Source organism: Budorcas taxicolor, chromosome 11, assembly GCF_023091745.1.
Source record: "Budorcas taxicolor isolate Tak-1 chromosome 11, Takin1.1, whole genome shotgun sequence".
Taxonomy (NCBI): domain Eukaryota; kingdom Metazoa; phylum Chordata; class Mammalia; order Artiodactyla; family Bovidae; genus Budorcas; species Budorcas taxicolor.
The window spans coordinates 32745399-32811367 of record NC_068920.1 but is presented as its reverse complement, the minus strand read 5'-3'; the positions used below and the strand labels follow the sequence as shown (position 1 = coordinate 32811367).

At 49.4% G+C, this 65969-nt stretch overlaps 9 protein-coding genes and 3 non-coding genes across 13 annotated transcripts; 7 read left to right on the top strand and 5 right to left on the bottom strand.

The window, feature by feature from the left end:
- The first annotated feature begins 1683 nt into the window (after positions 1 to 1683).
- Positions 1684 to 3904, top strand: NCR3 (natural cytotoxicity triggering receptor 3). The gene is made up of 4 exons (XM_052649680.1): positions 1684 to 1726; positions 3106 to 3450; positions 3617 to 3724; positions 3858 to 3904. The coding sequence occupies exons 1-4, from the start codon at positions 1684 to 1686 to the stop codon at positions 3902 to 3904; spliced, it is 543 nt and encodes a 180-aa protein (XP_052505640.1).
- A 671-nt stretch (positions 3905 to 4575) lies between these two features.
- On the bottom strand, positions 4576 to 7185 carry LST1 (leukocyte specific transcript 1). Its single transcript, XM_052648195.1, has 4 exons — positions 7089 to 7185; positions 5577 to 5690; positions 5318 to 5340; positions 4576 to 4791 (listed from the first exon to the last, which is right to left on the bottom strand). Exons 1-4 carry the CDS (start codon positions 7183 to 7185, stop codon positions 4648 to 4650), a joined length of 378 nt encoding a protein of 125 aa, XP_052504155.1. The 3' UTR covers positions 4576 to 4647.
- A 2810-nt stretch (positions 7186 to 9995) lies between these two features.
- Positions 9996 to 11825, top strand: LTB (lymphotoxin beta). The gene is made up of 4 exons (XM_052649736.1): positions 9996 to 10157; positions 10580 to 10631; positions 10835 to 10906; positions 11371 to 11825. Exons 1-4 carry the CDS (start codon positions 9996 to 9998, stop codon positions 11823 to 11825), a joined length of 741 nt encoding a protein of 246 aa, XP_052505696.1.
- A 3010-nt stretch (positions 11826 to 14835) lies between these two features.
- Positions 14836 to 16620, bottom strand: TNF (tumor necrosis factor). The gene is made up of 4 exons (XM_052649579.1): positions 16435 to 16620; positions 15808 to 15856; positions 15567 to 15614; positions 14836 to 15257 (listed from the first exon to the last, which is right to left on the bottom strand). Exons 1-4 carry the CDS (start codon positions 16618 to 16620, stop codon positions 14836 to 14838), a joined length of 705 nt encoding a protein of 234 aa, XP_052505539.1.
- Positions 16621 to 18677: 2057 nt separating this feature from the next.
- LTA (lymphotoxin alpha) lies at positions 18678 to 19593 on the bottom strand. Its single transcript, XM_052649748.1, has 3 exons — positions 19495 to 19593; positions 19302 to 19407; positions 18678 to 19090 (listed from the first exon to the last, which is right to left on the bottom strand). The coding sequence occupies exons 1-3, from the start codon at positions 19591 to 19593 to the stop codon at positions 18678 to 18680; spliced, it is 618 nt and encodes a 205-aa protein (XP_052505708.1).
- An 11469-nt stretch (positions 19594 to 31062) lies between these two features.
- On the bottom strand, positions 31063 to 41473 carry NFKBIL1 (NFKB inhibitor like 1). 2 transcript variants are annotated; one of them, XM_052648595.1, is made up of 4 exons: positions 41365 to 41473; positions 39948 to 40224; positions 31926 to 32147; positions 31063 to 31798 (listed from the first exon to the last, which is right to left on the bottom strand). In XM_052648595.1, the coding sequence occupies exons 2-4, from the start codon at positions 40210 to 40212 to the stop codon at positions 31209 to 31211; spliced, it is 1077 nt and encodes a 358-aa protein (XP_052504555.1). In that variant the 5' UTR covers positions 40213 to 40224; positions 41365 to 41473; the 3' UTR covers positions 31063 to 31208. The 2 variants fall into 2 exon arrangements, with proteins under 2 accessions (XP_052504555.1, XP_052504554.1); XM_052648594.1 differs by lacking the exon at positions 41365 to 41473 and adding an exon at positions 40623 to 40811 and having other exon boundaries at positions 31064 to 31798.
- Positions 41028 to 42920, top strand: ATP6V1G2 (ATPase H+ transporting V1 subunit G2). Its single transcript, XM_052648597.1, has 4 exons — positions 41028 to 41141; positions 41760 to 41843; positions 42122 to 42222; positions 42747 to 42920. Exons 2-4 carry the CDS (start codon positions 41762 to 41764, stop codon positions 42918 to 42920), a joined length of 357 nt encoding a protein of 118 aa, XP_052504557.1. The 5' UTR covers positions 41028 to 41141; positions 41760 to 41761.
- Positions 42921 to 45800: 2880 nt separating this feature from the next.
- DDX39B (DExD-box helicase 39B) lies at positions 45801 to 56790 on the top strand. Its single transcript, XM_052647934.1, has 11 exons — positions 45801 to 45878; positions 47089 to 47429; positions 48591 to 48718; positions 49001 to 49093; positions 51134 to 51317; positions 52417 to 52535; positions 54763 to 54894; positions 55593 to 55702; positions 55802 to 55946; positions 56090 to 56237; positions 56582 to 56790. Exons 2-11 carry the CDS (start codon positions 47219 to 47221, stop codon positions 56596 to 56598), a joined length of 1287 nt encoding a protein of 428 aa, XP_052503894.1. The 5' UTR covers positions 45801 to 45878; positions 47089 to 47218; the 3' UTR covers positions 56599 to 56790.
- Positions 46554 to 46632, top strand: LOC128057073 (small nucleolar RNA SNORD83). Its single transcript, XR_008200258.1, has one exon. It is a non-coding gene; the product is annotated as a small nucleolar RNA SNORD83 (small nucleolar RNA).
- LOC128057075 (small nucleolar RNA SNORD83) lies at positions 48785 to 48854 on the top strand. Its single transcript, XR_008200260.1, has one exon. It is a non-coding gene; the product is annotated as a small nucleolar RNA SNORD83 (small nucleolar RNA).
- On the top strand, positions 51375 to 51451 carry LOC128057074 (small nucleolar RNA SNORD83). The gene has a single exon (XR_008200259.1). It is a non-coding gene; the product is annotated as a small nucleolar RNA SNORD83 (small nucleolar RNA).
- Positions 56791 to 57070: 280 nt separating the features above from the next.
- On the bottom strand, positions 57071 to 58195 carry MCCD1 (mitochondrial coiled-coil domain 1). Its single transcript, XM_052649795.1, is given in 2 exon segments — positions 57071 to 57292; positions 58034 to 58195. Coding segments are annotated over 2 exon segments (384 nt in total).
- Positions 58196 to 65969: the final 7774 nt, after the last annotated feature.

The following is a 65969-nucleotide window of genomic DNA, read 5'->3' as shown; positions in this document are numbered from 1 at the left end:
AGCTCCAGATCACTGCTGTGGAAGATGGAGAACGGCATGATCCGTGAGTGTGCTGCGAAACAGCAAGAAACTTGGTCAGAAAGAAAGGATATGGACTGCTATAAAAGGAGTCACAGAGAAAATGTGCGGTGAGGGCTGGGCAGATTTCACCCCGCATTCGTATATGTCATCTTTCTTTTCTGTGTGTTGTGTTATCTCATGTAGGTGGCTTATACATGTACAAAAGTGTGTGGCACACTTGTACTAATCCCTGTGTAACTTTGGACCTATGTGTAACACAAACTGTCTTTTTTAAAAATAAGTAATCTTGGCTGTGTGGGTCTTTGTTGCTGTGCGAGGGTTCTCTCTATTTGTGGAGAGCAAAGGCTACTCTGGTTGCGGTGTGCAGACTTCTCATTGAAGTGGCTTCTCTCATTGTAAAGCACAGGGTCCAGGCGTGTGGCCTTCAGTTGCTGCAGCACCTGGGTTCAGTAGTTGCAGTGAGGAGGCTCTAGAGTAGTTGCTCTGCAGCAGGTGGGACCTTCCCGGACCAGGGATTGAACCCTTGTCCTCTGCATCGACAGGCAGATTCCTACCCACTGTACCACCAGGGAAGTCCCACAGTGTGTCTCCTTTCCTTTGTGTCTGTAAAAACTGCATTTCCCATAGTGGGGGCACCTTGTAATTTCTCAAGAAATGTTAGCTAACGAATCAATAAAATAATAAAGATGAGTGACTTTACCTAAATCTGTGTAGAACACACTTGGTCAGATGGACCTCTTTGAGAAGTATATTCCTTTAATGGAGATTTGAATCTGAATGAATCCAAACTTCTCCATCAGCTCTACCCAAGTCAACACAGCCTAAGTGAAACAGTGCGTGTGTTAGTCGCTCAGTTGTGTCCGACTCTCTGTGACCCCATGGAGTGTTGCCCACCAGGCTCCTCCATCCATGTCATTTTCCCGGCAAGAATACTGGAATGGGTTGCCATTTCCTTCTCCAGGGGATCTTCCTGACCCAGAGATCAAACCCAGGTCTCCTGCATTGCAGGCAGACTCTTTACCATCTGAGCTACCAGCAAAACAGGGTGATTGCTGTGCAAATACAGCTTCTAGACAAAGCCCCTGGCAACTCACTGCCGCCACCAGTCAGCTGACTTCTGCTAATCCTCTCATTTACAGAATTTCTTGAGCAGCCCTGGCAGAGGGCCCTAACTTGAGGGGAGGGAATGAATGGGGGTGGACCTGGGTGCTGTTGAGCCAAGGGGAGGGGAAGTGGGTTAGCTCTGGGCTCAGAAAAGCTCTTGAAGGCTTATTCTTGGTAAAGGGTTAGTCTTCTTGAACCTTAGAAGATGGGGGAACCACATCCTGATCTCACCCGTCCACCCACCTACCTAAGCATTACCAGCCTTCTAAGCCACACCCTTCCCCTCAAACACTTATGCAACCGCCCCCATTCTGCCCCCCCCTCCTAGCAATGCAGATATCACCGTCAGCAGCATCCTCTTTCCTCAGGGAGGGATGCGTTCGATGCCTGAGGTCCCCGGGAGTTAAGGTCCTTGGTAAGTGATGTGTGAGTCCTGTGTGTCATAGGAAGCTCCCCACCCCCCTCCAGTGACCAAAGGCCTGGTCACAAGTAGTGGGTCATTTTCCTTCACCCAGACCTCACTGCTCGTGTCCCTCATCAACAGGAACACCCTCCGACATGGCCCGGATGCTGTTGCTCATCTTTATCACCATTCATCCAGGTGACAGGGCTTTCTCCCAGGAACCTGAGGGGTGTGGGGCTGGGAGGAGGAATGATGGGGGAGGTTGGACATAGGGGAAGCAGACTGGGTGGGGGCTGAAAGCAGGGGGTCCCTGTGTAAAGCTGAAACCCAGTATACTCCTCCAGTTTGCAGTTCCCTCCATATCACCCGCTGGGAGGGTCATTCCCCAGCTTCCACACCAGAACTCTTTTCTTCCCAGTGAAAGTTAGTTGCTCAGTTGTGTTCTGCTCTTTGCGCGACTCCATGGACTGTAGCCCGCCAGGCTCGTCTGTCCATGGGATTCTCCAGGCAAGAATACTGGAGAGGGTTGCCATTCCCTTCTTCAGGGGGTCTTCCCGACCTGAGGATTGAACATTAGTCTCCCACATTGCAGGCAGATTTTTAACCATCTGAGCCACCAGGGAAGCCTTTTTCTTCCCAGCCACCTTCCTAACAAGATAAAGTCTAAAGAACCAGTAAAAAGGGCTTGAAGGAAGGGGTCAGATTTTTTTAAGGGGTCAGTTTTAATTCGATGAGTTTAATAAGCTTATTAAACTAGGCTTATTATCTAGGGTTTAGATATAATTAGGAGTTTAGGAATTTAATTAACGCTGTTAAGTTTCTTAATGAAACTGATTTTAATTATCTGATCTACTCATGAACTAAATGCAGTGTGGACTCCAGACCTACAGCTTCAGCATCAGCAGGGACCTAGGGCAAATTCAAATATTTTATTCAAAACCACGGAATAAAATATTCCAGGAGTGGGGCCTGGGAACCTGGTTTAACAAACACTCCAGATGTTTCCAATGAGCTCTCAAGCTTGAGAATCACTGAAACAAAAGAATGAGTGGTAAATTTCATTAACTAGAGAATTTAATCAAGAATTTTAATAGTTGATATAATTCATCAATTTAGATGAATTCAATAGGGATCCCTGTCAATTATAGCCACAGCTTCACCTGGAGATTTGCTTAATGATCTTTAACAAAAAAAAAAACAGTAGTAATGGTGCAGAATGCTATTAGTACTAAAATAATACCTGGCATAATATAATTAATGATATTAGTTAACTAGGCAGCCACATTCATTAATGAGCTTCACTTTAACTGTGACAAGTTAAATTTCAGCAAAATGTTACTAGTGGACGGAGCTAGAGAATGATGGGAGAGGGTGAGAGTTGGTATGAGAAAGAATTTGAAAAACTATTTAATAAGCAATTAGATTGGTAAAAAGGGTTTAATGGGACATCTAAAGTGCTTGTCCCTGGGAACCCTCTGGGGGTGGGGTACAGCGGGGACATTCTACCACAAGCTGTCAGGTCTTTCTCTCTGGAGTAACTGGGAAGGCACTCCTCTGGGTCTTCTCTCTGCCCCCAGGATCTTGTGTTCTCTGGGTGTCCCAGCTCCCTGAAATCCGTACCCAGGAGGGGTCCCCTGCCTTCCTGCCCTGTTCCTTCAATGCCAGCCAAGGGAGTTTGGCCATTGGTTCTGTCACATGGTACCGGGACAAAGTGGCCCCAGGGATGGAGGTGAGGAATGAGACCGCTGAGTTCCAGGGCCGCCTGGCCCCTCTCCCCTCTTCCCGCTTCCTCTGTGACCACCAGGCTGAGCTGCACATCTGGGACACCCGAGGCCGTGACACGGGAGTCTACGTGTGCAGGGTGGAGGTGCTGGGCCTGGGTGTCGGAACAGGGAATGGGACCCTGCTGGTGGTGGAGGAAGGTGAGGTGCCAGAAAGCCATGTTCCCTTGACTGGAGGCCCCACCCTCCCTGATACTGGAGAGTCCCTCCCCGAGGCCTGCTGCCCTCCCCAAGCCACTGCACACTTCTACCCAGGGCCTCCTCTCCTGAGCCCTTCTCCCCCTTTTCCCCCCACCGCAACATGCAGGATCTGCTCAGCTAGCGGCTGGCACAGTGCTCCTCCTTCGGGCTGGATTGTATGCCTTCGGCTTTCTTTCAGTGTTTATGGGCAGCAGCATGTATTACCAGGGCAAATGTGAGTGTTGGAGCCGGGACACATGGGTGTGGAGATGGGAGGGCAAGTGAAAAGCCTGGAGCCGGCTGACATAGAGACCAAGAAAGAGGAGGAGGGCTGCAGCACTGAGCAATTCCTGTGGCCTCTCCTCCAGGCCACTGTCACAAGGGAACACCCTGTCACTCCTTGGATGGCCTCTGATGAGTGATTCCAGACACCAGTGATCCCAAGTTCTTCAAGAGACCCTAATAAATTCCTCTCTACCCCACCATCATCCTTCTTATGAGTCTTGTGTATTTCCTGCTCTATCTCCAGATGCTCCAATGTGTCTCATTCTGGATTCTCCCAACTCTTACCTCCTGCTACTAAATCTGGCCTGGAAGGGCCCAAGGAGGGAGCATTCTAGTAATCCTGCCCCCTCCCACCACCATCCTGGGACTCAGCACACCTCTCCTTCCTGCCCAGGAGGCTAAGGCCTTTTGTCCTGAGAAGAGCAGAGTCTCTGACATGACTGGTCCCACTTGTCAATGGCCCACAGGCAAATACTCTTCTCTGAGCTTCAGGGGAGCTTGGGTCCCCAAACACCCTTCCTCACCCAGTGAATTCCCCTACCTGATCCCAGAATGAGTGGGAGGGTAAATCACTTAGGATTCTGTTTTGTTTTTAAGAAAGGCCACTTTATTATTATTTTTGGCCACTCGGCAGGTGGGATCTTAGTTCCCTGACCAGGGATCGAACCTGCGCTCCCTGCAGTGGAAGTGTCCAGAGCCTTAAGCACTGGACAGCCAGGGAAGTCCCACTAATTTCGGTTTTGACCTTGGCCCTGTGGAGCTGGGGCTTGAAATAGATGAAGAAGCCTGAGACACAGAGGGTGGCAAGACCATGGTCTTTACTGGATGAACCACAGGATGGCTGTGGGTTGGGGGAGGGGCATCTGCAGGTATTCAGGTGGGTTTGTTCTTGGCAATGCAGGCATAGTCCCCGCTGGGGTCCTCCTTGTTGCCTTCCCTTTCTCGGACGTCAGGTCCCTCCCGTTCAGGCAGCCTCAGCAAGGACGCGTAGTGGAGCTCCTGTTTTGAGGCCTGGACCTGGGGCAGAGGGCACTGACAGGGTCCCCAGGAGCCTCCCTGCCCTGTCCACCCCCTCCCTAAGTTCTGCCACTCCCTGCCCCCACTGCCACTTCTTTTTTTTTTTTTACCTCATTGCCTCTCTTTGTGCTCATCCATAGCTCTCTCTTCATCTCTCTTTTAGTCTGTCTTGTCCTTTCCTCTTCGCGTCTCTCTCACTCTCATTTTCTCCCACTTCATCCCGCTTAATCTCCTTCTCTTCCTTTTTCTCTTGGTTTCTCTCATTTTCCCTGTGTCTCTCATTCTCCCTCTGACTTCTCTGCCTCACTCATCTCCAATCTCCCTCATTTCTTCCCCGCTCTCTCCTTTGTCTTATTCCCTCTTTCCATCTCCACACCTTTCTTTCCTCTCTTTTTCTCATCCCTTACTTCCCTCTTTCTGTTTCTCTTGTTTCCTGTCTCCCTCATTCTGCTGTTTCTGCCTTTTGCTCCCCCAACTCGACCCCGTCTTGTTGCCCCATCACCCTCTCCCCTGCCCCCAGACTCACCCAGCTTCTCTCCAGCCTCCTCACTGGAAGGAAAGAAGAAGCTCAGCTTGGTCGCGCCCCCGCCCCCCTGGTGCCACCTCCCAGCCCTGCTCACTCACTCTCCCCACCCCCACCAGGTGTTTCCTCACTTGCCAACCTCCCTGGGGTTCCCACGGCCAAAGCCACGGCCTCTCTCTCTGGACTCTCTCCGCCCTGCTCCATCTGACTTCTGCCTCCTTCCTCACAGAGGGGGCATAAGGGAGGTGCGGGTGGGGCTCACCTCTCCTGTGGAGCCGACACAGGCAGATGGACAGAACGACCACAAGCAGAAGGAGCACCCCCAGCCCTAAGCCCCCAGATAGGTAATAATAATCCATTTTTCCCCACGACGTTCCTGCAGGGAAAAGGGGTAAATATTAGAGGGACCTTTTTTCGCTTCACTTCACTCCATCCCCCTCGTCTGTTGTGAATCTCAGCTTCTCCCTCTAATAGCTTTAGAGACAAAAAAAATTCTCCCAGAGATTTTTCACCCCAGACTGTGTTGACTCACTTCTTACCATAGGTGGCCATCCCTCACCAGTTACCTCACTCGCTCCCAAGACCATTCATCCTCCAGAAGCTTACCACTGCCACCCCTGCCATCTCTGGGCCTCCCCATGAGGTCTGTTGCCCCCCAGCACTGGTTGGTCCCAAGAGGCCCTGGCCACCTACCCACGAACCGCACACGCCACTTTTTACCCACTGCTCCTTGTGCACCCCACCCCCACCCCGCCCCTTGCAGAGGGTTACCTTGCCATTTCCCCCATGCTTTCAGGACTGAAGACTAGCCTGTAGGTTGGGAAACCTCACACAGCTCTTCCAGGCTAAATGGCCTGGGGTGAATCACGTGCCCCAAGTTCCTCATCCGTAAACTCGGGTGTCTCTGTTACAATAGTTTCCCAAGCCGAGGAGCCTTAGCTCTGTATTAACCCTGAACGGGGCACTTTCTGTTTGTCACTGCTAATCCGCATAACAATATAGGGTACTATGGTGCCCATTCCCGGGTGAAGGACCTGAGACTCGAGGCTGGATCTTGACAAGGACATCCAGCCCAGAAGAGGCAGAGCTGGGGTTCAAGGCCAGCTCTGTCCAGCTCCAGAGCCTACCACCTTTCCCCTACCCTAAGCTGACAAGCTGGCTCATAGAAGACTTTCCAGCATCAGGTAGCTCTAGGTTCTGATGAGGGGGCTGAGGGAGGAGCTGAGGCCTGGCAGAAAAATAGGGAGGGCGGTGTCCAGCACCACCTGGCAGAGCAACTCAGGCAAAGGGGGGCCCCAGCTTGGCTGGTGTGGAGAGCTGCTCCCCTTGAGCAGATATTGCTGGGGCTAAAGTGGGGCATGGAGAAGTGTCTGGGGCCCATAACTTCCCCTAAGGCACTTCCTGTCTTACAACCACTGGTTCCTGTTTGAGGGCAAAGAGGGGGCTGCTGACTTCACCCAGAGCCAGATGCACTGACCAGTGTGTGGAAACTGAGACCGACCTGGTTTCAAGAGGATTCCTGGGATGTGTAGGGGTGGCGGGTGCGGAGCAGAAACACAGGTGGAGAGGAGGGCCTGAGGAGGCCATGCTGGGAAGCGGGGGCAGAAGAGGATGGTTTACACTTCGAGGAGCAAAGACAGAGGCTGGACAGAGAAGTCCTCCAGGGCCCAGGGAACCTCAAAACTGTATTTTCCCTTCCCTTATCTTAGACTCACCTCACTCTGGGGTATGACTGTCCTCTCCTTGAGTTTCCACCCGGAGGGTCCCAGCTTACCCAGAGCCTGTGGCCTGCGGATGAACGGATTGCAGACTGGCCGGAGCTGCCCTGGAGTGGTGTTGCCGCCCTGGAGTGGTGTTGCCGCCTCAGACATTCCTGCCCCTCCCCTGGTTTAACTTCTCCCCCAGCCTGGGTTCCTCCCCAGCATGATTGGGAGAGGAAGTTAGGCTCTGAGGGTTGGGGTTACAACGTCTTTTCCTTTCAGACTCCCAGGACTGTAACTCAGCCTGTCATCCCCTTCCTATTGATCCTGCAAGTCGTCAGTGATCATGTACTTTCTAGATGCCTGCCCTGATTCACTTTCCCCAGTTATACTGGGTCCCTGAGAGCCATGATCCTGGTATGTGTGGACATACACCCCCAGCTCCCAAGACAAACTGGGAGTGCTGGTGGATTTGGGTAACTCTCCTGGTATTCTGGAGCTGAATCTAACAGGGCACTTGACTGACGGATGAACAACAGGAGAGTCAGAGACAGCCAGACTAGATCCACATGAGCACTGCTGGTAGACCTAAGACAGAAAGTTGACGACAAGCTGGTGCTGGGAAAGCAGGTGTAGGCAACCCAGGTGGATTTCCTGCAGGGAGCAGCGTTCTGATGTTGAGCGCAAAAGTAAGTAAGGAAAGTAGTCGAAGGCCTTCTGGACAGAGACCTGGATGAAGGAGAAGGAGATGGATGCTGGAGGATGGCACACCTCGTCCTTGAGGAAGGTGAAGACGGGGGAGCTCACGTGGTGCCTGGGCCCATAAGCATTTGCATTTCCATCTCCAAATTCAGAAACTTTCTGCTACTTCTTTCCCTCCCCCCATCCACAGTGTTCCCCATGCAGGACAGTAGGCCAATATTTTTTTTTAATGTTTTATTATTAAAATGTTCAAACAGAAAAAATGTGAAGGAACTATGCAATGAACCTGTTTCTACCATCTAGATTCTACAATTAATATTCTTCCATATATTTGCTCTATCACATATCTATCAATCCATCTCATTTTTTGATGTTTTTCAAAGTTTCAGACATCAGTACATTTTACCTCTAAACCCTTTACTATGCTTATCATTGACTCGAGTTCAGTATTTGTTTCCCCATTTCTTTTTTAGGGGGTTGGTGAGGAAGGCAAGATTTACATACCCTGAAATGGACAAATCTGAAGTCAGCACTCAGTTTTTAAACTGTCTTGTGGTTAACGGTATAGAGCCAGACTACCTGGGTTCAAATCCTGACTCTGCCACTCCTGTGTGACCTTATAGAAGTTATTTAACCTCTCTGTGCCTCAGTTTCCTCTTAGAGTGTTTATCAGGATTAAAAGCATTATTATATAGGACTTCCCTAGCAGTCCAGTGGTTAAGAAGTCGTGCTTCCATTGCAGGGTGCACGGGTTCCATCTCTGGTTGGGGAACTAGGATCCTGTATGTTGTGCATCGTGTTTCCCCCCGAAAAAGCATTCTTGTATATAAAGTGTGTAGATCAGTGACAGGCACATACCAAATGATACATATATATATATATATATATATATATAAGCTATGTTATTATTATTATTATCTGAACACACAGAGGACTTTTGCTGACAAAGGTCAGTCTAGTCAAAGCTATGGTTTTTCCAGTAGTCATGTATGGATGTGAGAGTTGGACCATAAAGAAAGCTGAGTGCCAAAGAATTGATGCTTTTGAACTGTGGTGTTGGAGAAGACTCTTGAGAGTCCCTTGGACTGCAAGGAGATCCAACCAGTCCATCCTAAAGGAAATCAGTCCTGAATATTCATTGGAAGGACTGATGCTGAAGCTGATGTGAAGAACTGACTCCTTGGAAAAGATCCTGATGCTGGGAAAGATTGAAGGCAGAAGAAGGAGATGACAGAGAATGAGATGGTTGGATGGCATCACCGACTCATTGGACATGAGTTTGAGCAAGCTCCAGAAGTTGGTGATGGACAGGGAAGCCTGGCATGCTGCAGTCCACAGGGCTGCAAAGAGCTGGACATGACTGAGTGACTGAACTGAACTGAATGGAACCCACAGAGATATCAAGAAAGGGAAATTATCTGGGACCACTTCCAACTCCCTTGACCTGGTCTTTCTTCCCTTCATCTCCTACTGCTCTGTCTCCTACACCATTCATTTTGTCCTTACTGCTTTCTTTTGCTTACTCATTCATTCTTCTGTCCTTTCTTCACTTAACACTTAGTCAGCATGCAGCTCATCCTAGGCTGCAAAGCTCTTTGTGGGTGGGTGCTCATCGCGCTCCTGTCTACACTGCGTAACAAGGAAAGTGATGCTCTATTCCCATCCCTCATCAGTGAGTTAAGAGTCTGTGGTGAGGCTGAGGACCTCTTCAGCTGCCATTACCATGGACTGGCTTAACTCTGTCTTTCTCACCCAGGTCTGGGGGGTTGGAGGGAGCAAGGGAATGGGAAGAGGAGGTCAGTCCAGCATGGGGACAAGTTCTCCTTAGGGACCCAGACACCCATCCCTGAAGACTCCAGTTCTTGCCCTTGGTCTCAGGGGTGTGGATGCACCTTTCCCCTCAGCACCCACCTCTGGGGTACAGAAGATCGCAGACCCCACTGGCAATCTGGAGCAATCTGTGTGTTCTCACTGTAGCTGCCCGACTTACAGCAAGCCAGCTTCCCTCCCAGGGCCTCAGTCAGTTTTCCTTCCCACTGAGTCAGAAGATCTCTCAGTCCCCCTCCAGCTCTACCCTGAAAGCCTGTCTCTTCACCTCCGACTCCTTCCCCAGTTCAGAGAACCCAGGCATCCAGCTGCCTCACCCCAGCTCTGGGTAAACAGGAAGCAGGGTGAGGGGTGTGCGGAAAGTCCCAGCCAGGTGTATGGGTCTTTGGGGAGAGGGTGGCCCCACCCCTGAGGTATGAAAGCCCCCCTGCCCGGGCCCTAGCTCAGTCTCCATGGGGGAACGGGGGCTGGAGGGCCGGGGTAGGAGGCCCCAGAGGAAAGGATGCCTGCTGCTGGCTGTGGCAGGAGTCACTTCCCTGGTGACCCTCCTGCTGGCCGTGCCCATCACTGTTGTGGCTGTGCTGGCCTTGGTGCCCCAGGAGCAGGGAGGATTGGTGAGTGGCTACAATAAACCCTCCACGGGCCGGCTATTGCCAGTGCTCACTCACCTCTGGCTATGCCCTTTGCCTTATCCTGCTCAGCTGGCTTGGCTGTCCCCCGTGTGGGGATGTCTTGTCTGTCTCTTTGCTGGTCCTCTTTTCATGTTCCTGTGATGCTATTGTGTCCCGGTGTCACCAAGCCCCTTCCTGGTCATCTGTATGTCTCTTCTCCTCCTCCCAAGACATACTAGGGCCTCTGTCTCTCTGCTCAAGTACAGCCACCTCGCTTGCTCTCCATTCCAGGGAGGTGTGTGTGGAGGCTGGGGCTGGTGGGAGAAACCCCAAGTCTGGAGCTTGGATCTGTGCTGGGAATGGGAGGGCTGGTGGTTGGCATCAGTTAAGAGGGAAATCTGGGCGCTGTGACCCCACCCTCTCAGGTAACAGGGACGGCTGACCCAGGCGCCCAGGCACCTGCCCATCAGCGATTTGGTAAGAGCCCACCATTTTACCCTCCCTCCCCTGGCTCTGCCCCTCAGGGACTCCCAGCTCCCAACCATCTGCATCCCCAGATACTCTCTTCCTCCAGGAATCCAGATGCCCCATCCCTGGGCCCTGGCACCTTGTCCTCTGGGGGTGACCATGCGTGAGTGGCCGCCCTGCCCCCAACTGTGGACTCTTCCTACCCATTCCAGAGTCCGGGGAGCTGCCCGAGGAGGACTCAGAAACTGATCTCAGCCCTAGGCTCCCAGCTGCCCATCTCATTGGTAAGGATCCCATCTCACTGATAAGGACCCCATCTCATTGGTAAGGACCTCACCGTCCTGAAGGGTCCAGGGGTGCCAGTTCTGCTCACCCACGGTTAGAGTCCCTTTGCTCTGTCATTGCGGTGCTCCGTTGCCCACCCACTTGACTGCAGCTATCTCGCCCACCCTTCCGCTCCACCAGCATCCTAGCCTGTTGCTTCCCCGCCCCACTCCCGGGAGGAGGGAAAACCCGGCCTGGATCGCCCCACCTCAGCATTCGGCACCGCACACCCAGGTGCCCTCAATCCCAACTCGTACTCATTGCAGGAGAGCGCCATCAGCCCGCTCCCCTACCCAGCTGGGCTCCTGCAGCGGGTTAAAAGCCCCCAGTGTCCCCCATACCCACCCTCCCAGAAGCCCCCGGCCTGGATCACTCCTTTCAGGATCTGATTTCCGAGAGAGCCGACGGGCCCGTTTCTCTGCAGGCGCTTGGACCACGGGGCAGGGGCTAGGCTGGGAGGCGAAGAAAGAAGAGGCGTTTCTGAGCAGCGGGACGCTGTTCTCGGGTGCGGAAGGGCTGGCCCTCCCGCAGGACGGCCTCTACTACCTCTACTGTCACGTCGGCTACCGGGGCCGGGCGCCGCCTCCCGCCGTGGAGCCCCTGGACCGCTCGGTCACGCTGCTCAGCCGGCTGTACCGGGCGGGGGGCGCCTATGGATCAGGGACCCCCGAGCTGCTGCTGGAGGGCGCGGAGACCGTGACACCTGTCTCGGACCCCGCCAGGAGGCACGACTATGGGCCCCTCTGGTACACGAGCGTGGGGTTCGGTGGCCTGGTGCAGCTCCGGAGGGGCGAGAGGGTGTACGTCAATATCAGTCACCCCGACATGGTGGACTACAGGAGGGGAAAGACCTTCTTCGGGGCGGTGATGGTGGGGTGAGGGCTAGCTGCATCCCTAAGAACAGCTACTGCCTGATGAGAGTATGTGAATGATGCAGCCCAGTTACTGGGGACCCAGACACCGGGGACCCCATGGCTGTGGGGAAAATGTAGATGACTGTTTGGAAACTGATTTTTGAGCCGGATGAAAATAAAGAATGTAAACTTCAATGTTGCCAATACAAACGCAGAGATGCTAAGGTGTCTTCATTCAGGGTAGGTACACAAGTGTGGGTTAAATATTCTCCTTATTTTTCTGATTGCTTGAAACAATTCATAGTACTTGGCATGGCCTCTGTTCCCTGGGGTGGGGAATCAGTGGGTCCCACCCACCCTGGCCTCTGAATGACTTTTCCCCGACATTAGCCCATTTGGAGGAAAGGGCCCTCCACAAATGCCAAAGCATCTCCCAGCACCCTGATTCTCAAGGCCACATGGTCCCCCCAGACTCAGCACTGCACTCTTTTCTCTTGGGTCCATCCCAGTAGTGGTGGGGTCATTGCAGGGGAAGGCAAGCACCACTCAGAATGGCCCAGTCGGCAGAGTAAACCTGAATAGGGCTGATAGTGAAGCACTGAGGAGATCGGCACTTCTCTGCTAGCGGCCCAGTTAGCCACAGTCAAGAGCCACAGCTGGGGGAGCAGGAGTGGGTGCGTGGGTGGTGGTGAAGGATGAGGTAAAGGGAGGAGGCTGAAGGAGAGAGTTGGGAGGGTGATGGAGAAAGGGAGATGCGGGGCCTGCGGGGGGCAGGGGGTGGGGAGTGGTGCCTGAGGACACCAGGGAGAACCTGGAGAGGAGGGAGAGGAAGAAAAACTGATGCCACCTGGCCCTGTCCAGGGAGAGATGGCACATCCTCACCACTCATTCACACTTCAGGTTCCTTTTCCATGAATGGGCAAGTGTGGGGGCCTCAGGGTGAGCAACACCAGGCCCCTCGCTCCATGACTGACTTTCAGCCTGGGGCTGGAGGAGATGGAGGAGGAGCCAAGGCTCTATCTAGGTTACCCCAGTGGGTCACCCCACCTCTGCGACACACTGCGTGGGTTTTCTCCTTGCCTGGCAACCCTAGCAAGAAGGAAAGCCCAGCAAGGGGTCCCACTCTCTGAGTCTTTATTTCTGACTCCATATTTGTCTTTGACTCTGTGTCCGGAAGAGGCTTCCTGGAGGGGCAGAATGCATTTCTCTTTCCACTTCAGCCATCTCATGTCCTTCTCATCATTCACCAAAAATCAGGGAGACCAAGCTGGCATGGGGGGAGCAGGGTGGTCCTTCACCTACATCTTATTCTTTGTTTTTGTTTCTTTCTTTGTTTTTTAATCTTCTTCCTCCTCTTCACTTCCATCCACTGAGAGATGGAAGCGGGTAGAAGACTGGGGCCTGGACAAAGGGAGAAAGCCAGAATGCACAGAGCCCTCCGTGAGGCGCTCCGGTGTCGTTTAGGTCTTTTGTTCATGTTCCTCGTGTGGCCCCACGTGTGGTGGGGGTCCCTACTTCTCTTTGATAGATGAGGTTCGGTGACTGATACTGAACCTTTGGTAGACCGAGGTCCAGTTCAGTTGCACAGTTAGGACTGGATTGGCAGAGGGAGGGCCGGGAGCAGGAGCTTCAAGAGCCCAGTTGCCCAACTGTCTGAAAGTCCCTTGGCTGTGATTCAGGTACCTGAGAATTTGGCCGCTCCCCGGCTCTTTCTCTCAGGCCACAACAGCCGGAAATCTCACCTGAGCAGGATTTGCCCCGCCTGGATAGGAATTCCCAGAGTTGGAAATTCCCATGTCCTGAGGGAGAGGTAATTAAGTTCAAGTTCCTTTCTTGGGGTAGGGGCATATTCAGCTGGGCTTTGTCTTAGGTAGGGTCTCTTGAGCCCCAGAAGTCCAAGGAGTAAGGTCCAGGGATCTTAAGCCCTGTGGAGAAGAACTTCACTTAGCAGCCTCTCACCCCCAAGAGGACATCCCTGGTGGCTCAGATGGTAAAGCGTCTGTCTACAATGCGGGAGCCCTGGGTTCGATCCCTGGATCAGGAAGATTCCCTGGAGAAGGAAACAGCAAGCCACTCCAGTACTGTTGCCTAGAAAATCCCACGGATGGAGGAGCTTGGTGCAGGCTACTGTCCATGGGGTCGCAAAGAGTCAGGCACGACTGAGCGAATTCACTTCACTTCACTTCACCCCCAAGAAGAAGCCCATGCAGAATTAATTTCCAGATAGAGGCATGTTTCTTTTCTCAGGACACTTTATTTCTCGCCACTGACCAGTAGGGCGGTTACAGGCATGACTCCCCTGGGGAGCGGAGGTTCAGTGATGTAGCGACGAATCAGTCACCAAATCAGCATCATTTAGACAACTTGATCACATAAATATTTTTTAAAAAACATAAGCAAAAGGAGGCACAAAGGCCAGGAGGCATGGTGGGAGCAACCTGCAGTTCAGCTCCGTTTTCACAGAAAACACATCTGAGCCAAGGCAGCCCTTAGTTTGTGTCTCCCAGGACACCTTGACCTCCTGAATAAATACATTCATTAGTAAATAAATAAATAATAAATAAATAATAAATAATCATAAGTGCAAACATAAACAGAGGGAGTTGGCCCAGTGGGGCTGGGGCTGGGCTTCCCACCTCAGGGGAATCTGGAAACATTGGCAGGAAGGGAGAGTTGAAGCCCACCCATGTCAAGTTCTAGGTGAGATCTTCTCAAGGAACGTTGTGAAGTGTTCCGGTAAGAGCCCTGGCCCTCACATTCTGGGTGTCCCAGGTTGCATCCGGGAACCCAAACTTGTGGACCCGAGGGAGTTCTGGAAGCTCCAGTTCCAGTCCTTGATGGTGGTTGGTGGCCCGTTGTCCAGGCCTCACTTCCCTACATCCCTAATTTCTAAGTGCAGCTGTTGTTTAAAGTTGGACGCTTGGAGCCCAGCCCTGAGCCCCTAATTCCCTTTCTAAACCAGAAGGGGATGAGGAGGGTCTGAAGGAGTAAATAATAAGGTAACGGAGGTGGGAGAGGATGCATGTCCTGCGCCCTCACAGGGCGATGATCCCAAAGTAGACCTGCCCAGACTCGGCATAGTCCAGGTATTCCGGCAGGTTGATCTCAGCACTGAGGCGATCTCCCTTCTCCAGCTGGAAGACCCCTCCCTGGTAGATGGGTTCGTACCAGGGCTTGGCCTCAGCCCCCTCTGGGGTCTCCCTGTGGCAAGGGCTCTTGATGGCAGAGAGGATGTTGACCTTGGTCTGGTAGGAGACTGCAATGCGGCTGATGGTGTGGGTGAGGAACAAGGGGGTGGAAGGGCAGCCGTGGCCCCTGAAGAGGACCTGCGAGTAGATGAGGTAAAGCCCGTCAGTGGGCACCACCAGCTGGTTGTCTTTCAGCTCCACGCCGTTGGCCATGAGGGCATTGGCATACGAGTCCCCCCACCGGAGCTGCCCCGGAGCGCTGATGTTGGCTGGAGGGAGGGGGAAGAACAGGGAGGGGTGAGTCAGTGCGACCCTGTCAGTTCTACTCTCCACATCCTGGCCCTCGCTCGAGTTCTGCCCACCCCCCACATCCGGTTCCTGTCCCCTCTGTCTGTGTTCCCACATCCCATCTGGCCATGAGGTTCTGAGTATCCCCCTCAAGTTCTAAGTATCCTCCACCCTCCCCTTGAGCTCGTGAATCCTTCTCACACTGTCTCAGTCTGGATTCAGCCCCCCAATCCTACCCCGCCCTGTCTCTCTGCTTCTTCATGCCCCAGATACATCCTCGGAACTCTTACCTACAACGTGGGCTACCGGCTTGTTACTTGAGGCTTGAGAAGATGACCCTGAGGAGGAAAGAGGAAAGGAAAAGGTAAGCTTCCCAGAAAATATCCCATACTTTAACCTCCATTCCTTCTCCCCCCCGCCCCCCCGATCCCAAACCCTTAATTTCCCCTACTGCTTCCATCCCTGGACTGAACCCCACCCACACCCACCCTCCAAGTCCAGAATTAGAAAAGAGGTTGTGGAGACACTTACTGAGTGTCTGAACCAGAGGCCTGTTGAAGGAGGGGCCAGTTGGGGACTGCTGGGGAGAAAAAGGAGGATGAGTGTTAGAGCAAGTCACCCCGAAGGAGAAACTGCTGGCTGCTTCTCTAGCTTGTACTCTCTGCCCAGATGGGTCTTGTCTTCTCTCTCCATTCATACATTTTTTTCATTCATTCATCCATTTAACAGCTCTTTCACTGAGTTCCTTCCACGTGCCAGACACGCTTAGCTTCATCTTTCCTTATCTCTCTTTCATATTGTCTGTATTTCTTTCTGTCTCGTCATCTTCATCCAGATCACTTGTTTTGAATCTCCATCTTTCCACTCACACCCTTTATCTGTCTACACATCTCTCTTTATGTCTGTATGTCTGCTTACTCATTCGTCCAACAAATATTTAGAGGGCATCCCCCACGTGCCAAGTGTCTTATTTCTCTGTCCTTCTCCCTTTCTCCCTCCACTTTCTCCATGTCTCCTCCTGCCTCCCCATCTTTCTCCACTACTTTCCTCCCCATTCTTCCCCATTAGCACACCACTTTCCCCACCCCATCTCTCACCCTCTTTCTCTCTCATTTCTCTCTGGGTGGGAGAATGAGCCAAGGCTGGCCAGAGACTCACCTCTTCCCTCTGGGGGCCGATTACCCCGAAGTGCAGCAGGCAGAAGAGCGTGGTGGCTCCTGCAACCAGGAGGAAGGAGAAGAGGCTGAGGCACCAGCAACTTCTGGAGCCCTGGGGGCCCCCTGCTTTCTTGGAGAGCACCTCCTCCGCCAGCTCCACATCCCGGATCATGCTTTTGGTGCTCATGGTGTCTTTTTCAGAAGGATCCAAGTCCAGACGGGAGACAGGAGAGCCTTGTGGCAGGGTGTATGAGAGAGCAAGTTGCCTGGCTGTCTCTCGGGGGTGTGTTGTCTGGGAGGTTATCTCCAGGGGGTTCTGCAGCTGCTTGTCTCTCTCTTGGCTGGTCCCCTGGTGTCCCCGCTCTGGGAGCTTCTGTTGGCTGGGTGTGTAAACAGCTGCATTTATACGCTGTCGGGTGAGAAGAGGGCGGGGAAAGGCTCTCATTCAACCAGCGGAAAACTTCCTTGGTGGAGAAACCCATGAGCTCATCTGGAGGAAGCGGTAGCGGGCCCTACACCTTCTGTCTCGGTTTCTTCTCCATAGCGGAGGCGGGGGTTTGGAAAGTTGGGGACACCCAGGCATCAGGGATACTTCCTACACTCCCCACTCGGATTCTGAGTGGGCTTCGCTAGGCCAGTTACTGCTGTAAATATGGGACCCTGAGGGCTGGACCCATTTCCCCTCTGCCCCCCAGCTCCCACTGTTTCCATTTCTTTGGGGGTGGGAGTGAGTTCTGTGGTCTGTTCCTTCTGATTTCCAGACAGGACTCATGTAGGGGCAGAATTAGAAATGGGAGGGGCTTTATAAAGCTGAGTCCTTCATGGAGAGAAAACTCAGAGGAAGCTGTGCTGGGTCCTGAGATGTGTGTTTGGGGCCCTGGGGGGTGAGAGGAGCTGGAGAAAGGGAAGCTTGAGGCTCTGCAAGAACTGGGGGCGGATGGCAGGTCCAAGCCTGGGACAGCCCCAGGGGCTGAAAGTAACGCTGGGAATTCATGAACTCCAGCACGGCTGGGCTTCTCCTTTCACTCTGACCAGGGACTCACTGAACCTCTGAGGCTGGTTTCAGTCTTGGTTTCCAAGGGAATGTGACTCCCCAACTTTTGCACGGAGCCCTCCCCCTTCAGAGTCCTTGTGGGTGGCCATGTATCCCCAAAGAATCCCTGCTCCCTCGTTTCCTGGAGACAGCACTGCCCTTGAGAGCCCCCATGTGTGTGGCCAGGTCTCCTGAAATGCCCCTGGTGTTCTCCAGCCCCCAGCCTTGGAGGTTGTCCCATTTCTCGGGGCCCTGGCATGGCCATGTCTTCCAGGGGGGCCCCATGCTCCCCCCAATCCTCCTGAACTCTCTTTAGTGTTGTCAGTGCTCCTTAGGAGCCTCCTGTAACCCCCATTCCTCAGGGGGACCCTGACCCCCGCTTCTCCAGACCTTGGACCTGCCTCTGTCTTCTCAGCTTATCCTCTGGTTCCCCTGCAGCGAGCTGGCTGCCCCACCCCGCGAGCCCACAGCGTTTCCCCAGAGCCCCTCAGGCCGCTCTGATTCCTGTCCTCCCTCCATTCCTCAGAAACATCTGGGGAATTCTCCCCTCCCCAGTAGACATACAGGCAGACAGCATTTCAGAAAAAAAGTTTATTTGGCTTCATTGAGGGTCAGACATCTCCTTTTGGGGTGTCTAGTAAGCAGCGGCTGGCTCTTAAGAGCTTTTCACTTCCTTCCAGAACCCCTTGGTCCCTCAGAGCCATGCTTTCTCTCTCCCACTGGGTCATCCTTATGCCCACGCCCTCTCACTTGTCATCTCTTGGGTGTATTAGCTCTTTCTTCTGATGTCTCGCTATTATTCCCTTCTCTCCATGCTCCATAAATAAATAATTTAATTGTTTTCCCTTCATAAATAAGCCCCCCCTCCCTGCCTTTAGTCATCCACCCAAGCTCCCTCATGTGTCAGCTCCCCTCTCCATGTCCAGGACGAGGCCCCCTAGATGGGCAGGGCCAAGGAAGGGATCTGGGCGGGCATTTCGAGGCAGGTTTGAAGTCCTCGGCTGAGCATCTGGGGTGGTCCAGGGAGGTCTGGTCCCCTGGTGTGCCTAGAATTCCTTCTTTGGAAGCTCCAGGTGCTGAGATCCGGGCGGGGAGAAGACTCAAGACTGTTGGAATGGTCAAAGGAGAGGTGCGGTGACCCCTGAAGTGGTCAGAATGGAGGCAAAATGGGGAGAAGGCCTTGAAGCCTATTTGTTTCTTTCTGGATGTTTCTACAGAGCGAAGGCTCCAAAGAAGACACTACTGGGGCTGAGGAGCAGGTGGGAGATGCCGTCTGTGTGAGTGGATAGCTGGTCTCCCCGGGTGAGCAGGAATACAGCCCCCTGGTACACCGAGCGCACCCACGGCCCCTGTGGCCCTGGGCACACGGACTTCTGAGCGCTGAGGAGAGGCACATGGAAGGGATACTGGGGGGAGAAGAGCTGGACCTCATGGGCCAGGTAGAGAGGAGTGGGGGTGGCCCTGGGGAAGCAGCCTTTCCCAGAGAAGACCACTTGGGAGTAGACGAAGTACAGGCCACTGGTGGGGACCAGGAGGGAGTTGTTGCTGAGAGAGAAGCCGTGGCGGAGGAAGGCGCGGTCCGTGTTTGCCCTCCAGCGCAGCGAGTCCTGGGTGCTGGGGTCTCCTGGGAAGAGCCAGAGGGGATGATGCTCAAGGACTTGGGGGTCAGTGGTCTCAGTCCCTGAGGCAACAGGTGCTGGACTGAGTTCCCGGGGATGGCTGGGAGGACAGAGGGAGTGGGAGAGGGGTGAGCTGGTGGGGGTGGATATTGGGTCTCTGAAAGGGGCAGGAGGAGGGCTGGGGGCTACTTGTCGGGAGGGCGGGTGGATGTTTACCAACAAGGTGAGCGGCGGGTTTGAGGGTGCCACGGGTGAAGGGCTTCGGGAGTTGCTGATGGGCAGGCTCTGCAGCTGAGGGTGTGAGGCCAACGCCACGGAGCCCCTAGGGGAGGAGAGAGTCAGACAGGCTTTAAGGCCCAGGGTTGGGCTGGGCCGCCCTCAACGGCGCCCCCTGGTCCTGCTGCCTCACCTGGGCCTCCGGCGGCAGGGCCAGCAGCAGCCCCAGGAGGAGGAGGAGGGATGGGGTGCTGCACACCCTCAGGAGGCAGAGACGTCCAGGTGGTGTCATGGGGAGAACCTGCAGGGAGAGAGACAGTGAGCGGGGCGGGGCGCAATGAGGAAGACGGGCCTCCTGCCGGTGGAGACAGCCACCCTGAGAGACCCACGGCGTGACAGACAGAGAAGGGGACGAGATGCAATCAGGGAAACCCCGAGGTGAGCAGGGGGAGACAGAGAGACAGATAGGAGGGGAACAGAAAGAGCTCAGGACCTGAGACACAGACAGAGAGAAAGAGACTGACAGATGGAGTCAGAGAGAGGGGAACCAACCAAAACCAGCCCCACCAAGGCCCTGGCCCTAGCTGCAGGTGCAGGAGGGGCTGGGGTGTGAGAGGAGGGACTGAACACCCCCGGGGAAGGAGTCCACCGCCCCAGCAGCCCGAGGAGATGGGCTGGGAGAGTCTCACCTGCTGTGCGGGGGCCCCTTGGCCCGGACGCCTGGGTCCCTTTATAGAGGAAGCGGCAGTGGCAGCGTGGCAGGCGGCGGGCGGGTTCTAGGCCGGGGCTGGGGCCTGGGGAAGCCCCCAGGGCTTAGAAGATGCTGCTGTTTCAGTCGAAGGCAGGAAAGGCTGAGGCCTAGGACAGAACCGCAGGCTGGGGGCTCAGACGACTGAGTTCTGGGAAAGGGAGTGGGGTCAGGGGAATCGTGGGCTGGGAGGGCCAGGGAGCGGGGTCAGGCTTAGGAGTTCTAGAGAAGGGACAGTAAATTCAGAGGAGAAGGGGAGCTGCCAGGGCGTGGGCTGGAGGCCCGGTTCCCTGAAGAGTGATTTTGTGTAACACCTCTGCACCCTTGACTGATTGCAGCCTTCTCTGTGTGCATGTTTCCTCCTCTCGTACCCCACGTCTTTGTCCCAAAAGACTCAAGTCAACTTGTCCCAGTCTGTGTATTTTCCAGGTCATCTGGCGGGTTTCATATCAAGAAGTTCCAGTATATACCCTCCCACCTGGGACATCCTGATTTATGCCTGTTGTCCTGGTGGAAACATCCGTGGAGCTCCGTTCTGCTCTCAGAAGTGTCTTGGTTTGGAAAATCCCACTCAGGGATGAGGCTATGAACTCACGTATGATGAGGTCTCATCTTACTGCAGGACTCCCTCCACCTCATCCCAACCTTAGGTGGGGTCGGAAGATCAGATTTATATAACCCCAAACAAACACATTCCAGCATCAACTGCTCAAGTGCTCTACGCTGCAGGCTTCAGAATTCCACACAGGTGGAGATCAAGGGTGGTGTTCTAGGATGGGGTGGGGGATAGCAAAATGACCTGTCTTGAAGCTGCATTTGTAAAGCCAATCCATTGTGTTGTTTTCATAGTTTTCTTCCTTCCATTATGGCTGCACTGAGTCTTTGTTGCTCTATGGACTTTTCTCTAGTTGCGGTGAACGGGAGCTATTCTCTAGCTGCAGGGTGCGGGCTTCTCTGTTGCGAAGCACCGGCTATGGGGCGCATGGGCTCCAGCAGTCGTGGCTCCCAGGCTCTAGAGCACGGGCTCAGCAGCTGTAGCGCACGGGCCCAGTTGCTCCATGGCAGCTGGGATTCTCCTGGACCCGGAATCCTGTGTTGGCAAGGTGGATTCTCTGTCACTGAGCCATGAGGGAATCCCCAGTACACCACTGTAAAATCATTAAGGATTTCCCATTTCTGTCGATCTGGAACTCAGGTACAGTGAGGTGCACTTCTCCTAAGTAGACAGCCTGAAGTTTTCCATTTGTTTATAGCCATGCAGCCACCATCCAGTTCAACTTATTTTTAGAACGTTCTCCAGACGGTTCTCTCATGCCCTCTCTCAGTTCAAACCTCCCAAAGATAATCAACCAACTTTTTGACCTCTACAACTACAGATTAGTTCTTCCTATTAAAAAAATTTTTTTTTAATCTATTTATTTAGCTGTGATGGGTCCTAGTTACAGCACATGGAACCTTCAGTTGTGGCATGTGGGATCCAGCTGCCTGACCAGGAATTGAAGTCACTCACCGTGAACTGGGATTTTGGAGTCCCAGCCACTGGACCACCAGGGAAATCCCAGTTCTTCCTACTTCCGGACTTCATATAAATAAACCACACAGGCAACTCACCTGTGTTTGGCTCCTTTCTCTCCTGTTATGTTTGTGAGATTCATCTGCACAGTTGTGTGTCGGCAGCAATTATTTCATTGTGATGTGATGCTGTGTGAATATACTCCATTTATCCATTTTTCTGTTGGTGGGCATTCAGTTTGTTTCTAGCTTGGGGCTAGTATGAAAAATGATGATATGAATATTCTTGAACACGAGTGAGTTTTCGCTTAGCTTGTAGGTTGCAGGTCAAAAAAAAACAGCAACGTTTCTAAAGATGATTTTAATCACATTTCATAAGACTGAGAAAACAATTGGCCCCCTCAAATATTATTATTACTCTTATGACTTGTTATGCTTTCATGTGGAAGGTTTTGGAGGGGCTGGGGCTGAGGACGGTGGTGATGGAAATTCGAGCCCTCCCTCTGTTGCACCGGCAGAAAGTCCCTGAGGGGTCTTGGTGTCGTGGCGGTAAGTCACATTCAGGGTGTGTATTAGCTAGTTCTCCTGGTTTTCTCCCCCTACTTGAGGCCCTGCAACTTTGCCTTTCATGCCTTCCTAGTCTAATTACTTCTTTTCATTCTTTTTTTTGGGAGCATGGGGGCATGCCTCGCGGTTTGCAGGATCTTAATTCCATGCGTGACCAGGGATTTAATCTGGGCCACGGGAGTGGAAGTGCACAGTCCTAACCATTGGACTGCCAGGGAATTCCCTCATTCCACCTCTTCAGCTTTCTCTCTATTCCACAAACATTTATCAAGCGTCTGCACAATGCATTTGAGGAAACACGTGTGGAAGACAGTCTCCTAACCTCTGGGAGCTCAAAGACCAGTGTGGGACACAGGTTAGTTAAAATTACAATAAAGTGTGGTAAGCTTTTCTGACAGTGCGCTTATGGCTGCTGCTGCTGCTGCTGCTAAGTCTCTTCAGTCATATCCGACTCTGCGCAACCCCATAGACAGCAGCCCACCAGGCTCTCCTGTCCCTGGGATTCTCACAGTCCACAGTAAAGCCATCTAACTTGACCTGGGGGAGAGGTGATCCAGGCATCAAGTATCAACGTAAAGAAGATGATGAAGGGCATTCTTGACAGAGGGAACAGAAGGTGCAAAGACTGGAGGTAAAAGAGGGTACGAAGTGTGCTAACATGTGCAAGTGAACACAGATAGAAGGGACAGAGATGAGGCTTGGACAGCAAGCTGAGAACACATTCTGGGGGGTTTAGAGCCAAGAAAAGATTTCATTCTAATTGGTTTGAATTTCATTCTAAGGGGAAGCCACCAAATTTTTTAAGTGAGAGAGGGACCCACCCAGATTGGTATATTTAAAACACGAGTCTGGAAGCTACAGGAAGAATGAATTGAGGTATGGGAGCTGGGGTCTGGAGGGGAAACCGGATGTGAGAAGACCAGTTGGGAAGGTTTTGCAACAACTCAGCAAGGAGGTGGCAAGAGCCTGCAGCATATAAACTGAGGCAGTAGCAGGAGAATGGAAAGGAGAGAGTTTCTAGGCAAAAATCTACAGGTGGTGGCTTACCAGGTGCAATGGTGGAAGAAGGGCAGCCACAGGTGCCTCTTTTTAAGCATCTTGATCTCTACTGGCATCAGCTTCTTTCTTTTCACCTGTGTCCTGTGTCCCTGCTGGCCTCCCTCTTGGTCCCTGTTCCTTCCCTTTGCTCTGGGCCCTTCTTTCTCTGGAGTCCCTTTTCCTTCCTGCTGTCTTTTTCTGCCTCTCCAGTGGTAGGAGCTGATGGACTTGGAGACCTCAGCTATATTATTAATAAAGTGTTAAATGACGTTGCAATTAATGGTGAAAAACAGAAGTGGAGAAGCTTTGGTCAGAGAGGAAAATTGGGACAGGGGAGGGTGAAAGGGTAAGGCAAGGAGGAGAGGGAGACGTGAGAGGGAGGAAGGAAAGGGGAGAGCTGGGTCTGTGTCACAGGCGTTTGCGATGCGCTGAGGGACGCTCCTGGAGATGGACCAATCTTGGTTTCAATCTTAGTTTCGGAGGTTGTGTGAAATTCAGTTTCTTTCTTGAGGAGGCCAGCAGTTGGTTTGGGGCTTTCCCTGAGTGGGAGGGGTGATGACTAGAGTCTTGTGCTCCAAACCCAAGGAAGTACAGTTTCTACAGTGGTCTCTGTGGAGAAAACTAGTGAAATTGCTGAGCCCTCTAAAATGAGGTTGAAATGATACCAGCCTCAAACCTGAACTTAGCCTCAAAACCTAAACTGGGATTTAACGTCAACTTTGATCCTAACCCATGTTTAACCTCAACCCAAATCGCAACTCAAAATCAACCCTAACCTCAAATCTAAACATATCTCAATAATGAACCCTCTAAATAAACTTATAAACTAACCCAGTGCTGTTTCTAGAGCTCATCTTGGAATTAACTCATCTCCATTCCTAACCCTATAGTTAAACCTGACTCGAAATGGAAGTTCAGTCTGAGCTACATACCTGAAGTTGAGCTTTATCCTGCTTTTCCCCATTATTCATTCATGCTTCCATTTAACGAGCCTTTTTTGGGAACTTAAAGCATTGGACTTGACTTTGACCACCAGACAGTGACATTGCTGGTTTAGCCCAATCTCTTCACTCTTTCTGGAGCTGTTTCTCTGCTCTTCCCCAGTAGCATATTGGACACCTACCGATTGGGAGCTTACTGCGTGCTGGGCACTGTTCCAGGCAGTAAGGATACAGCGGTAAACAGGTCAGACAACGCACCTGCCATCGGGGAGCTTTCCTTCCAGTGAGGCAAGGGAGAAAGGAAATACACTGAAGGAGAAAGCAGTAAGTAGTGCTATGAGGAAATAAGACAGGGACATGTGCTAAGAGCGGCAGGGATCTACTTTAGACACCGTGGTCAGAAAAGTCCTTTCCGAGTAAGTGGCATTTTAAGCTGAGACCTAAATGACAGGAGTGGCTGAGTGAAGGTTTGGGGGAGAAACAGTCCAGGCAAAGGGAAGAGCTACTGCAAGGGCCGGAGGATGGAAATGAGCTGGGGGTGCTGAGGAACAGAAAGGAAGCCAGTGAGGCTGGAGCAGAGAGAGTGGGAGGTGGACACGCTCAGAGAACAGGGGCACGGCAGAGACCAGAGCACGCAGGCCCTGCAAGGGCAGGTAAAGCATCTGAATTGTCGTCAACCAGGGGAAGCTCTGGAGGGTGTCAGGGTGTGTCCATGTATGTGGGCGAGTGGGGCGAGGAGAGAAGGTGTGAGATAAACGTGATTGGATTCACGTTTTTAAAACAGCACTGTGGCTCCTGTGTTTAGACTGGACTGTGGGGAGTAAGACTGCAAGCAGGGACACCAGGTAGCAGATAACTGCAGTGACCCTCGGGAGAAGACGGTGGCTGCCATGAAGATGGGACAGAAGGAGACAAATCTGGGGCATACTGAGATACATTTCAGGGGTAGAACTGACAGGCCCAGATGACAGATTGATGATGAGGGAGGTGGAAGATGGGGAGACTGAGAGAGAAGCCGGATTCTGATGGGATGGGAGAACCAGAAGTTCAATTTTGGATTTAAATCTATTGGCCAGATATCGAAGTCTTGGATAAAATTTGAGTTATGTTGCCAAGAAATTGCCAAGAAATGTCACTTGGCAATTCTATCAATATATGTGAGTCTAGATTTCAGAGGCAATGTCAGAACTAGGTTGTCAATGGTGGGAACTGTCAGCACAAAGCAAGCCATGGAGATGGAAGAAATACCTTACACACACTCCTAAGATCCCTTCGAGGTATTTGTTTTCCTTCATGATAAATGCAATGTATCTCCTATTCTAAATGTCAGAAGCCACCAACCTCTTTCTTCTAGAAGCAAAACCCTCCAGACTTAGTTTTCTCTAGAACTCTCACTGGGATTTAACCTCCCTGGATTCGATCCCCTATCCAACACAGGATGCTTGTAACAACCCATTCCACAATATTTTATGGAACTCCTCATATCTTTAAATCCTCTATTTCACTTTTGAAAGCATATTCCTCTGGAACATTGAAACCTGGCTTTTCCCTAAGAACGTTCATTCTGTCTATGGTGAAGGCTGCCCTTTCTTCCACACCCATCACTAGGAGCAAGGGGCAGGAGAGGGCACTGTTATCCTCTCCCCTTGGCACCACTGATAATCTCCTCCTCTCCTGAAATCCATGCCTTTGAATCTTCCATGTCCTTCTGGTCTCCATAACACAACCTCCTCCACCACCATCTCTACCATGCATCCAACAATTTGTGTATCCAGATCAGTCTTTCTTCACCTCTCCTTCCCTACCTGATATTCTACCAGTAAGATCTTGAAAAAGTTATCTGGGGAAACTCAGTGGTCTCATTCTTAGGTCCTTCTCCTGGACTGCCAAGCGAGTCATATCCTCAGAAGTGAAGTGAAGTGAAGTGAAGTCGCTCAGTCATGTCCGACTCTTTGCGACCCGTGGACTGCAGCCCACCAAGCTCCTCCCTCCATGGGATTCTCCAGGCAAGAACACTGGAGTGGGTTGCCATTTCCTTCTCCAGGGGATCTTCCTGACCCAGGGATCGAACCCAGTTCTCTCATATTGCAGGCAGACGCTTTAACCTCTGCACCACCAGGGAAGCCCTATCCTACCCACAACTGTTGCAACCTGAGAGCCAGGCGTCCCCGGGTCAGGGTGCAGATCTCCAGGCAGGCTGAGGCGTGACAGCCTCCTAGAGATCGAATCCCCGGGCAGGCTGAGGCATGACAGCCTTCCGAGAATTGGGTCCCTGGGCAGGTCGAGGTGTGACGACCTCCTGGGACCCCCGGACTGGAGTTGGGCGTCCCCAAGATTTCCAGTGTGACCAGTAGTGGGTAGGATTAGGGGGCTGGATATTATAGAGTATTTCTCTCCCAAGGCCATTTACTTTCTGGTTGTCTCTCCAGAAGATTGTAGAGGCAACCTTGTGGGTCTAGACGGGGCTCAGGAAAAGATCATGAAGCAGTAAGAGGCCTATTATTAATCCTGGTCATCTAACCTCAGGAAGCCCTTAAGGTCCCCTATCTTTGTTGACTTCCGAGTTCTACTCCTGCAGGAGTACTATACTCCTCCATGTTCTAAACCTACATCCCTCCCTAGCTCTTTACTCTCAGTGATGCTATTAGGTTTTTATTGAACTTAGGGTCACCTAAGGAGTACCCTTTATTGCCTTATTTTCCCTTCGTGTTTCCTTTTTCTTCTCGAGTCAGAGGACTCTTTCTCCGAAGGCAGCCTCTTTGTACTCCGTATTTCACTTCCCCATGTTTATCATTCCCTTTCCCTTCTTGTTTTCAGTATCTCTTCCCATGTACCTTCATTTTAGATACTCAGCTTTACTTCTCAAAAATAACACGCCTTTCCTGGACTCTCTCTCCCTTAAATGTCCATTCCACCTCTCACCTTCCTTTTCTGTGTGATGTCTCGCGACTAGCCCTCTAACCAACCACTTTTTCGGGAACTGGTAAAATTTTCCTCACTGTAAATTTGTGGGTTGAGAGATGGTTCTCGGTTACCTTCAGTATTCACTATTCTATGACTTTGTACTCAGCTCCTCCTTTTCCTCACCTCCCACTCATCCCTTAACCTATGTAAAGCGATTTCTGCCCCTCTGATAAGTGGAAACTGTTTTCTCAAAATTTGTAATCGTCTAGTCCTGAACCCAGAAGATCTTCTGAACTCTCACCTATTAGACTTCTTTGAAGTGTCAGATGTGGCTGCCAGGTCTCTGCCTGGCACACCTCTCTTGCCCTACTTTTCTGTCCCTTCAATCTCTCTCCTTTATTGGCTTCCCTCCTTTTGATCATCCTCAAGGTTCTTCTGATCACCCTCTCTTGGAGGGATCCTGTCCACTCAGAAAAGGATGCCCAAATCTGTCTCCAGCCGCTCCAACTTTGCCTCTGAGCTCCACACCTGCTGCTGGAAACCTGCACTTCAGGGTCATGCTGCTACCTCCAACCCTGCAGGACATTCCTGAGCACTATATTACTCTGAGCAGGTGCGCCTCCCGTCATATGTGGCTGGTACTTGCTTGTACACAGAACCCTGGAGAAATCCCTAGGATTTCTGTTAGTTTGTTCCACCCACATTAGATCATTTGGTTCACTGTAGCCTAAACGTGAAACGTGTGCTCAGCCGTGTCTGACTCTGCCACCTCATGGACTGTAGCTTGCCAGGATCATCTTCCATGGAATTTTCTCCACCAGAATCTTGAAGCGGGTTACCATCTCCTGCTCGAGGGGAATCTTCTCAACCCAGGGATCAAATCTGAGTCTCTTCCATCTCCTGCACTGGCAGGTGGATTCTTTACCACCCAGCACACCTGGGAAGCCCACTTGTTTGTATATTTCAATAGACTGCAAGCCCTTTGAGGGCAGTGACTTATTTCATTTAAATCCATTGTCTAGCAGAGCACTCTGCTCCCATCAGGTACTTGATAAAAATTTGGTTGTCTGAAACCAACTCATTTTCCCCTCAGCCACATACCTCCTTGGTTTAGGGTACTCTGGGCTTTCTTATCCCCTTGGCTCGAACCTTGGAGCCATCTAGGACTCGTCTTCCCTCACTCCCACCATCCAATCAGCTGGCACACCCTAATGACTTATCCCTCTCAAAGTTGTAAGATTTGTCCCTTCCTTTAATGCCACTTGGAGTTATTGGGACTTAAGTAGAGAGTACACAGGCTTTGGGGTAAAATGAGTTTAACGCTAATTCCATTACTTTGTAGCTGTCTGACTGTAAGTTACAGTACATTTATGAGCCTCAGTCTCATCTGTATAACGGAGATCCTTCTGGACAGCTGCCGGCAGGATTCTGATGTTGGGAAAAGGGTGTGACATGGTTAACACGTAGTATGTGTCCCCCACTGCCCACGGCACCTGTCTTCTTTACTCCTTGGCTGTACACGTGCAGTAGTCCCTGCCCCCTTCTCTACAGCTGTCACAGTGCCACTGGCTGCCAGTCCACACCCCTAACCTTGACATTCTTCGTCCTTTCCTCAGCACATGCTCCCTCACACCTGCACCCCACCTACCGCAGGATGCTCGCCCTTCCTGAACATACACTGTTTTCTGACTCTCAGCCTCTGCTCAAGCTGTTTCATTCCTCTCCAGGGCCCTTTCATTCAACCCCTCCCCCAGAAATCCCACCTGTTCATCAAATGCCCTCTCCTCCCTCAGAGCCTGCTGGGTGCTTGCAGATGGAACACCCCCCCCCCCCCTTACCATCTACATCCACTGTATCTTACTCTATCTGGTTCACTCAGCATGCCTTGATCAGTTGATTAGGTCTGCATCCCCTACTGGACAGCAAATTTGAAGCAGTTTGCATTTATCTTTGGGCTACTTGATGCTCAGCTGAACTGCACTGAAGACAGTCCCTCCCACACCCTTTTCCTGATTTAACAAGATCTGCCCCAACCCCAATCTCCCAAGGGACCCTCTTCAATCTCATCAGTCTCATTCCCAACCCCATGTCTCTAACTGAGCCCCAATGCACCCTCCACTGAGAAGCAATTTCTCGTTCCAGCTCTAGAGCAAGGCTGCACACGTCCATGTCCCCAGGGTTGCACGGAAGGCTCTGAGTCACCCCTTGGGGATCCCTGCTTCCCCTCCCCACCCCAACTGTGGAAGACAGGATGCCTGCCTCCTGGCCCCAGGGGGTCAGAGGAAGCCAGGGCCTCTAGGGCTCAGTATTTTTATCAGCTTAGGAAATAAGAGACACAGAAGCGGAAACCGTGTGGTCAGAGAAAGTGAACAGCCCTCATCTCAGGGGAACCCCCAACCGGGCTGGGGGCCAGACACCCGGGAGAGACGTTGAAAAGAGGGAGGTCGGGGGGCCAGAGAGTGGGACTTACTTTGCTTGGGTTTTATGTGACTCGCACAGAGGGGCCAATGATGTGCTTAAAAACCAGACTGTCTCCCGGGTGAAGGAACAAATCTGGACACCAGAGTTTTCTGTTGCTCACTTCTCAAGCCCCAGCTTAAAGATCCTAACCCCAACTCCACCCCCGCCACTTCAAACTTGAGCTCTTTGCATGCTACTTCCGAAGTCTCCGGCCTGTGAGAGGAACCGGACGCTTGGGCTGCTAACTGCTCAGTCTCTTCTCTGAATCACGGCAGCTTCCTCTCACAGGATCTTTCTCATCAGCCCTCCCTCCTCCTGCCCCCTGAACATCTGCCAGGTCCTGGGAGACCTGGGGCCTGTTTGCTCTGTGTCTTCTCCGAGGGTCTCACACCCACCTTGTGTGCCCATGCTTCCAGAGACTTCCCCTCCCCGTCCCCCATCGCCCTCTGCTTCCACACCTGGGATTCTCCTGTGTAGACCAGCATTCCATTCCAAACCTGAAAAATAAGTTCTGATTCACAACATTCTCTGGTGCAGACATGTGTGGACTGCGCACGTGCCAGCGCATGCCCATTTCCTCCTGAGTCCTGCCCCTGAGTTCCTGCCGTGTCCTGCCAGTACTGTGGGATTCCGCCGGTGGTGTAGGGTGCGGAGCTGTCTGCAACTTCCTACCCTCGTTCAAGGGAGCTGAAGAGGGGACTGAGTTTGAAGAGTGGAAGAGATGGTACTCCCGCTACCCTCCCACCTTAGGAACCCTGGACCCTCTCCCACCACCTGCCAGGACCTTTTCCTTAACCTCAGGAAAAGGGGATGTTTATCTGGAAGGCCAAGACTGGGCTGCCCAGAGATGGAGCCCAGGTTTGGGATGGGGGCAGAAGGTGGCTGGAGGAGTTGAGAACTGGAGCCCTGGAGGAGGAGGGTCAGGACTGAGAAGCCCGGGACTGATGGCCTCGGGTGTGGATCTCTGGTTGCCCAAGAACAGACAACCCAGGTTACATAATTTGGCTCTTTCCGCCTCCTTCCCCTGCTCCTAATTTTAGTAGCTGAAATTCCACTCCCCCACAAGGGCTCTTCCCTTCTCCTCTCTGCTTCTACCCCCCATCCTCCCACCACATTCTCATGGTCCCCCAGCTCCAGGTGCCCCCAATTCAGATCATTCAGTGACTCAGCAGAGGGAAAGCCCTGTGTTAGGGGAAGAGGGTGTTAAGTGGGGAGGAGGATGTGGTTCTGGCTGGGGAGGGGAGGGAAACTAGCTTTGTTCCCCTTTTTGCCTCTGTTCACATCTATTCCTCCAACCGCTGACTGAAGAGTGGAGAGGAGCCCAGCATATGAAGGGGAGAGACTGGAGGGCAGACAAGCTGGGTCCTCTTGGCGCCGCCCTTATGGGTGGGCAGGGGGCTTCTAGTCTGCAGCAGAGGGCACCAGTCAGTATGCGCCTGCATGGTGCAGGGGTATAGGAGCTGCAGGTTTTGGCATGTGGAGTGGGAAATGAGAAGTCATGGGTGATGAAAACCACTGTGATGGAAAAAGGCAGAGGAGACACCGGGTGTGCAATGTGGAACCAGGTCTTATTAGGAAATGGCAGAGTCAAGGAGCAGGGTGGTGGCCCGCATCCCCCCACCCCCACTCATTACAAGTTTTGCTCCCACCCCATATCCTCTGCCCTTCGGTACTGGCCTCCTGACCTTAACCTTCCTACTGTCTTGCCCTTCCTGCAGTTTCTCATTCTCCCCTCAGTCACTTGAGGGCCTCTGCGTGGCGATTCAGGGCCTGAGAAAGGGCGGTCACGGCTCCCATCACTCGGCCCAGCTCCCAGGTCTCAATCTGGCTTCGGAATCGCTGCAGGAAGCGGTCAGGGTGCCAGCGGACCTGCTGGACCCTCAAGTACCTCCTGAGAGCCCCCTGTTCCTCCAAGGGGGGACCCCTGGCCACCAGTGCTGCAGCCATGGCTTCTGGGTCCCCTCCCCCAGGGCAGGGCCAAGGCACATCACCGAAGCGCCAGAGTCTGCCCCGCCCTGAGCCTCTGGGGTGCTCTGCCCGGGGCCCGGCTCTGGCCGGCTCCGGAGCGCGATTCCCGAGCGCCTCCTGCGCCCTCCGAGCTCGGCTCTCACGCAGTTCCTCCTCCTTGGCCCGGGCTCGCTCTCGAAAGAGCCGCTGCTCCTCCTCCTGCTGCCGCCAGCTGTGCCCGGAGCCCTCGGCCCGTGGGGGTCGGCAGGCTCCCTCTGCCTCACGCCGCTGCTGCTGGCGCTTCTGGGCATGTTCCCGGGCCATGCGATCTGACCAGGCTGAGAAGGACTCGGGTTCCTGGGTCTCATGGGAAGCATCATCTGTTTGGGAGGGCAGGTGGGGGTGGTCTCGGAGAGGCCATGAGGAGGTGATGGGCAGTACGGGAGAAGGGAGCACAGGAAGCCAGTGGGGAAGAAGGGCGGCTGTGGATGGAAATGGCATCCTTACCTTCAAATCTCCCGATGACCTCCTGCCACTCGTCCTCCAGCTCTCCCTGCAGCTTCTGTCTCCATTCCCGTTCCTTAGAGGCCTCATCTTCCTCCTCCTCCTCAGCAGAATCCCAGGGGGGTCCCCAGCCCAGAATCTGCCCTGGGGTCTCCCCATCCTTATTCTTTATTCCCATGGCAGAAGGACAGCGACTCAGCAGTGGCAGGAAGAAATCCGTGTAGGCTGTTGACGGGAGAGCAGTGAGCACAAATTAGCTAGGAGGGCCGCCATCTTGAATCCGGCAGTTCACTCACTCCCTTGGTCTTAGAACAATGGAAGGGTTGCCCACACCGATGCCTCCTGGGTACTACGCAATCATCCTCACTGACAAATACTTATTGATACTTTACCTCATGAGTAAGTGTGGTAGTTTAAAATATTGTCTTTGCAGACCAATTTGGTGTCCTGGGAGCTCCGCTACATCAAATGATATTTTCTAGCTTGCCTCCCTTTGCCTGCATATTCCATTGTTTGGCTTGAAAAATACTGTTACTTTATACTTTTCATTGTGTTCCTCATCCAAAACTATATCCTATATAGAATACCTGAACACCCTGATCTGTACCATTATAAATATACAAACACATAATATTTTTCTTTTTATATCACTTTTCAATAAACTGAGAAAAATAAATATTCTCAGGGAAATTTCTCTCAGCCAGCCTTAGCCAGGGGATGCTGAGAGGGTAATAGAGAGGTAGTCCAGTAATGAATTTAAGCCACTGATGTTCCCAGCAGCAAGGCAAACTCTTTCCAAATGACTGCTGACCTAAGGCAGGGGAAAGGGGTTGAGACAGATGCTCCCAACCTGGCTGACAGGAGGCTGGGGGAAACCAGGAAACGGACTGACATGCCTGAGCTCCCCTCTTCCTGAGTCCTGACCTCAACGCACCTGATCCATTATCAGCTGAGTGCCAACACTGCACCTACCAGTGCCCCCTGCCACAGCCACCAACACCCCCTGCACTCCCAGGACAGAGGAAGGTGAATGAGGCACCCTCTCTTCCTGTAGACCTACTTTTTCTCCCTAGGGCAGGAGGAAGTGGGCCAGCAGTCTTTCAATCTTTATTCACTGATGCTAGAACATACTGGCTGCCTGGCAAAACGATGGGACAAAGGAAGGGCTGTCCTGTCAATACCAGGAAGGCACAAGAGAGAATGGGTCCAGCTTTGGCTGGCCAAGGCCCACTGCCCTCCACCCATCTCCTGGCACACTGGAGTGTCACTCAACGCAAACCACATCAGGTTGAGGGGTGGGGGAACTTCTCTTTAGTACTGATGTGACCTGTCACAAGCCCTCCCAACCTGTCCCACCCAGCAACTGGCCTTGTCTTTCAACAGCTTATTTGCACGTGTGAGGGTGGGTGGGTGCTCAGGTCTGCATGGGAGGTTTTTAAATTCATAGGTTTGAAGGGGTAAGGCCTCCAACTATAAAACACTATGAATAAAATCTGGTACAGCATATTAAATAGCCACTAAAGATTATGTTGGTGTGGGGAAAAAGCAGGCTGCAAAACTGTATATAGGATCCAATCACAACTGTGTGAAAAAAGAGACCAAATCAATGGTTGAAAAAAGCATTGGAAAGAAATATGTGAAAATTCTAGTTTCAGGGTGGTAGACTATGAGTAGCTTTCCCTCCAAGTTGTACCTGATATTTTAATGTGAAAAGGACATAATATGAAATTTTCTTTTCTTTTTAAAGATTGAAGAACAAATTTAATCACTGTTAACAGCTAGGTGTGGTCCCTTTTCAGTCGTGTCTTGGTGTGTATAAACACATGTGCACGACAATTTCTCTTCAAGAGTTACATGTTGTTTGGTAACTTGCTTTTTTCATTTAGCAGCTCATTTATAATTTCCACAGGAGTATACATAGACTACCTCATTCTTTTTTGTGACTGTGTAGTGTTCCATTGTGTGTATGAAACAAATCTTCCCACCCCCAATAGAAAGACTTTGTTTCCAAAAATGATCAGTCTTATACATATGTGTTTGTGGACTCCTTACACTACTTCTGTGGGGTAGATTCTCAGAAGGGGAATTTCTGAGTCAAACAAAATGTGCAATTTTGCCAAACTGCTTTCAAAAAAATTGGTGCCAAGGTACACCCCATCAAGAAAATAGCAGTGCCTAATGAAATTATAGTTTTATCACTTTTAGGAAACTTTTTATATATGATAAGGAATATTATTCAATTATTCTTGAAATAAACTAGGTAATTATCAAAGTATTTTAAAAAAGAATATGAGTGTCTGTGAAGTCCTTCATTAAATCTGAATATCACCAACCCTGTAAATTTTGCCCATCTGATAGATTAAAAAAAATGACTTTATTAATGAAAGTTTTTCATATTCATATTCTTTGTCTACTTTTCCCTTGGATAATATACAGATAGATATGAGAGTTATTTATATAATATGGATACCCATCCTTTGTGTTTATTTCACATATATTGTAAATATTTTCCTCTATCTTTTCAAAGTTTTTGTCATTAAATCTGTGTCTATTTTCAACTTACAGATTTTGACTTTTATTTCATTCTTAGAAGGGTTTTTCTCCACTCCAAGATTATGCCCTTGTGTTTTTTCCTACTATATTTATTCCTAGAAAAAAAATTTGTTTTTCAAAACAGGAAAAAAGTACCAAGTACATATGATAAGCAACCTATTCCTACCACAAGGTAGGTTAATGTATTTTCATTTTTGCAACATAATTTTATTAAAAAAAAAAACCATCAGAGATAAAACTAAAGTTTTCTTTGATACTGTCTTCCAGGTTTTATCTCCCCAGAGAAAACCCTTTCATGAATTTGAGACTTTCCTGTTGCATTTAGATGTTTAATCTGCTGCAATTTATTTTTGAGTCGGGTGTAAGGTAAGACTATTTTTCTCCAGAGAAGACAAATGGTCTGGTATCATTTATTAAATAGTTCACCACCACCCTCTCCAGTTATTTGAAACACCAATTTTACTGACAATTTAACAGTACGGATCAACTTTTCCCAATGTTCTGTAATTCATATGTTGTACTTTTATACTGGGAAAAATAAATGTGAAAAAAAGCTTTGTGGCGTAAACACGTACTTCATCTTAGTGATGGAAGCACTGTTCTTCACCCCAAAATGAGACACGATTTCTGTCTTAATGAGATGTTGATACTAATTGGTACAAAACACTTAAAAAAAATGCCAGATCAGAAGTTTGTATTCAGTGACGATTGAGATGCAGAGGAAGAAAAGGTAACAGTGGGCGGGCTGGTAGGAGAGGGCTTCTAGCAGGAGGTGGGGGCCTACACTGGGTTGTGAAGGGAGAATAACTTAGCAAGGTGGAAAACTTACTAGGGCGGGCAGGAAGGCGACAGGCAAGAGGCAGATAAAAGACAGACCTGCTTGTTGAAAACAGGCTCGGGGTCACTGAAGACAGTCATGGAGCAGGAGTCTCAGGTTTGTGGGTGTGCCGTGGGAGGTTAAGTTGGAAAGGCAAAAGGAACGTAAACCGGATGGCCCAGTCATCTGTAAAGCAGGGCCACAGCCTACTTCTACTGAGCAGATCAAAGTGGGTAATGGATGGGAAATGTCTCATACTGTGCTGGCACAGGGCAGAGGTGCAGTGAATGCTACACTAAGGAGATAAAAACAAAAAAATCAAGCTGGCTTTGGACTTATTCTTTTTGCAAAGATGGTGACAAAACGACCCTGTTTGTCATTGTTCACTCATTCTTGCTGAAGGCAGAGAATGGCTATTGTTGGATTAAGGTATGTTTACACAGGGTCTCTGACAGCTAAGACCACCTCCCTAGGAAGTGTTACCAAAAGCCTCAAAGGTAGTGGCCATTTACTGGCATCTCACTGGGTGTGACAACCCAGCCCAGCCAATTCAGAACGAACTGACACATCCCTTGGACCCACCATGGGAACTGAAGGGAAATCTACCCTCCCCCAGAAGATTCTGGGTCATTTCACCTTTTCAAAGAAAATACCTGGATTTTAAGGCAGAATGGTCCCTAGAGATGGGCCTTCCTACCAAGGAGTTAGAAGGCCACCTGGTGGTAAGGATGGCAGGGGACCAGGAGGAAGGAAAGCCTGAGAGGGCCTGGAAGTGACCTGAGTGTAGGTGAAATTTCAGCAAGGTCCTGACGTTTCTGGGCCCTGTTTTCCTCCTCCTTAAATGGAACCATAATATCAATCTCACATGCTTCTTAGAATTCAATACAGTGAAGGAAGCACCTACCATAAAAGACATTTCTGTCACTAACGAAGCCTTAACCGAGTAATAAAAGAATAAAAATAACAGCACTTCTCATCTTTTGCTGTTGTTTAGTCACTAAGTTGTATCTGACTTTTTGTGACCCCATGGACTCTAACCCGCCAGGCTCCTGTGTCTGTAGGACTTTCTGGAGAATACTGAAGTGGGTTGCCATTTCCTTCTCCAGGGAATCCTCCTGATCCACGGATTGAACCCACATCTCCTGTACTGCAGGTGGATTCTTTACTGCTGACCGCTAGGGAAGCCCTACTTATCATCTAGTGAATACCAAAACTGCACCAAGTGCTTGCCTCACTCGCCACAACCTCTATTCTAGAGAAGCAAATTAGGTTCACGCAGGCTAAACTGGAAAGGGCTTGACACACAGCCCATTAAGCGGCAGGGCTGGAACTTAACGGGGTCTGAGGTCTGCCTCGGGGCATTCTGCTCCGTTGTCATATACAGTATCAACTGTCAAGTTGGGTGCCTGCACTTTGTAAACCTCGTCTCTTTGTTCTAAGTTTAAAAAATATCTGAATAGGTCAGCCTATCTCACTATGTTAGGGGAACTAAACAATAGGGGATTTTTGACTATATGGGGGAGGTTTCGGGGTGTAGGTGAGGTTCCTGTACATTCTTGGGGAGCTGGGGGGGATGACAATAGCAATCAAACTGAGTTCAGATTGCTCATCCACCAAGAGATTTTCATCTAACGTTCTTACTCTAGAAGGAAAGTCTCTAAAAGGGGAAATGGCGTTTCACCTGTTATTTTCTTAGGGAGAGCTGCACCTCTTCTGAGCTGCCTCCACCGCCACTACAGTATCAACAAGCCCCCATCAATATCAAAGGCTTTCCAGAATGCAGATATTTGGGGGATTTGATAAGAGCTGATCTGAAAGTACACATAGTTGACCCTCCATAGCCTCAGGTTCCACATCTGCAGAGTCAACCAACCACAGACCTAAAATATTCAGGGGGAAAAAAAAAATTCCATAAAGTTCTATAAGCCAAAACTTGAATTTGCAGTTTGCCTACAACTATCTACATAACATTTTCATTGGATTAAGTATTTTAAGTAATCTACAGGAAGATAGTGCATGGGTTATATGCAAACATCACACCATTTCATAAAAGGGACTTGAGCACCTGCGGATTTGGCTATCCTGGGAGTGGGGGGTTCTAGAACCAATCCCTCTCAGATACCAAGAGACAATGGTACACTGTATATCAGGTAGTCTGGGAGAGCATGGTTAGCCCTGGTAACCAAACATGTGAATGTTTCTGCAGTGAAATGTATGAATACTGACATCAGTAGGATAACAGCATATCATAAATAGCTTAGCTTCAGGTTAGGTTAGGTTTTTGTCACCAAATGAGTTTGGTGGCAAGCTGATGAAAAAATATGGTTCTTAGAGTGTTTCTGAGTTTCAGAACTGTGGGTAAAGGAGTATGGATCTATTAATACCCACAGGAACAATGGCCAGTATCTAGAGTGCTTATCATGTGCTGATCACAACAAACTGTGGAAAATTCTGAAAGAGATGGGAGTACCAGACCACCTGACCTGCCTCCTGAGAAATCTGTATGTAGGTCAGGAAGCAACAGTTAGAAATGGACATGGAACAACAGACTGGTTCCAAATAGGAAAAGGAGTATGTCAAGGCTATAGATTGTCACCCTGCTTATTCAACTTACATGTGGAGTACATCATGAGAAATCCTGGGCTGGATGAAGCACAAGCTGGAATCAAGATTGCCGGGAGAAGTAGCAATAACCTCAGACATGCAGATGACACCACCCTTATGGCAGAAAGTGAAGAAGAGCTAAAGAGCTTCTTGATGAAAGTCAAAGAGGTGAGTGAAAAAGTTGGCTTAAAACTCAACATTCAGAAAACTAAGATCATGGCATCCAGTTCCATCACTTCATGGGAAATAGATGGGGAAACAGTGGAAAGTGGCAGACTTTATTTTTTGAGCTCCAAAATCACTGCAGATGGTGACTGAAGCCATGAAATTAAAAGATGCTTACTCACTGGAAGGAAAGTTATGACCAACCTAGACAGCATATTAAAAAGCAGACACATTACTTTGCCAAAAAAGGTCTGTTTAGTCAAGGCTATGGTTTTTCCAGTGGTCATGTATGGATGTGAGAGTTGGACTGTGAAGAAAGCTGAGCGCCGAAGAATTGGTGCTTTTGAACTGTAGTGTTGGAGAAGACTCTTGAGAGTCCCTTGGATTGCAAGGAGATCCAACCAGTCCATCCTAAAGGAGACCAGTCCTGGGTGTTCATTGGAAGGACTGATGTTGCAGCTGAAACTCCAATACTTTGGCCACCTCATGCGAAGAGGTGACTCATTGGAAAAGACTCTGATGCTGGGAAGGATTGGGAGCAGGAGGAGAAGGGGACGACAGAGGATGAGATGGCTGGATGGCATCACTGACTCGATGGACGTTGAGTTTGAGTGAACTCCGGGAGCTGATGGACAGGGAGGCCTGGCGTGCTGCGATTCATGGAGTTGCAAAGAGTCGGACACGACTGAGCGACTGAACTGAACTATCACATGCTGGGTGCTTCATTATGTACTGTGTCAGTTGATGCTAAAAACATATGTCACAACATGGGTGCTTTGAACACAGGTGTTATCACTGTGTAATTCTACAAAGTACCACAGAGCAGAGACTATCTAGTTAGGCTTCTGGGATACAATCCTTGCTCTACCACTTAACAGTTGTTTGACTTTGGCAAATTACTCCTCTGTGCTGTTTCCTTATCTGAGAAGTGAAGGTTGATGTTAGTGCTTATATCTTCACAGGGTAGTTGTGAGGATTAAATGAGTTGCTTCGTGAGAAGTGCTTGTGTGCTTAGTCTCCCAGTTGTGTCTGACTCTTTGCAACCCGATGCACTGTAGCCCGCCAGGCTCTTCTGTCCATGGGGATTCTCTAGGCAATAATACTGGAGTGGGTTGCCATACCCTCCTCTAGGGGATCTTCCCAACTCAGGGACTGAAACCAGGTCTCCCTCACTGCAGGCAGATTTTTTACTGTCTGAGCCACCAGGGCAGCCCTAAATGAGTTGCTTTGTGAGAAGTGCCTGGCAGACAGCAAAGGTTGCTACTATTTAATTTTGCACGGGGACAAATGAAGCATCAAGAAAGTTTAGTTACTTGCCCAAGAACACACAGCTGTTAATTGTGGAGCTGGGATTTGAATCCATGCATTGGAACTGCAGACAGTACCCTCTATCTTACTTTTCATACTACAAGCAAACAACCAGTTAAGAGAAAGAAGTAGCTACTAACCTAGATATTGTGGCTCAGACCGTATAGAAACTGCTTGCAATGCAGGAGACCCCAGGTTTGACCCCTGGGCCAAGAAAATCCCCTGGAGAAGGGAATGGCAACCCACTCCAGTATTCTTGCCTAGAGAATCCCATGGACAGAGAAGCCAGGTGGACTACAGTCTATGGGTTGCAAAGAGTCGGACCCTACTGAGCAACTAACATACAACAATCTAGAGAGATGTGAAGCTTGAGTACTAGTTGCTGTTTGGGTAATCTTGGGCTCTTCAGACAGTGGTAGCTCAGTAATGTGGAGGCATAAATAATAGCCATAAGCCAACTTGGTCAAATACTTCCCTGAGTCCCAGGACCAAAAAACTAGCTTATTTCTTCTACCACTGGCCTTCATCTCAGATCCCATCAGTTGCTCATGACCTTGTTCCCCACCAGGCAGACTCACCATCAGGGCCCTGGCGGGCAGCGGCATGCAGCGCCGTGTCCCCATGGCGGTCCTGGTGGGCAGGGTCAGCCCCAAGCCGCAGCAGAAGGCACAGGGCAGGGGCATCGTGGCGGGCGCATGCCCGGTGCAGAGGTGGGGGCTGCCCAGCATCTACATCAAGGCCTGGGTGTCGCTGGAGGAGGGCTTGGGCCCGGACCAGCCGTCCTGCAGACAAATAGCGACGGAAGCGACGCTCTCGGCGTTGGCGACGGGAAGTGGAGGCCATGGAACTCTTGGGCTGAGGAAGAAGGATAAGAAGGCAGCAGTCAGGACCCCAGCCTTGGATGGTCCCTCCCCCTCCATCTCTAGCATTCTCTCTGTTTCTCCCTTCGGTTCCCCATTGCTTCTGACAATTTTCAACAAGAAATGAGGCCAATCCGAACCCTCATCCCTTTACCAGATGAGAAGTTTGAAAAAAATTTTGAGGGGCGCTGGGGTCACTTTTTGTTTAATGTAAAATTTGAGAAAAGGATAAATGATTACTTAAAGGCTCATTAGCCCAGGTAAATTTCCATAAAGGATTTTGTTATATAATACAAAACAGAATGATGGGGGAAATTTTTATCAATAGATACCTGAATTTTAAAAAGTCACAGACAATTTCAAATAATGATCTAGAAATTGAATATAATGTACCCGGCAGACAGATGTAGAGGCTTCTCCCTCTGGGACTTGGGGGGAGGGGTTACTCATCAGACCTGCCCCCCCCCGCCCCCAAAGTACCCCCGGATCAGTAGGCCCGAAGCCCGTGTTTAAGAAGCTCGGAGGAAGGGAGGCGGGAAGGGCGGAGACACTCTAGACTGACGGAAGTGGCGCAAGCCGAGAAGCAGGTAAAGGACGGAAATGAACTGTGAGGCGTGTTACCGGATGTCGTTCCTCCCCGAGGGGGCAGGAGGTGTTTCCTTGGCCCAGCCTCCGGGGGGAAACTAGGGAACTTAAGATAAAGGGTCCGTCTGAAACCGGAAGTCTGGAAGACAGGCGAGGAAAAGGAACAGAGGCAAAGGCTCTTGGGGAGTTTAACCCCGCCTCCTTCAACTGGGAGGAGAGAGGAGATGGTTCAGAGATAGACGAAAAGATGAGACGAGAGAGAAAACAGAGGAGATAAAGACAAGAAAAAAACCGCAGTTAAAATGCAAAACTAAACCCCAAACCACAGTAAGGCCAAGGAAGGGACAGATCATAGAAGAAAAATACAGTAAAAGACAAGGAAAACAACTGTAGGACAAAGCAAATGAGATGAATGGAGAAATTTGGAATTGGAAAGATGTAGCGAAAAAAGATGGAAATGGGAGGGAGAAAAAAGAGGGGAAGAGAAGTTGGAAGAGTTCAGAGAAGCCCAGATATTCTATTCCCAACATACCACGCATAATTTCCTTACCTCCTCACCCCATTCTCAATCTCTCTCTGCCTCCTTCTTTCCTAAACATTCTTCTTTCGGCCGCCGCCCCCCATTTCTTCCAACGGGGAAAGCTCTGCACCTGCTGTAGTTAGCGGGCAGCTTTGGACCTGGTCTCTGCTGCCACCAGGCGGTAATTCTGAGTACTGCCAGTGTGAGAGGTGGGAAAGGAGGACCAGTCATCAATGGGAGGATCAGTTTGGGGGACACACCCGACACAGGAGGCTGAGCGAAAAGGGGAGCACTAAGACCCAGGGGGAGTGAAAGTCTGCAGCAAACAGCTGAAGGAGGATTAGGCATTGTGGGGAGAGGGAAGAGGGGGAGCCATCTGGTACCTTGTGGGCTTCTGAAACAAACAACATCGGTCTTAACAACAGAAATGGCCAGTCAATCCCAGGGTATCCAGCAGCTCCTGCAAGCCGAGAAGCGGGCGGCTGAGAAGGTGGCAGATGCCAGAAAGAGTGAGTCTCATTTTTTCCTTAGGATTCTGGAGAGAAAATTGGAGGTAGAGGGACAGCAGACATTTGAGTCCTTGGGATAACCCAAGACTGATGGAGAGAGAGCTGGGGGCTGCGGTTGCTTTTAGGAGGGAAGAAATGGGTGGGTGATGAGAATCCAGTTCTTGGCTGACAGAGAGAAGGCAGTAACTTTGGGGGAGAGACTGACCCCCTACTCTCACAGTGTGTGTGTATGGGGCAGGGGTCCTACCCCCACTTTCAGTCCTTTCTTCTGCCTCCAGGGAAGGCCCGGCGTCTGAAGCAGGCAAAGGAGGAGGCACAAATGGAGGTGGACCAGTACCGCAGAGAGAGAGAGCAAGAATTCCAGAGCAAGCAGCAGGCAGTGAGTCGTGGGGGAGTTGAGATGGGACCCCCAGTGTGCATGTTGGTGGGTATATCAGGTGGAATGTGTCCAGGGTGATTCCACAAGAAAAAAGGTGGTCAAGGGTCGAAGGGGACCCTGGTGAGGTCAAGCTTAGTTGTATGTAAGAGAGTCTGGGAGTTTTGAAGGACTCGTGTAGCTGGTGGAGGTGGGGGAATGGCTGAGGTCTATGCAGGGTATGATGACATTTGGGGTGGAGGGCAGAGTTTTATGGGCACAGATGGTGAGGATCCTACAGTCTGTTGTAGGATGATGCTGCATGTCAGATCTTAGAGGAGAGGGCATAATGTTGGTCTCTTTGGTGTCCAGATATTTCTGTGGATGCGAGTGGTGTCTATCTAGATATTTCCAAGGGTGGGCATGACTCTGGAGAGGGCCCTGCTTCCTGGCCTTGCTCCAGGACCCTTCCTTCCACGTGCCTGGATGCTTCTTTCTCTGTTTCTGCTTTTTCTGTTCTCTTTTCCACCCTTTCTCCCACTCTGCAGGCCATGGGCTCCCAAGGGAACTTGTCAGCTGAGGTGGAGCAGGCTACAAGGCGCCAGGTGCAGGGCATGCAGAGCTCCCAGCAGAGAAACCGTGAACGTGTCCTGGCCCAGCTTCTCGGCATGGTCTGCGATGTCAGGCCCCAGGTCCACCCCAACTACCGGATTGCTGCCTAGGACCTAACCTAGGGCCTGACTCCTCCTCCCAGTTCCCTCCTGCCAAAAAATCCTCAAGTCAAAACCAACTTCCACCATAATCCTTCTCTCCCTTGCATTCCCTAGAAATTCTAGGAAGCAGGATCCAATGATTCTCCTGTGAAACTTAGACATACCCTGCTCAGACCAGAATCTCCTTATTGCTCTTTTACTGGGACCGTGTAAACTGCCAAGTCACCTTCACTCAGATCCTTTGTGAAATTTGTAGCTTGGAGAAGTAGGGATGTGGAAAACACTGACTTCAGGGCCAGGCAGGCTTGGGTCCCTCTCCTGACTGCCACATGCTGGCTGGGCAACCATGACAAGCTACTTAAACTGTAAGTCCCGTGTCCTTTGTAAGGCTGGAATAATGGTACCTTGTTGTTGCATTAACTAGAAATCCTTCTGTAAAGAGCCTAGTATGGCTTCTAGTAGCTGGATTCAATAAGTGACAAATCTGTGATATTATATGAGCCCCTGCTCACCTGCCAAAACCTAAACACAGCTGTTTTCTCACTTCTGTCTGTGGCTTTCTAATTCTACTCATTCATCTTGTGACCCTCCTAATTCTCTAGAGAATTGGTTCTTCCAATCTTTCCTTTCCCAAAGACCTTATGATCCCTAAAAAGATGAAATGATGGCTTTATTTAGCTTCTCTATTGTGGTTCCAGGAAGATGTTTGCATTTTTTAGCCTTTTTGTCTCTCTTAAGTTGGTCTTTCTCTTTACTGGTTTTCCCCCTTTTCCTATTTCCCCAAAGAACCATCAGTTGCTTACTGCTTCCTGAGATCTAAAGTGATGTTGTGTCCCCTTGTGTGCATGACCTTCCTTTTACATCCTCAACACTTTCCCTTTGTAACAATAAAAGTGTCAATAAAATAATTATGGGCAAATCAACTGGTGGGCTGAGTCAGCTTCCTTTTGCTTCTCATTTATCATTTTCAGTCATTTTTTCCTTGCTTATGTATTCCCCACTCAAAAGGGATGTCCTTTGAAGCTTGTTGGAGAAACAAAAGCAAATGGCACGTAAGTTTTTCTCCTAAGTGAGAAACACATGGCTCCTCCTTTGCAAACCTGAGGACTGTAGATGGTAACTAGAGAGAAAATCTGAGGGGTAGTAACATTGCTTTGGCATTACTTTGTAATGCCGTTACTTTTTAAAGTAAAGTAAAGGTAGTAACATTACTTTGGCCACCTGATGTGGAGAGCTGACTCATTTGAAAAGACCCTGATGCTGGGAAAGATTGAGGGCAGGAGGAGAAGGGGACGACAGAGGATGAGATGGTTGGATGGCATCACCGACACAATGGACATGGGTTTGGGTGGACTCCGGGAGTTGGTGATGGACAGGGAGGCCTGGCGTGCTGCAGTTTATGGGGTCGCAAAGAGTCGCACACGACTGAGCGACTGAACTGAACGTTGCTTTGTTTCTCTTCATAGCATTTATCCGTACTTGACATGTCTCCCCTGTTAAATGAACTCTGTGATGATAGGGCTGTTCATTGCTATGTACCCAGATCTTAGGCTAGCACTTGACGCAGGACTGGCAGTTGATAAATGCTGTTGAAAAAAAGATACTGTGTGTTGGAAAAACTGCCCTTCTGTAACATCATCCTTGAATCACTGTTATTTCTTTTGGCCACAGAAAACGAGCCTTGAACCAATGAGGTTATCTATAGGGTATTTATTAAGCACTCTTTAATCAGGGAGACGGGATACAGTAGAGAATAAAGAGGTGTCTCCATTCTGGCTCTGTCACCTTGCTAGCTGTATTACTTTGGACATGTTTATTTCTTTGAATCTGTTTGCTTGATATAGAATGGGAATAATGGTACACCTTGGTGTTAAATGGTTAAGTGATAATAGGTAAAAGGTCAAACGTTTGTTATCAGTTTTGTTAAGTCACATTTGACTTCTGTAGCATATAAAAGTGAGGCGGGAGATATCAAATGTTTCATTCAGGAAAAATATCCAGGATGAACCAAGGGAGGGGTTATTGGGTAAAGGGTTAAGCACATTCTGGTTGAAATAACATTTATAAAATGTTATGTAACGCTCAGGTTTCCCTGGTGGCTCAGTAGGGAAAGAACCAGCCTGCAATGCAGGAGACCTGAGTTCAACCCCAGGGTGAAGAAGATCCCCTGGAAGAGGGCATGACAACCCACTCCAGTAGTCTTTCCTGGAGAATCCCATCGACAGAGGAGGCTGGTGGGTCTGACACGACTTAGCGACTAACCCACCACCATGTAACCCTCATGCCCTAGTATTTATCGTTAACACTTGGGGGCAGAATCTAGACCCCCAGTCCTGCACGCAGTGGCTTCAGAACACCTTCCTGACTTACAGCCCAAGCCCACGGCCCTTAGGACATCAGCCAACCATTACTTTGGGTAAATGCCGTTCCAAGGCTGGGGAAAAGGTAGGGGGTAGGATCCGTGAGACCTACTCAACTACCTACACCTGGGGCTGGCCGTTCCCTAACTCCAGCGCCAGCGCCCTCAGGTCACCTTGATTACCGGGCCAAGGACCCCGTGGGAAATCGAAGTCCCGCCAGCTTGGGTCCTCCTGCACCCAGAGGAGGGGTGCCCAGAGAGAAGACCTGAGTGGCAAGAATCTAAATGAAGAGAGAGGCGCGGAAAAGAACTGGACAAGCGGAAAAAAGATAACAATGGGAAGGATTATAGTTTCCTTGATGCATTTTGTTACTGGTAGTAGCAAAAGAGTAAGAAGTGGCTTAATTTTTTTTTTTTTCACGCAGGCATTTTCTAAAGGCAACCCTAGAACGAACAGAACTACACAACCGTAGAAGGCCCGCCTTCCGGTTCTTTGCGCCTGCGCGCTCGCATCAGCGAAGGCGGGTGGAGGGAAAACCGGGAACCGGAAGTGAAGGCAGATTCCCTTCGTCGCTGTTGCCGCCGCCATACGTCTTTGCCTTGCTCAGGTAAGCTTTGGGCCTTCGGCACCATCCGCCTCCATCTGCGTTTCTCTGCGGCCATCCTGTCGCACGAGCTCCTGATAGCCCTTGTACAGGCCATGGTCTGGTTGCTGGAGTCTGATTGGGTCGTTAGTTCCATTGCTTGCATCTTTTTCGAGATGAAGAAACTTCGGGGGGGAGGTAGGGAAGCTAGGGGGGCCCAATCCAAGATGGTGGCCCCGGCGCCATTGTGTTTTTTTGCTTCTCGCTCCTTCGGTGGCTCCTTCGGTGGCCCCTTCGATTACTCGAGGCCCCAGTGACATTGAGAGGCGGCGCCAGGCGTCCTCTGGTCCTGGGTATTTGCGGAGGGCGGGGTCTTCTCACTTTCCCGCTTATTTCTGGGTCCTCGGTCCGCGGCGGGAATAGGAAGAGGAGCCGGCTTCTAGGCCTACCTGGACGTTTTTCGGCCCGATTTGCCCACCGTTATTTGGAGCATTTCCTAAATGTTTACGAGTGGTGTCATTGTGTGTTTTTCGGAAACGAGCCATACCTGAGGAGTGATGGAGGAGTGGGTTTTTTCTCCTGGCCGAGCCATTCTTTAGCCCCCACCCTCCTCCGCCACCACCGCCGAAGGATTTTTTACGCGCGAATGTGAGGTGTCTGAGGAGTGGGAGACTGGAGTGTTGGGAGAAGTGGATGGCAGCCACATGATGTTTCCATTTTGAAAAGTGAGCGCTTTGCGCAATGACGACCGTAAATCTATCACCCTTGACTGATGGCTGCTTGTCCACACCTTGAGATTGTAGGGAAAGCACAAGGTCTTTCGTTGAGGATTTTTCATTTTGTCACTTAATATTCTCCAGTCTTGTAAATTGTTAGTAGCAGTCTGTTTTTTATGTGTCTTTAATTTTTATCCTTACTGTTGTCCTGGAGCAGGAATTGAGAAGCTGGCCTGGCCTTTCTAGCTTTCCGGTTTCTGCTTCTCCGATCCTATCTTTTTGGGAACCTATGTCCTAATCATCAGTCCTGGGAAACGCACTTTTCCCATTCCGTGTGTTATGTTTACCTTTTGTTTCTTTGTCTTGTGTTTTTTTGTTACTTTTTTTTCCCCTTTGTTACTTTTGTTTCCAGGTACATGTGTCAGTTTAGGGAAAGGAAGAGTGTGGGGATGGACGGGATAGATGGTGAAGGCTCTACTCATGACTGATGTCTTCTCCCTGTTTTTCCCCCCTCCCAGCTCTTCTGTCAGAAACTAGTGTGTTTCTTTTCCTCTTCTGTTCCTCAAGCCCCCACTCTCCTCCTCTTGTCTTCCTTTATTCTGCGCTAACCCATCCGGAGACCCTTCCCCTTCTCCTGCCGGCTCAGTTATGGCGGAGAACGATGTGGACAATGAGCTCTTGGATTATGAAGATGATGAGGTGGAGACGGCAGCTGGGGGAGATGGGGCTGAGGCCCCTGCCAAGAAGGATGTCAAGGGCTCCTATGTCTCCATCCACAGCTCTGGCTTTCGTGACTTCCTGCTCAAGCCAGAGTTGCTCCGGGCCATTGTTGACTGTGGCTTTGAGCATCCATCAGAAGGTAAATTTCCTGTTGGGCATGGAGTACTCATTGGTGCTTTAAGGATACAAGAAAACAGATAATAGCCTTGGTCCCTTACAGTTTTATATATAGGATAGATCAGGAAATAAGTACCAGAACCTATTTCAGCAGTAGAAGATGTTTATATAGGTTCGTCTTTGTTCATGATAGTATGTAATTCTAGTGACTTCAAAGCAACTTGGAGTGGCTCTTCTCCTTGTCTCCTTGTTTTAAATTTTGTCTTTTAATTTAAAATTTCCAAAGAGGAGCTGGTTGGACCCTTGGATCAAGTCACCTCTGGTCTCTGCAAACCTTTATGGCTGGTCTAAAGATAGCTGTCTTTTGGGTCAAGTACTAAGTTCTTCCCTGGTGGCTCAGACGGTAAAGCGTCTGCCTGCAATTTGGGAGACTGGGTTCAATCCCTGAGTCGGGAAAATCCCCTGGAGAAGGAAGTAGCGACCCACTCCAGTACTCTTGCCTGGAAGATCCCATGAACGGAGGAGCCTGGCAGTCTATAGTCCACGGGGTCACAGTCGGAGATGACTGAGCAACTTCACTTTCACTGGGTTCTTCATTTTGCTCAAGGTTGCAGAGTTATGTCACCCAAAGCATGACAATCTAAGTAGGAGAAGTAGCCTGTGACAGGCACTCAAAAGTCATGGATTGTTACAGATTAAGGAGCATTGGGATAGAGGAGCACCTAAGATGACCGATTGGTAGATGCCCAGAGGGTTGATGGCAGGACTTTGGGCCCTGGAGTTAGAAGAGGCTAATACTAGAAGAAACTGGGAAGGTCTTGATTTGGGAATCACTTTGAGGGACTTCCCTGGTGGCTCAGATGGTAAAGCGTCTGCCTACAGTGCGGGATCCCTGGGTCAGGAAGATCGTCTGGAGAAGGAAATGGCAACCCACTCCAGTATTCTTTCCTGGAAAAGCCCATGGACAGGAGTGTGGTAGGCTACAGTCCATGGGGTCGCAAAGAGCTGGACACGACTGAGCGACTTCACTTTCACTTTGATTGAGGGAGCAGAGAGAGGGTATAGAAATTGACAAGAATTACTTAAGAATTGAGTGGTGAGAAATGGGTTTGGCCTGGTGCAAAAATGTGGTGGAGTTCTCTGGAGATTGGAGTCTAATTTACCTTTTCTTCCCTATTTCTAGTCCAGCATGAGTGCATCCCTCAAGCCATCCTGGGAATGGACGTCCTATGCCAGGCCAAGTCAGGCATGGGAAAGACAGCAGTGTTTGTGCTGGCTACCCTACAACAATTGGAGCCAGTTACTGGACAGGTACACTTGGGGAGAGTGCTGGGCAAGGCCTCTTGGCTAGCAGTGTTCAGGAGGGGTGTTGTCTCAGCTACATGATGCTTTCAGAGCTGTGAGTTCTTGCTGCTAAGATGACCTTTATCACTCTTGACTGAGAGCTCTGGGGAATATTCTGTAGTAATCATGGGGTTAATGATTTAGACCCGGAATTGTAGCCGCTTGTGATCTGCTGGGTATGCTTTTGTGGCGTCCCTGGTGAAGGGATATACTGTCTGTGTCTCCATCTACTGCCTGCCCCCGCCCCAGGTGTCTGTACTGGTGATGTGTCACACTCGGGAGTTGGCTTTTCAGATCAGCAAGGAGTATGAGCGCTTCTCCAAATACATGCCCAGCGTCAAGGTAAGCCAGGGTAAGAGGCTTGGGGGAATGAGGGTGTGGGGAGTTGGAGGCCTTGGGAACTTGCTAGATTAGTAGTCTTCACGTCCCACAGGTATTAAATACCTGTACACAAATAAACTTGTAGGGCATAGTAAGTTCCTGCAACTTAGGTGTGTAAGAGATTTATGTTCTGATATGAATTATTCTTGTTAGAGGTGCCTCCTATATTGTATTGATGTGTGTATACATTGTATCAGCATGTATATACACTGTGTCAATATGGGTGTGCATTGTGTAGCTGTGATAATTCAAGGTGTGGTTCCCAGACCTGTGGTTTCAGTGTCACTTGGGAGTGGTTGGAAATGTAGATAGATAACATGGGTTCCACCCAGACCTATCCAGTACGAACATGCATTCTAACAAGATTCTCAGGTAATTGGAGATTGAGAAGCATATGTATATGCTTGATGTATATAATTTTTTATTCTCCTTGGGTGAAAAAATATAGTTTTGTTCAAATTAAAAATTTCCCCCTTAATTATTATATTTAGAAGTAGGAATATTTGAGTAGTAGCCGTAAACTAAAAGTAATTTGTTTAAAATAGTAGTAGTAGTACTTGCGCTTGGTAAAATGTGTAGTTAATCCAAAAGATCTTATGATGAATTTGTGTTCTCCTGTCTAATCATACTTCACACAGAGTATCACTTGTTAACTTTTTTTTTTTACTTCTAATGTTCTGTGAAACCAAGTATTAGGCACTGTTTTCTCAAATTTGTCTACTTAAAAGCCATTTTGACTTTTCATGTAAGACTGTTTAGCTTGTTTACATGGTTCTTTTTCCCAGAACTTGGGTAAACTATTTAATTTTCTAAATATAGTCAAAGCTCTGTGTGTGTGTGTGTAAAGTATATCTGTGTTCATACATTGTCAGTTTCGTTAGCATTTACTTTCTGTCCTTTTAGCAAGTGGACTTTCCATGGACTATGAAAACATTTGTTGTTGAGCTCAATAGAGAGCTAGGATGTAGTTTCACCTCAGTAGGTTTAATTCATCACCTGTGGACTCAAAAGAGGATGTTCTTGGTGTCAAGATCAGATATAAATTTGATGAGTCTATTTGTCCTTTTGTTCAATATTATGCTTCAGTGATTTGATAAAGAGATCGGGCTAGTTCTGCAAAATGTCCTACCTCTGGATTTGTCTGGTTACTCTCCTGTGGTGGTGTTTTAACTTGTTATTCACTCCCAGTGTTTCCTGTAAACTGAAATTTTTTTTTTTTTGGTGCTGTGGCACCTAGTGTGTGGGATCTGAGTTCCCCCACTAGGGATCAAACCCATGCCCCTTGCATTGAAAGTGCAATAACCACTAGACTGCCAGGGAAGTCCCTAAACTGAAAGTTATGTTTGAAAGCTTAACTGATTCAAGTTAAAGATTTTGGGCAAGAATTCTTCATGGATGATGCTGTGTATCTCCTGTTTTGTTGCAAACCACTTGTCCCACAGTTAATGGTTTTAGATTTACCCTAGACTTAAGGTTGTGATAGTCTGATCCCTTGATTGGTCTCCCCCTTTGAAGCTAAAAAAGCAGTTTCTGATGCTGTATTAAAAAGCTCAACAGCCATTTCCTGAATGGTTTTAAGGTGGAGTAATATGTGTACCCTAAACAGGGTCTATTCAAAGGAATTTAAAAATCTAGGGTCAGTTAGGAACACTTGATACCCGTGAGCTTTTTTTTTGGTACTTGACACTTAATTTCTTGCCATCCTCATTTTTACAGTGAAGCCTGGCTTTGGAGCTGGAGAAGGAAAATTGTTAGATTAAGTCAGAAGAACTAAATGCTAGTCCTCAGAGCCATGATCAGCCATGTAGCTTAGGACAGGTCACTTTTGTTCCTTAGCTTCAATGTTTGGGGGATACGATACTTTTAGATTAGGTGATCTCATGTTCCCTTTAGCTCTGAAATGTTCTGAGAATTGGTTTAGAGCAAATTGAAAGGATGGGAACCTTGGGAAGGTTGACCCTTTCCTTCCTTGTGAAATATTGTTCTCCTCTGGGTTGGCAGGTTGCAGTGTTTTTTGGTGGTCTGTCTATCAAGAAGGATGAAGAGGTGCTGAAGAAGAACTGCCCGCATATCGTCGTGGGGACCCCTGGCCGCATCCTAGCCCTGGCTCGAAATAAGAGCCTCAACCTCAAACACATTAAACACTTTATCTTGGATGAATGCGATAAGATGCTTGAACAGCTCGGTGAGTTGTCCCAGTCGGGCTGGGCTGGTCTAGTGATCTGGGAAGTTGCCTTTTGGAGCCAAATGATGCTTATTTGATACTGGAGCACTTTAGTGCCAGGACGACTCTTAATCTATCACCCATGACTGATGGCTCTGGCTTCCCTGGTCAGTCTCTGTTAGGCTTGTTAAGCTTCCTTGGTGATCAAGGAGAAGGGGATCATGTTCTTCCTTTTTGTGGTAGATGTTTATCTTTGAGAGGAGGGACTTAGCTAATCTTGGATGTTAGTCACACCACCGTTGTGTCCTCTAAATCTCTATAGTGGGTGTCAAAGGGAAGAAAATGGAGCTGGAAAAGGAGACAGTCTACTTGTTTGGCATCCTCAACTCAGGATGTATCATCAGATTACAGCTGAATAAATGTTTTGACTTAAGTTCTGGAATGAATGTGGAGAGTGTGTGTGGGAGTCTGTGTAGTGTGGTGTTTCCAGTGTGCTAAGTGCTGTGAAGAAAGGAAGATGTTATATGAGAACTCAAATTTGGTGAATAAGACTAGGGATGGGCATATACCCAGGGATAAGTCATTCCAAATGATCTTTGGCTATTCTAGATGGCGAGCTATAAAGTGGGCTCCAAGTAGAGATGTCATATTTGCCTGACTGGATAGGACAGTGTGATCCAGAGGAAGCGTGGAATGGACTCTGACAGCTGGAATGTAATAGGTGCGCGATATTGGTAGACAGTTGGAGCTTGGGGAGAGAGGAGTAGGGAGAAGGGCTTTGTAAGGACTTAATCTTTGTGAGCCTCTGCAGTGGGCTTTATCCCCATTTTCCAGTTGTGGGCTTTGGGGTTTCATCTAATTTCTTTCGTGGTTAAAATACACGGCTGGAACCTGGTCCATAGGCACTGTTCTTCCCACTGTCTTGCAACCCTGGACGTGATTACATGGCGGTTGGAGATAATAGAGTAGAGAGAGACCCGAGGCAAATCTTAACCCTGACCCGCAACTCTCGGCTCACCCATTTCCAGCAGTCCTTACCTCGTTGGTAAGCCTGTCTCTGATCTTCATTTATGATGATATGTCTCTTTTCTACCATAATATTTTTTTCTTCTTCCTGTAGACATGCGTCGGGATGTCCAGGAAATTTTTCGCATGACCCCCCATGAGAAGCAGGTCATGATGTTCAGTGCTACCTTGAGCAAAGAGATTCGTCCAGTCTGCCGCAAGTTCATGCAAGACGTAAATACCCTTCTACCTTCTCTCCCTCCACTCCCCGCCCGCTGCCTTCTCCCCCTCCGCGCCCTCTTCCTCCAGACTCCCTTGTCCTTCAAGCGCCAAGAAGGGGGCACGTGCCCATTTGAAAGTGATGACTCCTTGAAGAACACAGAGGCAGAGACAGTTAGTGTTAGGGTCTGCGCGGCGCCAGGGAAACTCCGGAAGACTTGGTCGGGTTAACGTGAGAGCGGGTAGTGTTCGACTTTTTTTTTTCATCAAAGCATTTTTGAACCTCTTCTCCCTTTTTGGGGGAGGGCAGGATTTTCTGCCCTACCACCCACCCATCGGCTTCTACATACCCCCTACAGCCACGCACCCTCCAGGTGGCGTCAAGCATACAGCCGGAGCCTTCTGCTCCCCAAAGTCATAACCTCCCGGTGGCAGGAGAGCAAGAGAGGGACAGACAGATGGCAGGGCATGTCCAAAAGAAGAGCAAACAGCACACACGAATCTGCTCCCTCCCCACCTCCAGGGGTGGGGGCCTTTGGCACCTCAATCCCCGAGTCCATGCTCCTTCCTACCCGTACCTCCTCGCACCCGTCGGAACCTCGGTTGATGTGAACCAGCAGCAGAGAAGCACCGTGGCGCGGCGGGGGAATGCGGACGCACCCGGCGGTGGATGGCGGCAGCGGAGGCCGCGGGGAACCTGACCAGGAAGCTGAGGACCAAACCAGCCTCTTTTTCTGTTCCCGGTTTTTTTCCTGAACCCAAGGCGTGCCGTGCTCCGTGTTTCTTTCCATTTGTGTTGGTGGGGAGGGGTGTTCTGAGTAGGGTGGTAGATTTTTGTTTTTTCTTCTTTTTAACTTTTTTAATATTCAGAGGGATATGGAAAAAGTAAAGTGAGGCGCTCCACTTGGGTGTAACCAGGTGGTGGTAGGGTCTGGGCTAGGCGGGCCCTTGTGTAAGCAGTGGAGTGTGTTCTTTCCCTCCCTCCCTGCTGTGCTCCTTCCCATGGACCATAACTCTTACCTTCAGCTGTATTTGGGGTTCAAGTTAGATTGGAAGGAAGCCATGGAACTTCTCTTTGGAAATCCTTCCTTTGCTAGTCTGCATTCTGAAGTTCAGCTTCTGGTTTTTGCCTGTGACACACTTACCCTTTCCCCAAATCTTGTACCCTGGGGTTTTACGTTAACCATGGCTTCCTGGTGGCTCAGATGGTAAAGAATCCACCTGCAATGCGGGAGACCTGGGTTGGGAAGATCCCCTGAAGAAGGGAAAAGTTATCCACTCCAGTATTCTTGCCTGGAGAATCCTCATGGACAGAGGAGCTTAGTGGACTTCAGTCCATGGTGTCACAAAGAGTCGGACATGACTGAGTGACTAAGCACAGCACACAAGGGAAATTGGGCTTTAGAGTTGACTCTTGTGTACATTACCGCTTTTTTTTTTTTTTGTAAATGCTATCTGCCTTCCCTTCAAGGGTTGTGTGTGTGTGTTTTGTTTTTAAAGATGACTGAGTAACTCTGCTGCTCTGAATTTGCTTCTTACCACCACTCATTGTACCTTCCTCATAACACTGTAGATGGTTTGATTTTTCGTTTAGAGACCAATCTCATCTAAAACTGTTTCCTTGTGGTCCGAGAGCAAGTTGCTACTCAGTCTTTGCCTCTCTTTTCAGGCATTTTGACCTTAAGTCCATTGAAGTATTCTGATCTTCCACCTTCCTAATGGGGATATGGGAAGACATCTACCTTCCTTGTGGAGATATGATTCTCCTAGTTGAGAGAATATGCAAATGGAGCTCTGCCCCGTATTAAACCAGCTCTAATGGAGTTATTCTGACCTCGAGTCACTGTTGCCATGATTTCCCAGGTGTTTGCTTCATGTTCTCGTTTTGAGAACCACTTCCCTTTGTTTTCTTTCCTCCACCACCTCCGTTTGAGGTAATGGCATGTTGCCATTGGATGGTTGGACTCTGCCCTTTCCTCCCTGCAGAGTTCCTTTCCTATAACAATCTTCAGTTGGGAAGTCTTAAAACTCAACTGATAGGAAGGAAATCAGATCTAATATCCAAAAGACCACATTAAAATGTGGGTATTTTTGGGGGTGGGGCTGGGTTTTCAATCTTCTCTCTTCTCCCCATCCCCCCATGGGGTGTATTGGAGATCAACTTCCTCCACCCCCCCAGGTTTAACCCCCCCACTCTGCCCTCCTCCCGTTCCCCACCCCTTCCCTCCCCCCTCCCCCCCAGCCAATGGAGATCTTCGTGGATGATGAGACGAAGCTGACGCTGCATGGATTGCAGCAGTACTACGTGAAACTGAAGGACAACGAGAAGAACCGGAAGCTCTTTGACCTTCTGGATGTCCTTGAATTCAACCAGGTTAGTTGTCCGGGGTCCAGTAGGGAGAATGAGTACATCTCCAGCTGTTGGCAGAAACCTTTTTATTGAGGAAGCCACGTATGCCATGTGAAAGAGAATAGTGGAAAAAGTCTTTTAAATGAGAGACTTTTAGGGGCTGAGCGTGAGCACAATGGGAACTGCCTTTCTGTTCCATGCCTGACACAGAAAGGAAACCTCAAATTACAAAATCTTGAGTCTTAAAGTTAATGAGAGTCCCGCAATAATTAGACATGTTAGGTTCTTAAATTTGTGTTTCGCACTGCTCACCAGGGAGAAGTGTTTCATTACTTGTGTGATTTGTTTGCACTAAAAATCATTTTCTATAAGCTCTTACTATGTTTGATGTTTTGGTGAGTGGGAATAATGGTCATGTCTTTCCAGACTTAGGTCAGATTTTTACCGTTCTCATGTGGTGGCTTCATTCTTGTCTCCTAATGTATCTGATAGTTTTGATTACTGTTTTCCATATCCTCTGCAGCATGTTTGTCTGCTCAGGAAAAGTCAGAGCCAAGCGGGAAAGACTTAGTATTTAGAGCAGAAGAGGAAGTATGTGATGGGGACTAAGGAGTTCTTTTAGAAGAGTGTAATTACTGAGAACTCCTGCTTGTAATTTTTCTCACACACACCCACATGGGCGCACATCCCTCCAATCTCATACACACCACGCACGCACACAGGTGGTGATATTTGTGAAGTCTGTGCAGCGTTGCATTGCCCTGGCCCAGCTCCTGGTGGAGCAGAACTTCCCAGCCATTGCTATCCACCGTGGGATGCCCCAGGAGGAGAGGTGAGTCAGAGATGGGCAAGATGTTTTGTGTCCTTGTGAGCGAAAGGGACCATTGAGAGAAGAGAATCTCAACACTTTCTGCTTTCCTTTCTCATAAAGGCTTTCTCGGTATCAGCAATTTAAAGATTTTCAACGACGGATTCTTGTGGCTACCAACCTGTTTGGCCGAGGCATGGACATCGAGCGGGTGAACATTGCTTTTAACTACGACATGCCTGAGGATTCAGACACCTACCTGCATCGGGTAAGCCCCACACCTGGAGGATAGCCCAGTGTCCTCTCCCCATCCTTCAGTTTCTTTATCTTTTCATATCTTGCATTTCATCCCTCCTGTTGTGTGTCTTCCTGCTGTGGGGCCTGCTGGTCCTATCACATATCTCCTTCCAGGTGGCCAGAGCAGGCCGGTTTGGCACCAAGGGCTTGGCCATCACATTTGTGTCAGATGAGAATGATGCCAAGATCCTCAATGATGTGCAGGATCGCTTTGAAGTCAATATAAGTGAGCTGCCTGATGAGATAGACATCTCCTCCTACAGTGAGTAATGATCTCATGAAGCTGCTTCCCCCAGTCCTTTAGATTCTCTTCATTGCTTAGTGGGTTTTTTTCTTAAAGCCCCTGGTGCATGGTGGCCACTTGACAGGTTCGTCATCCATATTTCTGCTGCCCCCACCTTCATGCTCTGTTGGGATGTTTAGTTGACCTGTGTATGGAGGTCTTTTCTCATCAAATTATTTCTCTTTGTCTATCCCCAGACCTATCTGACCCACATACCACACAGACATCTGGATGTGTTGGGAGAGGGCTGTTTGTGCCGACTTTGATTTTTTTTTTTAAATTTTTCCCCAAGCTCTAGTCTAACTGCTGTATTTTCTTTTCAGTTGAACAGACGCGGTAGAGGACTCAGCCCCCATTCTGGAATGCGACAGTCCTCTTCAGGAGAGCGCACCAGGCGTGGGGGTGAAGGAGACACTACTGGCCCCGGCGCCCACCCCATGACTCCCTCTGCCATCACCACCACTCCTAAAACCCATTTCCCCGATTTGTCGGAATTTTTTTTTTTTTAACAAAACTAAAAAACTTATGCGTCTGTGGTGTCTATAAGCATTCCATCCCTTTATTGGATTTGGGGTGAGGTGGTTCTGGGGCATAATCCAGAGTAAATTCCTGTGGGGGTGCTGTGCCCTGCTGTGGGCTGAGGTCAGCGGGAGGTGTTGAATTGGGATGTGAGTGAAAAGACTGCAGAGGCCATGACTTCTCATGACTATCCAATTTCTGGCCCTTTTGTGGCAGTTTCGTCTGTTTTCTTAGGGCCTGGGAGAGGCTGGGATGTTGCTGATCCAAGGGCTGGGGAGGGTGGCATGCAGTTTTCAGGGTTGGAGGGTGAAGGGGCCACTGATGGAACGCTTAGGCGACTTCTCCCAGGCTCTGTGTCTCCGCATCTGTTCCTTCAGCTTCTGTGTCTTGAGCACCAGGGCCTGGGCTTCCCAGGCCCCCTCTTGCCCTTCCACCAGGGCCTGGTACAGCTCCAGCTGCTGCTCCAGCAGCTCCTCTGCCTGGGCCAGCTCAGCTGTGGGGCGGGGCTGGCACTCCTGGGAGGGCAGGGCATTAGGGAGAGGTCATCAGCCAGAGCTGTAGGCTGAGGCTCACTGGAAGTCAGGAATTCTACCTCTGCCCCATTAATTTGAGGTCATCTTACTGCAGAGCCAAAGCAGTTTCCTGTCTTGGGTATAGTCCTGGAGTGGGGTGTGGGGTGGTGGTAGTTAGAGATCACAGCCCAGGTGCTGTAACTGGGCTTGAAGGTGCGTTTGGGAAGGGGAGAACCGGCTGTCCCAACCCTCCTGAGAAATAATTAACTGATAGGTGAGGGGAAGTTATTCTGTTCAAGGACTTTGTGAACTGCAAGGAGGGTAGGGTGCAGATAGAGGGTGTCTTGTGGTCTCGAGTGGAGTGGGGGCAGGGAGGGTGTTTTAGGGAACTGAGGGTTGGGACTAGGCCACAAACATGGGGTGGGGGTGGGGGGCATGTGCTGTGCTGTGCTGTGGTTAGTCGCTCAGTCATCTAGGACTCTGACCCCATGAACTGCAACCCTCCAGGCTCCTCTGTCCATGGGGATTATCCAGGCAAAAATAGTGGAGTGGGTTGCCATGCCCTCCTCCAGGAGATCTTCCCAACCCAGCCATTGAACCCAGGTCTCTGGCACTGCAGGTGGATTCTTTATCATCTGAGCCACCGCGTGTGCTCTCTGCTGACCTTTGGTGACACAGAGGGGATTCTCTGCCCCCCAGTATAAATTTGCCCTCATCACCTCCACCTTCCTTGGTGCCACTTACCCTGGAAGGTGACATCTTCCCACTGCGTGTGGAGCTCGTCTCTGCTGTGCTTCTCCTGGGATTCTGGGAGCAGCACCTCTAGGAGCCCTGGGGTGTGGGGGCCCAGGATGGCAGGAGGAGGCGGCGGCAGCATCGGGAGAGCCAGGCCAGAGGGAGGACCATGGCGGGTGAGGCAGGGAGCTGTCTGAGCCACTCCACAGCCACCAGGAACTGGCTCCCTCCGGGCTGTGGCCTCGCTTCAATGCCTGGCCCTGCCCCTGCCCTGCTCTGTTGCACCCACCCGCCTCCCAACCTGGCCCCAGAGTCCAGGAACTCAGGTTCCCTAGTGTGAAGTTGTTCTGCCAGGCAAAATTTGCTTTAGAACTCTGGTCCCCAGCCTACCATGTCTTGTGTCAGTAATTCTTAGCACTGTGTGTTTCTTACTCATTCCTCTCAGTTCTGCAAGGGAGAATGAATTACATGACTGGTTGGCAGATGAGGAAATGCTCAGAACTTCATTCAGTACTCACTCATTCAGCAAGTATGGGCTGGAACCTGCTCTGGGCCGGATGTGCTCAAGGCTCCACAGCCTGCTGGAAAAGCCTAGGTCTGCCAGACTTGAAAGCTCACACCCTTGACCTGGCTCAAGTATTGATTTTCCCTTTCCTCTTCTTGCCGGTGACCTTTCTCTTGTCCCTGTTGTACATTGTACATTGTTGGGGTTTGCCTCCTCTGTTAAGTCGGCACCATATACAGTTACTGGTTTCAAGCTTGGTTGAACTGGTGAGCCCTCCCATCAAATCCGCACTAGAACAAAAGCCTTGTCCCCTCACTGAGGCTTGTGTATACATACTGGACTTCTGCAGTGTGTTCTGAAATGTCCTGTTGTGGCTAGAGGGCACAGTCATACCCCTGGCTCAGAGTGGATGGTTCCACCTTTGATCTTCTAGGAAAAAGTAGGTCCTCAGAAAAACATGCCCCAGAAAGCAAGGTTGCTGGACAGTGGACAGCTGCAGTTTGCTATCTGGGACATCACTGAATTTGGAGGGAAGATGGCCTCTGCCATAGTGTGGGGGTCAGAGGAGCAGAGAGGGAGACCTTCCTGGAGGTCAGTGATTCTTGAACTTGGGCTGAAGCAACTTTAGATGAAGTCAGAGATCTCTGGGTTCCCCATTAGTTGGCAGGTTCCCATTTTTTAGTGGAAAAAGAATGGAGAGTCCCTGTTCAATTTTGGAGGAGACAAGCCTTCCCTCTTGTCTCTCAGTGATAGGGTTATATGTGGGGGCTCATTTTTGAGCTGCAGTATGTGCACAGCTTTAAGTCTTACTTGTTGAGACATAAGAGGCCCAAATAAGGGAAACTAGTACAAGGTTAAACAAGCCACAAGTAACACTGAAATGAAACTAAGCACATTTATAAATGAAAAGCAAGATTAGCAGCTATTAATTGAGAAACTTCTGTAAAACAGTTTAGATGAGGCACTAGTAACAAAGTATCCTACCTGAAGATTAGACATTTCTATCATCTGAATTTCTGTTGCAGGTTATGAACTCCAAAATGGACCAACATCAAGTGATTTGCAGTAGGCAGTCCTAAGCCACGAATTATAGTAGAGTCTGGATTTGGCTTTGTCTGGGAGAGCTAAAAAAGAAAAGACTGGTATTTGGATCAGTTCAGATTGGGTGAGCTGTGGATCTCAGTCACGGAAATGAAGGGATGAAAGTAGATAAATGTAAACCTAGAGTTATGTCACTGTGTATATTTATTCTTGTTATTCCTGAGGGGCTAATAGTCTCTTTCTTTATGTGGTGCCATTTTATTTATGTCTCATAGTCATAATCAAATGAGCGGTCTAGCTTGGCCTCTGCGGGAGGGGCCTGTCTTCAGCCAGGGACAAGCAGAGGATTATGGTCGGTGTCTGGCACAAGGTCGAGGGGCTGCCCTGCCAATGCCATCTTCACTACGCGTCTTGCCCGGTGGATGGGCAGGCCTGAGGGGGACTGACGTGAGTCACGTACCCTTCATGCGAAACTTGGGGAGATGGGTACTTAGGTATGTTTAAGTTCACCCACTGCTTTAATCTGAGAAGTTTACCGAGAGGCACTTTTTGTTCCTGTCACAGGTGACCTTCACGGTAACTTTTCAAGAGAACTTTCTCATTTCACTTTTTTTGGCATGTGAATGTCTGGTTGTCCCAGCACGATTTATGTATTCTATCCCTGGGTTCTCTGTCCTGTCCAGTGACCTACTTGTTTTTTCTTTCACCAATACCACATTGTCTTGATTAGCATAGCTTTATAGGAAGTCTTGAACTCAGGTAGGGTTTTCAAGTGTCCACTGACTTCTATAGTTTGCTGGCTGTTCCAGCTCTCTGGCCTCTCCATACGCATTTTAGAATCAGTTTGTCAATACAGGCATTCTTTGGAAGTATTATGGCTTTGCAGACCGCTGCAATCAAGTGAAGATTGCAATAAAGTGAGTCACATGAATTTTTTGGTTTCTCAATTTAAATACATAAAAGTCATATTTATACAATGTGTGCGTGTGTGGGCTCAGTCAGCAAGTTGTAACCCCATAGACTACACCCCACCAGGCTCCTCTGTCCATGGACTTTTCCAGGCAAGAGTAGTGGAATGGGTTGCCATTTTGTTCTCCAAGGGATCTTGCCCACTCGGATTGAACCTGTGTCTCCTGCATTTCCTGTATTGACAGGCAGATTCTTTATCTCTGAGCCGCTGGGGAAGCCCGTATATACTTTATACTGCAGTCTGTTAAGTGTGTAATAGCATTATGTCTAAAAAACAATGTGCATACCTTAATTAAAGAGCAAGGCTGTTGGAGAAATGGCGCTGATAGACTTGCTCAACACAGGGTTGTCACAAACCTTTGATTTGTAAAAAATGCCAGTATAATTTATTTTTTATTGAAGTATAGTTGAATTACAATGTTGTATTAATTACTGTACAGCAAAGTGACTGGCTATATATATGTATATTTTCTATTATAGTTTATCATAAGATATTAAATATAGTTTCCTGTGCTATACAGTAGGACCTTGCTTATCCACTCTATATACACCAGTTTGCATCTGCTAATTCCAAACTCCGAACCCAACCCTCTCCCACCACTCTCACCTGATTCTGTTCCTAGGTTGGTTTGTGTCATATTTTACATTCCACATATGGATGATATCATATGGTACCTTTCACCCAGCTTCCCTTAATGTTAATATCTATCAAAAGTGTGTTGAGACCAAGAAACTAAGAAGTTAAAATTGGTACAGTACCATTAGCTAAGCTATAGACTGTTTGGATTCTGTTTGGAGACTGTATAGACCAGTTTTTCCACTAATGTCCTTTTTCTGTTTCAGGATCCAATCCAGGGAACCTTAATGCATTCAGCTGTCATGCCTCCTTGGTCTCCTCTGATCTGTTGAGTTTCTTACTCTTTATCTGTTTTCATGAACATTTTGAAGAGTAACAGACAGAATGTTTGGAGAATATCAGTCAGGTTGGGTTTGTCTGATATTTTCTCATGTTATAATAATTGGGTTTATGGGTTTTAGGGAAGAGCACTGTAGATGTGAAAGGCCTTTCTTATCACATATCAAGGGTACAAGATATCAACATGATCTTTATCTGCCAAGTTTCTCCACTCAGTAGTAGTTTTTCCCTTTCCATTCTCTATTTTTGGCTTCCCAGATGGCTCAGTGGTAAGGAGTCTGACCGCCAGCGTAGGAGACACAGGAGATGCAGGTTCGATCCCTAGGTTGGAAAGATCCCCTGGAGAAGGAAATGGCAACCCATTCCAGTATTCTTACCTGGGAAATCCTGTGGACAGAGGAGCCTGACGGGCTACAGTCCAAAGGGTCACAAAGACCCTGACACACCCGAGTGACTGAGCACACAGCACATTCTGTTGTTTGGAAATGAGTCACCAAGTCCAGCCCACGCTCAAGGGAGGGGAATTAAACTCCATCTCCTGCAATGGGGATTCCCTTCATATATTACCTGATACTCTTCTGTAAGGAAAGTGTGTCCTTTCTCCCTCCCTTTAAAATGTTTTCCAGTCATTCATGTATTCCAATATGAACTCGAATCTTTTTTAAAAAATTGTCTTTGTTTGGCTGCACCAGTCTTAGTTGTGGCATGGAAACTCTTAGCTGTGGCGTGTGGGATCTAGTTTCCTGACCAGGTGTCAAACCCTGGCCCCCTGCACTGGCAGCATGAAGTTTTAGCCACTGGACCACCAGGGAAGTCCCTGAACTCAATGTTTTTTATTTTGGGTTATAATCCAATATTATTGCTATTTTGCTGCTGAAATTGTTCCAGCTTTGTTCATAGGGAGCTTTTTCAGTTTGGCTTCTGTGTCCCTTTGGCATGCTCGATTTTGGGGAACTGCCTTCCTTTCTGGCATTACAAGGCATTCCAGGCTCATCTTGTATTTTTTTGTGTCTTAAGCCTACAATCAGCTATTTTTCTAAAGACCCATGGTTCCTTTTACTGGAGGGTGTTTTAGCCAAGATCTGGGCATTGAGTGCTCATTTCACTTTTCTAAAGAGGACAGAGTTTCCCAGAGCTGCCCAAGCTCATACAGGCAAAGAGAGGCTGTCCTTTCAGCGCCACATTAGAGCTTATTTAGGGCAAGCTTTACTACCTAACACAATGGCCAGTTTTCCATATGTGCCTTCATTCCTTAAAGCTTCTGGGCTTTTTATTTTTATTTTTTTAGCCTGTAGGGCAGAAACATTAATAATTTAATTTCCTGATATTTGGAGACTTTGCTGAAAGAAAAATTTCAAGTTTCATTACGAAGTTCCACCTACAAAAGTAGAGTAGCCAAGAGGAAAAGACGGCAGAGGGAGGAATCAGTTCCATTTTTCCTCCATTTCTGCTGCTCTTTCCATGTCCCTGCGCCGGGCAGGGCGGGGGAAGGATGGCTCTCAGACTCTGAGAGAAAAATAATGGTATGGAATTGCCTTTCCCAAATGCCTTGATTTCTGCTCTGTCTGTGCCCATCCTCTCTCCCAGTCAGCCTTTTCCTTCCTCCAACCTCAGCTAGAGCCCAGCCTCTTGCCTGGAGCCTGCTCCTCAGAGAGAAGTAGCCATTCTTACCACTGGAGGGCAGAAGAGAGGCCGGGTCCTGGGGATGTGGGAGAAGGCGCAGCAAGAATCACACGTGGAGAGAAGGCACATGTGATTCTCACCCATGTGTGGAGAATGCACCTGTGGACCAGGGAGGGAAGTGGGGGTGGGGCCCACTGGGAGATTAGGACCGACATACATGCACTGCCGTGTGTAGAGCAGATAGCTGGTGGGAACCTGCCATAAAGCACAGGGAGCCCAGCTCCGTGCTCTGTGGTGACCCAAAGGGGCCCTGAGAGGGAGGTCCAAGAGGGAGGGAATATATGAATATATATAGCTGATTCTCTTCATTGCACAGCGGAAAGTAACACAATATTGTAAAATGATTATACTCCAATTTAAAAAAAAAAAAAAAGGTTAGAACCAGAAGGGCTTTCAAATGAGGGTGAAATGTGAGTGACCAGAGGGCAAGTGAGGACATTTCCAACGTCTCCATTTAGGAGGGAAGGGAGGGCCCTTGGGTACAGGAGCAGAGAGCCTTGCCCGGGTCTGGATGAGCTTCACCCCCATCCTCACCCGTCCTCTGACAACACCTCACCCACAACACATTGAGGGGGCCCTTCAGGCCCAGGTGCTCCACCAGCCAGAGGTATTGCAGGTCTTCTTCAAGGAGGACCCCCACAGCAGCCCACCTCTGGTAAGTCTTGTCACCCCTCCACAGCGGGGCCCTGAGTCCTGAGTTCACCATTCGTTCCCTCCCTTCCTGCAGCCGGGTCAGCACTCTGTTGACAGCTCAGCCTCTCAGAGCGTGATTGCCCTCAGGGTCCTCCTTTGTCAGTGACCTCAACCCTGGGTGGAGAGCGCAGCGGGGATGGATCCAGAGAGAGAGGGCAGAGAGAGGGAGGGCGGTTGCCGCCTCACCTCCTCCCTACCCCCAGTCTTCCTCCACAAGCAGTGCCTTCTCCCTCCCCCACCCCAGGACTTTCAAAGGCCAGAGCAGGAGAGACCCAGGACCCCACACCTTTCCATAAGAAGCCTGTTCACAAGGGCGCCCCATCCAATCCCACTGAGGTTTTACTGCCCACCTGGGGCAGTCCTGGGTATGCAGAGGGTGATCCAGCAATGCTCTTGCTTCACATATCTGCATGACTCGGTTCCTCACCTGGTTCAAGTCTGCTCAGCTGTCACCTCCGTGAGGCCCACCCTGACCACCCTCTTTAAAAGTGCCACCTCTCCCATTACCTTGCATTGATTGTTGACTTTGTATTATTTTTTCTCTGTATCCCCTATCATTTTCGAATATACTGTTCAGTTCAGTTCAGTTCAGTCGCTCAGTCGTGTCTGACTCTTTGCGACCCGATGAATCGCAGCACGCCTGGCCTCCCTGTCCATCACCATCTCCAAGAGTTCACTCAGACTCATGTCCATCAAGTCAGTGATGCCATCCAGCCATCTCATCCTCTGTGGTCCCCTTCTCCTCCTGCCCCCAATCCCTCCCAGCATCAAAGTCTTTTCCAATGAGTCAACTCTTCGCATGAGGTGTCCAAAGTACTGGAGTTTCAGCTTTAGCATCATTCCTTCCAAAGAAATCCCAGGGTTGATCTCCTTCAGAATGGACTGGTTGGATCTCCTTGCAGTCCAAGGGACTCTCAAGAGTCTTCTCCAACACCACAGTTCAAAAGCATCAATTCTTTGGCACTCAGCCTTCTTCACAGTCCAACTCTCACATCCATACATGACTACTGGAAAAACCATAGCCTTGACTAGATGGACCTTAGTCGGCAAAGTAATGTCTCTGCTTTTGAATATACTATCTAGTTTGGTCATAACTTTTCTTCCAAGAAGTAAGCATCTTTTAATTTCATGGCTGCAGTCACCATCTGCAGTGATTTTGGAGCCCCCCAAAATAAAGTCTGACACTGTTTCCACTGTTTCCCCATCTATTTCCCATGAAATGATGGGACCAGATGCCATGATCTTCGTTTTCTGAATGTTGAGCTTTAAGCCAACTTTTTTGCTCTCCTCTTTCACTTTCATCAAGAGGCTTTTGAGTTCCTCTTCACTTTCTGCCATAAGGGTGGTGTCATCTGCATATCTGAGGTTATTGATATTTCTCCCAGCAATCTTGATTCCAGCTTGTGTTTCTTCCAGTCCAGCGTTTCTCATGATGTACTCTGCATGTAAGTTAAATAAGCAGGATGACAATAAACAGCCTTGACATACTCCTTTTCCTATTTGGAACCAGTCTGTTGTTCCATGTCCAGTTCTAACTGTTGCTTCCTGACCTGCATACAGATTTCTCAAGAGGCAGGTCAGGTGGTCGGGTATTCCCATCTCTCTCAGAATTTTCCACAGTGTATTGTGATCCACACAGTCAACGGCTTTGGCATAGTCAATAAAGCAGAAATAGATGTTTTTCTGGAACTCTCTTGCTTTTTCCATGATCCAGCGGATTTTGGCAATTTGATGTCTGGTTCCTCTGCCTTTTCTAAAACCAGCTTGAACATCAGGGAGTTCACGGTTCACGTATTGCTGAAGCCTGGCTTGGAGAATTTTGAGCATTACTTTACTAGCATGTGAGATGAGTGCAATTGTGTGGTAGTTTGAGCATTCTTTGGCATTGCCTTTCTTTGGAATCGGAATGAAAACTGACCTTTTCCAGTCCTGTGGCCACTGCTGAGTTTTCCAAATTTGCTGGCATATTGAGTGCAGCACTTTCACAGCATCATCTTTCAGGATTTGAAACAGCTCAACTGGAATTCCATCACCTCCACCAGCTTTGTTCGTAGTGATGCTTTCTAAGGCCCGCTTGACTTCACATTCCAAGATGTCTGGCTCTAGATTAGTGATCACATCATCATGAGTATCTGTGC

What these genes read in the sequence shown, in the direction of transcription:
- NCR3 (XM_052649680.1), top strand. Translation starts at nt 1,684, where the DNA reads ATGGCCCGGATGCTGTTGCTCATCTTTATCACCATTCATCCAG. An exon ending in CTTTATCACCATTCATCCAG is followed by an intron (nt 1,727 to 3,105) that starts GTGACAGGGCTT and finishes CTCTGCCCCCAG; the next exon opens with GATCTTGTGTTCTCTGGGTG. An exon ending in CCTGCTGGTGGTGGAGGAAG is followed by an intron (nt 3,451 to 3,616) that starts GTGAGGTGCCAG and finishes CGCAACATGCAG; the next exon opens with GATCTGCTCAGCTAGCGGCT.
- LST1 (XM_052648195.1), bottom strand. Translation starts at nt 7,185, where the DNA reads ATGTCTGAGGCGGCAACACCACTCCAGGGCGGCAACACCACTCCAGGG. An exon ending in CCGCAGGCCACAGGCTCTGG is followed by an intron (nt 5,691 to 7,088) that starts GTAAGCTGGGAC and finishes TTTTCCCTGCAG; the next exon opens with GAACGTCGTGGGGAAAAATG. An exon ending in GTGTCGGCTCCACAGGAGAG is followed by an intron (nt 5,341 to 5,576) that starts GTGAGCCCCACC and finishes CTTTCCTTCCAG; the next exon opens with TGAGGAGGCTGGAGAGAAGC.
- LTB (XM_052649736.1), top strand. Translation starts at nt 9,996, where the DNA reads ATGGGGGAACGGGGGCTGGAGGGCCGGGGTAGGAGGCCCCAGAGGAAA. An exon ending in CCCAGGAGCAGGGAGGATTG is followed by an intron (nt 10,158 to 10,579) that starts GTGAGTGGCTAC and finishes CCACCCTCTCAG; the next exon opens with GTAACAGGGACGGCTGACCC. An exon ending in ACCTGCCCATCAGCGATTTG is followed by an intron (nt 10,632 to 10,834) that starts GTAAGAGCCCAC and finishes TACCCATTCCAG; the next exon opens with AGTCCGGGGAGCTGCCCGAG.
- TNF (XM_052649579.1), bottom strand. Translation starts at nt 16,620, where the DNA reads ATGAGCACCAAAAGCATGATCCGGGATGTGGAGCTGGCGGAGGAGGTG. An exon ending in GCCTCTGGTTCAGACACTCA is followed by an intron (nt 15,615 to 15,807) that starts GTAAGTGTCTCC and finishes TTTCCTCCTCAG; the next exon opens with GGTCATCTTCTCAAGCCTCA. An exon ending in GCCGGTAGCCCACGTTGTAG is followed by an intron (nt 15,258 to 15,566) that starts GTAAGAGTTCCG and finishes CCCTCCCTCCAG; the next exon opens with CCAACATCAGCGCTCCGGGG.
- LTA (XM_052649748.1), bottom strand. Translation starts at nt 19,593, where the DNA reads ATGACACCACCTGGACGTCTCTGCCTCCTGAGGGTGTGCAGCACCCCA. An exon ending in CCCTGCCGCCGGAGGCCCAG is followed by an intron (nt 19,408 to 19,494) that starts GTGAGGCAGCAG and finishes CTCCTCCCCTAG; the next exon opens with GGGCTCCGTGGCGTTGGCCT. An exon ending in ACCCGCCGCTCACCTTGTTG is followed by an intron (nt 19,091 to 19,301) that starts GTAAACATCCAC and finishes GGCTCTTCCCAG; the next exon opens with GAGACCCCAGCACCCAGGAC.
- NFKBIL1 (XM_052648594.1), bottom strand. Translation starts at nt 40,679, where the DNA reads ATGAGTAACCCCTCCCCCCAAGTCCCAGAGGGAGAAGCCTCTACATCT. An exon ending in CCTCTACATCTGTCTGCCGG is followed by an intron (nt 40,225 to 40,622) that starts GTACATTATATT and finishes CTTCTTCCTCAG; the next exon opens with CCCAAGAGTTCCATGGCCTC. An exon ending in GGTCATCGGGAGATTTGAAG is followed by an intron (nt 31,799 to 31,925) that starts GTAAGGATGCCA and finishes CCTCCCAAACAG; the next exon opens with ATGATGCTTCCCATGAGACC.
- ATP6V1G2 (XM_052648597.1), top strand. Translation starts at nt 41,762, where the DNA reads ATGGCCAGTCAATCCCAGGGTATCCAGCAGCTCCTGCAAGCCGAGAAG. An exon ending in GGTGGCAGATGCCAGAAAGA is followed by an intron (nt 41,844 to 42,121) that starts GTGAGTCTCATT and finishes TTCTGCCTCCAG; the next exon opens with GGAAGGCCCGGCGTCTGAAG. An exon ending in TCCAGAGCAAGCAGCAGGCA is followed by an intron (nt 42,223 to 42,746) that starts GTGAGTCGTGGG and finishes CCCACTCTGCAG; the next exon opens with GCCATGGGCTCCCAAGGGAA.
- DDX39B (XM_052647934.1), top strand. Translation starts at nt 47,219, where the DNA reads ATGGCGGAGAACGATGTGGACAATGAGCTCTTGGATTATGAAGATGAT. An exon ending in AATACATGCCCAGCGTCAAG is followed by an intron (nt 49,094 to 51,133) that starts GTAAGCCAGGGT and finishes CTGGGTTGGCAG; the next exon opens with GTTGCAGTGTTTTTTGGTGG. An exon ending in TAAGATGCTTGAACAGCTCG is followed by an intron (nt 51,318 to 52,416) that starts GTGAGTTGTCCC and finishes TTCTTCCTGTAG; the next exon opens with ACATGCGTCGGGATGTCCAG.